This window comes from Drosophila miranda (genome assembly GCF_003369915.1).
Source record: "Drosophila miranda strain MSH22 chromosome Y unlocalized genomic scaffold, D.miranda_PacBio2.1 Contig_Y1_pilon, whole genome shotgun sequence".
In the NCBI taxonomy this organism is placed as follows: Eukaryota; Metazoa; Arthropoda; class Insecta; order Diptera; family Drosophilidae; genus Drosophila; species Drosophila miranda.
In genome coordinates this window covers 35,289,229-35,361,317 of record NW_022881603.1, presented here as the reverse complement: position 1 = coordinate 35,361,317, position 72,089 = coordinate 35,289,229, and the positions used below count along the sequence as shown (strand labels likewise).

Genomic DNA, 72,089 nt, shown 5'->3' with positions numbered 1-72,089 from the left:
CAGCAACCCATCGGATATCTCCTGCGGGGTCGCCAAGGTCTGAAGTGCACGCAAGTGCGAATTGATTTTGTCGCTGAGCGCGCGCAAGCCGATAGCCGAGCCCTTCTCCACCCCTTGCAGCCCGAAAATAGCCCTGACGTGTGCCTGAAAATGTAACAGTTTATTACCGAATCGCAACATTAGTAAATTCAACGCCTTGTCGTAATTCTCCTCAGAAAGTTCCAAGGAACGAAAGCAAAGGGATTACAGCTAATGCCTTTAGCTGTGCGGCTGTGCGAGCTGTCCGATTCCGCTTTGTACTCCGCTTGTGTGTATTAGTGAGTTCGCTGCACTGCCTACCGCACTGCACTGACCGAATTTTCGCGACAGAGATATTAATAGCCAGCAATGCGTGTATGTAGGTGTATGTAAGTGTGTTTTAGCACCGAATTGTGCTTAACCGCCGAAAATTTGCTAGGGCTAACGAATGTCGATCGCGAATGATTATTAATTGACACTGCAACTCAGAGATCACGTCGGGGTCACCAAATTTTATGTGGAGATAATGTTTTTTATCCCCAATCGGCCGACTAATTATTTCGAATTAAACAAAACTCGGCGCAGAAATAAAATTACGATATGTTCTTTAATGCGTGACATCCAAATTGCAAGTGTGGCTTGCCTGCCCTTTACATTGCCGCTCCGATCGCTAAGCGCAGCTTCGCTCGGCCGACGTCGGTAGGCAGACGCAAAGCGGAGAAAGCGAAGAGCGAGCTGGCAGAGAGCGTTTAGCAGGGCAAGCAAGCGCAAAGCTTTAACAAACAAATGAGTGACATAGACATAAGTAACAAACAAAATAAGCGGCTGAGGGCCAAGAATTAGGTGCTATTTGGCAAGCAGCTAATCGGCTGGGTTCTGCTCCGAACAAACGTATATCTCAAAATTTCGCCACACCCCCTTCCGCCCGCGCAAAGGACGAAAATCTGGGGATATTCACAAATCTCAGAGACTATTAACGCTAGAGTAACCAAATTTGGTATCCGCACTCCTGTTAGATTGGAGGACGAAAATCTATTAGATTATATTAGATATATATTAGATTTGTGGTAAAAGCGGATGTGTGTAACGTCCAGAAGGAATCGTTTCCGACCCCATAAAGTATATATATTCTTGATCAGCATCAATAGCCGAGTCGATTGAGCCATGTCTGTCTGTCCGTCTGTCCGTCTGTCAGTCCCTATTAGCGCCTAGTGCTCAAAGACTATAAGAGCTAGAGCAACGATGTTTTGGATCCAGACTTCTGTGATATGTCACTGCTACAAAAATATTTCAAAACTTCGCCCCGCCCACTTCCGCCCACTTCCCCACAAAGGACGAAAATCTGTGGCATCCACAATTTTGAAGATATGAGAAAACCAAAATCGCAGAATCGTAGAGAATGACCATATCTTTTAGACTGCAGAATCTGAATTGGATCGTATTATTATTATAGCCAGCATCAAGAAAACAATTTCATTTTTTCTCGCCCTGTCTCTCTCTAACACACACGTAGCATAGGCGGCTTTGCTTAGAGTAAAACATTAGCGCCTAGATCTCAGAGACTACAAAAGCTAGAGCAACCAAATTTGGTATCCACACTCCTAAGATATCGGACCGAGACGGGTTTGTTTAAAAATTTCGCCACACCCCCTTCTGCCCCCGCAAAGGACGAAAATCTGGGGATATTCACAAATCTCAGAGACTATTAACGCTAGAGTAACCAAATTTGGTATCCGCACTCCTGTTAGATCTCACTATAAAACGTATATCTCAAAATTTCGCCTCACCCCCTTCCGCCCCCACAAAGGACGAAAATCTATTAGATTATATTAGATATATATTAGATTTGTGGTAAAAGCGGATGTGTGTAACGTCCAGAAGGAATCGTTTCCGACCCCATAAAGTATATATTTGCTTGATCAGCATCAATAGCCGAGTCGATTGAGCCCTGTCTGCCTGTCCGTCCGTCCGTCTGTCCGTCCCCTTCAGCGCCTAGTGCTCAAAGACTATAAGAGCTAGAGCAACGATGTTTTGGATCCAGACTTCTGTGATATGTCACTGCTACAAAAATATTTCAAAACTTCGCCCCGCCCACTTCCGCCCCCACAAAGGACGAAAATCTGTGGCATCCACAATGTTAAAGATATGAGAAAACCATAAACGCAGAATCGTAGAGCATGACTATATCTTTTAGACTGCAGAATCTGAATTGGATCGTATTATTATTATAGCCAACATCAAAAAAACAAATTCATTTTTTCTCGCCCTGGGATATTCACAAATCTCAGAGACTATTAACGCTAGAGTAACCAAATTAGGTATCCGCACTCCTGTTAGCTCTCACTATAAAATGTTTATCTCAAAATTTCGCCACACCCCATTCCGCCCCCACAAAGAACGAAAATCTGTTGCATCCATAATATTAAGGATACGAGAACACTAAAAACGCAGAATCATACATAATAACCATATCTATCAGATTGCCCTTTTTTTTCGCCCTGGGATATTCACAAATCTCAGAGACTATTAACGCTAGAGTAACCAAATTTGGTATCCGCACTCCTGTTAGATCCCACTTTAAAACGTATATCTCAAAATTTCGCCACACCCCCTTCCGCCCCCGCAAAGGACGAAAATCTGGGGATATTTAAAAATCTCAGAGACTATTAAGGCTAGAGTAACCAAGCTTGGTATCCGCACTCCTGTTAGATCTTACTATAAAACGTGTATCTCAAAATTTCGCCCCACCCCCTTCCACCCACACAAAGGACGAAAATCTGTTGCATCCACAATATTGCACATTCGAGAAAACTAAAAACGCAGAATCATAGATAATGACCATATCTATCAGATTGCTGAATCTGGATCAGATCAGGCCCATTTTTCTGTGGCTCAACCCCGTATCGATGAAGCAGAGTGTTATGGGGCTTAGAGCACACTCGACATTTTGCTGTCTTGCACCTCGTCACTGTATGACCTGGCTTCAAACAATTTATGCACAGTCGGAGTTGCTTGGTGATATCGAACCGTTGAAGAACAGGAAGAGCACTAAACGATTGACAATTGCTTATGGTATGATTCCCCGCGTGGCAATAGCTACATTTCGAATCAGCTCGCCTATCCGTCTTTGCACATGAAAATGACGATTTAGTGGGTCCTTTACTTGTCTCTTGTTTAGTTTTACCCTTATTCCGTGTTGACTCTTCGGCAGCTAGATGCTGATAGCGCCGATTCAGCTGGGCTGCGCACTCGGACCAAGACGGTAGTTTATCGTAATCCAGTTGCTCTTCGAACCGAGACTTCGTTGTGGGATCTACTTTAGACAGCGCTATGTGAATTAGCATCGCGCTATTTATGTCTTTTTCACTTCCTAACGACTGCAGAGAAGAATATATGGCTGACACCGTGTCAATGAGGGACCTAAGGCATGAAGCAGAAGCTTTTGTTGTGCTGGGAATGTCAAACAACTGCGAAACAGTATCAGAAAACATCAAATATTTTTTGTCGTAAACCTCCTTCAAACTATCAAGAGCCTTCTCATAATTGTCTGCAGAGATCTGAAACGCCTTCACTGTTCCCAATGCATCGTCAACGAGACACGACAGTAAGTGGTTGAATTTTTCCACATTTGATAATATTGGGTCGTTATGCACCAAACTCTCGAAAAGGCTTATAAAGTTTTTAAATTCAGAATGTTTTCCACTAAACTTGGGGAGATTCATTTTAGGCAGATGTGATGAATGACGCTGGCTACTCCTATCCCTCCTCTGTATTCGCTGAGTTTCGGGTTCTTTAAGTGCAGACATGTACAGAGCCTTTGTGGTAACACACATATCCTCGACCGATGCTCGTAGATCGTTGTTGGGATTTAAACAATCCACGTCTGCCTGTATATCCATCAACTTTTCACAATAATTTTCGATCAGCTCGAGTCTGCATTTAATTTGAAGAGAGTCGAACGAAATAGTTTTTTCTTCAAAGGCCGTTCTCACACGCCTTAGATCGCCCATCACCCTATCGTGTCTTTGCATTGCTGTTGCTAACTTTTGCAGGACTTTTGGACCCCCTCCTTCTTTTGAACCTCCTTCCCTGGTAACAATTTCCCTTTCCTTTTCACTCATTCTGGCGCTTTCTCTTACTTCAAGAGGGTCGGAAGTAATGCACTGGGTTTAGACAATGGTTAACCAAAATACTGTAGGGTATGCAAAAAACTATGAAAGAACGCGAAATTTCCACAAAAAACTATGTATCGGCTTCAAAGGGTTAACGCAGCGAAACAAACACAAATTATGCTGCCAATACACACAACCAAACGCAGCCAAATTATGCACAATTTGGCGCAACGATAGCGTTACCGAAGTAAAGGCAGCACCAATAAGCGGTACTTCGCAAAAGAGAATTGAAAACAGCGGCAATGACCGGAGCGTCTGATTAGCAAGTACCGTAAACCCTCATCAATTTGCACTTTTCTTCAATCCACCAATATTCCGCATATAATAAATATTTTATGTTGCTGGCTGTTCACTTTGGTTTATTTTATTACTTTGTGTTTTATTTAATTGGTATTCCAATTCAACGAGGTGCCAATGAAATTGAGATCAGTGGCCAAATAGAGAAACACAGCGCACAAAATGGTGGCTTGGTTCTAGCACTCAATTTTTTTCGCACTAAATACCTGAGAATTCGGCATAGATTAGCCGAACACTTTCCTTTTTTGTTGAGACAAGATGAATCCAATTTGTCGCACAAAACCAGCCAGCTAGAGCTCTATTCGCAACAGAACAAAAAAAACCAATGACTTGTGACGAGACAACGAAGATGCACTGTAGGTCACTGGTTTGTCGTGCGAATTTCCACGAAATGCTGCATGCCGATGTCCCTGCTCGGGCGCCAATGAAAATTCGGAAGACTTTTTCCAAAAACAAACGTGATGATGACTCCGGTCCAGCGGGCTCTAGTTTCGGTTTTTACGTTAAATTGTCAGGTAATGTATGACTAAGAAAAAACAAGTGCTCGACTTCAAAGCATTTATTGGACTCGTCGCAGCCAGAGATAGCAAAACTCCCCGACTCCACCGTCGAGCCGATCTTGAATGCGCAGAGAGCAGTACAAGAGCGCGGCGTGTGAGAGCAAAAGCTCTGCTCACAACATCGCACACGCTACGATAGGGTAATTACGATCGTCTGCAGCAACAAATGTAGAGTTGCGGTGTACGCAGCAACTCACAACGTACCCCCTCGTTTTTATATGCAGCAGATTCTGGAATGGCGATGACTTCTTCGACACCCTAAGAAGCCGCGTTTCAGATTTCGATTAATGGACTAGTTTAGTAACATTCAGTTAAAATCGATCTAAAGAATGGAAAAATTAAGGTAAAGTCAGAGCCGAGAGTGTAGTTAATGCCTTTGTGTACCAGATACCGCGGGTACTCGGCCTTCAGAGCGTCGGTGTCGTGTACGGTCATCTCCTTAAAGTGCTTTTTGCCCTCCTTCTTCGACTCCCAAATGATGCTAGAGCTGGAGACAGAACGATGCAATGAATGCACAGATAGATGCTCTGCGGAGGAAGTACGTTTGACCATCGACTAGACTTGGATCAAGAGCAACACACGTTGCAGGCCTTCATGGAAGGAAACCCAGAATATATTGGTGCCGTCTTGTATGCTGTTAAGTGAAATTACAATAGAAGAGACCAAAGAAACATGGATACGATGTGATACTTACACGACCTAACCAATTTCATCACGTCGCAGGACAGTTTTCTGTTTGTTTTTGTTAAACGCAAGAATCTGGAGGTGAGAATTTGGTCACAGCCGTCCAGCAGCCCTTCTTTAGCGGTAATGTCCGCTGTCTCCAGCTTTAACAGGTGATTCAGCTTAAGCGCTATCAATGGATACTCCTGGGGCTCGATTTTGTAACTATTGCACCCTGAATAGAAGGGTATGAAGCCGATCTGCTTGGTCAACACGTCCCGTTCTAAGTGATTGTAGATGCTTATAATATAATTTCGATCGTTAGCAAGGCAGGAGATTTCGTCCACCGAACAAGCCACGTCAAGGGGAATCTTCTTGCTCCAGTCCCCATGGTAGCAGCCTTCATCTTGTCGAAAAAAAATTTTATCGCGGAAGGTAAGAACTTTGTGTTCAGTGCACTGTTAGAAACCGGTGGATGGTAGAGCACCTGTACAGATTTGGAGTCTTTTTTGTAGGTGAGATCTCTCACGTTTTGTTTAACATCCAGAAGGGGCTGTACAAGGTGAGCATTTTGCTGCCGTGTTGAATTCCAGGTCTGAAGGTGCTAAAATAGTCTGGAAACTAGAAAATCTGATAGAAATGATAACTGAATTCTCCGCTTACCGCTCCTCATTGAGATCCACGTCTTCTTTGATCTGTGTCGTACGATGAAAACATCGTCAAAAGCCAGCTCCTGCATCGACATGGCCAAACGCACGGCGGCGTCGGCCTAGAGCAACGATGTTTTGGATCCAGACTTCTGTGATATGTCACTGCAACAAAAATATTTCAAAACTTCGCCCCGCCAACTTCCGCCCCCACAAAAGACGAAAATCTGTGGCATCCACAATTTTAAAGATATGAGAAAACCAAAAACGCAGAATCGTAGAGAATGACCATATCTTTTAGACTGCAGAATCTGAATTGGATCGTATTATTATTATAGCCAGCATCAAGAAAACAATTTCATTTTTTCTCGCCCTGTCTCTCTCTAACACACACGTAGCATAGGCGGCTTTGCTTAGAGTAAAACATTAGCGCCTAGATCTCAGAGACTACAAAAGCTAGAGCAACCAAATTTGGTATCCACACTCCTAAGATATCGGACCGAGACGGGTTTGTTTAAAAATTTCGCCACACCCCCTTCTGCCCCCGCAAAGGACGAAAATCTGGGGATATTCACAAATCTCAAAGACTATTAAGGCTAGAGTAACCAAAGTTGGTATCCGCACTCCTCTTATATCTCACTTTAAAACGTGTATCTCAAAATTTCGCCCCACCCCTTTCCGCCCCCACAAAGGACGAAAATCTGTTTCATCCTCAATATTTAAGATACGAGAAAACTAAAAACGCAGAATCATAGATAATGATCATATCTATCAGATTGCTGAATCTGGATCAGATCAGATCATTTTTATAGCCAAAAGGAACAAATCAATTTGCACTGGCTACGCAGCCCCCGACGTCACGCTCAGACTGATTTTCTGTCTCTCTCGCACGCACTCTTTGTCGTGTCTTTTAATATTAGCGGCGTCTGCCGGAGGAGAGCCGTACTGACTAAGTATCGGGTATAAATGTAGAGTTGCGGTCTCCGCAGCAACTCACAACGTTCCCCTCGTTATACCCGATACTCAAAATGAGTATTGGGGTATATTAGATTTGTGGTAAAAGTGGATGTGTGTAACGTCCAGAAGGAATCGTTTCCGACCCCATAAAGTATATATATTCTTGATCAGCATCAATAGCCGAGTCGATTGAGCCATGTCTGTCTGTCCGTCTGTCCGTCTGTCAGTCCCTATTAGCGCCTAGTGCTCAAAGACTATAAGAGCTAGAGCAACGATGTTTTGGATCCAGACTTCTGTGATATGTCACTGCTACAAAAATATTTCAAAACTTCGTCCCGCCCACTTCAGCCCCCACAAAGGACGAAAATCTGTGGCATCCACAATTTTAAAGATATGAGAAAACCAAAAACGCAGAATCGTAGAGAATGACCATATCTTTTAGACTGCAGAATCTGAATTGGATCGTACTATTATTATAGCCAGCATCAAGAAAACAATTTCATTTTTTCTCGCCCTGTCTCTCTCTAACACACGTAGCATAGGCGGCTTTGCTTAGAGTAAAACATTAGCGCCTAGATCTCAGAGACTACAAAAGCTAGAGCAACCAAATTTGGTATCCACACTCCTAAGATATCGGACCTTCTGCCCCCGCAAAGGACGAAAATCTGGGGATATTCACAAATCTCAGAGACTATTAACGCTAGAGTAACCAAATTTGGTATCCGCACTCCTGTTAGATCTCACTATAAAACGTATATCTCAAAATTTCGCCTCACCCCCTTCCGCCCCCACAAAGGACGAAAATCTATTAGATTATATTAGATATATATTAGATTTGTGGTAAAAGCGGATGTGTGTAACGTCCAGAAGGAATCGTTTCCGACCCCATAAAGTATGTATGTAAAGGACAGTGTATCAAGCAGTTAGCACTATCCCATCTAAATTAACATTTCAACTTAAGATACCATCGATAAGACCTAACCGATATAACCAGACTTAACCGATGTTTAAAAGACCTAACCGATAAGGGGTTATCGATACGGGAGTCGGTTGTTGGAAGTAGAAGCAGAAAGTTGAACAAAAAGTCGGAAGAACAGACTCATTAATTGCACATCTTAAATCATACACTTGTACTCTTTTTCGAAAAACACTATTAATAAACGATACCTTATTATTAATCTTTTATTTGGGGGCTCGTCCGCGTCGAACACAGAGCTCGGAGTGTGTGAAAAAGAAAAACAGAAGAAAGCAGAAGCTGATGCAAGAAGAGGATTGTTGAAAAGTTGTTAAAGTTGTTGTTTGTAGCTACATAAAGTTGTAAAGTTGTTGTTGGTGGCTATAAACATTAAGTTGAACAATCCAAATTCTGTGAGCCTAACAGTAGACACGGAGTTTAATAAAAGATCGGTCGTTTAATTCGGTTGGAAAATTGTGAAATTCATTGTCGCGCCGCAGCGTCGCCTTGTCCGTGCGCAGTACGTACACAAGCAGAAAAAACACGCACAGACACGTTGTGTGTGATACACACTTATAAACAGAAAAGACAAGCACTCGTCGGGTACACAGACACAAGTCGAAAAGAGCCGCAAAATGATGCAAACACCGCCGCCGTTGCACTGGAAAGAGAGAGAGAAGGAAGAAGCTGTACCAGGAACGTCGCGCCCGAGTGCAAACGAGATGAAAGATTTTGAAAATGCGGAAAACAATACTGATGACAAGATTGATCAAATGATAAAGTTGCTAAGTTTGAAACTGCTTTGCGATGAGCAACGAGAAATGAAGATCGCTCCAGATAATTTTACAAAAGTTGTGAGCGATTGTGATGGAAAATCGGTTCCCATAGAAAAATGGTTTGAGATATTCGAAAAAAATGCCGACGCATATGAGCTTACTGAAAAGCAAAAGTATGTGCAGGCCAGAGGAAAAATGACCGGTGCAGCTAAGCTTTTCCTTGAAGCTGAATGCGTGTGCACCTATGAGGAACTCAAGAACGTATTATTGGATGAATTCACATGTAGCTATAACAGTGCAGACATTCATAAGCTGCTGCAAGAAAGAAAGAGGAAGAGTAGTGAGTCGATGCACGAGTACTTGCTGCAGATGAGAAAAATAGCAGCAGTCGGACATGTTGAACACGCGGCTGTTATAAGCCATATTGTAAACGGTCTGGACATAAGAAACGAGTATAAGTATGCCATGTATCGCTGTAAGACCTTCAGGGCCTTCAAAGAAGAGTTCGATATCTATGATCGTTTGAACATATCGGAGAAGAAGGGCAATAACGAACAGCATAAAACGAGTTTCAAGCAGCAAAGTGGGCAAAGCGGTAAAAAAGAATATTGCTATAACTGTGGATCAGGAGAACACAAACGCAAAGACTGCAAAGCCGAAACGAAGTGTTTTAAGTGCAATCAGAATGGTCACATTTCGCGTAACTGTCCTTATGAAGCTGATAAAGTTGATAAAGTTCGCGTCATTTTGGATCGCAGTCGCATGAAAAAAATTCAAATAAACGGCATTGTTGTTGACTGTCTTGTGGATACAGGGTCAGATGTAACCATATTCAAAGAGAGTATGTTGAAGACCATGAAAAACGTTAAACTTTTGAAGTGCACAACTATGTTGCGCGGTCTGGGTCAGATATCAACAAAGCCTGTTGGATACTTTAATGCAGAAGTTACCGTGGATAAGTTGGTATTGCTGGACTGCTTCCCAGTCCCGATCATGGAGGAAGTCTTGGAAAAGCTGCAGTCGGCTAAGTGGTTTACCATAATGGACCTTGAAAACGGATTTTTCCATGTGCCTATGGAAGAGCAAAGCAAGTCGTATACGGCCTTTGTTACAAAGGAGGGATTATTCGAGTTTAATAAAGCGCCTTTCGGATTCAAGAACTCGCCAGCTGCGTTCATTCGGTTCGTAAGCTATATTTTTCAAGAATTAATCAACTCTGACATTATGCAGCTTTATATGGACGACATAATTGTTTACGCCGCGTCGCCCGAGGTATGCATGAGGAAGACAAAGTTGGTCCTGGAGACAGCTGCGCAGTTTGGCCTAAAGATCAAGTGGAAGAAATGTAGCTTCATGCAGCCACGCATTAGATTTCTGGGCCATATCATTGAGGACGGGAGAATCTGGCCCGGCAAAGAGAAGACAGCAGCTGTCAGTCGGTTTGCTACGCCCAAAGACATTAAAGCAGTTCAAGCATTTCTGGGACTCACAGGCTTTTTCAGAAAGTTCATCCCTGGCTATGCACAAGTTGCCCGGCCGCTCACGAATCTACTCAGGAAGAAAGCAGTTTTCAACACTGGCGAAGCAGAGCAAAAATCGCTAAAAAAATTAAAGAATCTGCTTGTAATCGCACCTGTATTACATTTATACTCACGAGAAGCGCCAACGGAACTCCACACGGATGCATCCAAAGAAGGTTTCGGAGCAGTTTTGTTGCAGCAGTTTGATGGCAATTTCCACCCGATTTACTATTGGAGTAAAAATACTACACAAGCCGAGTCCAAACGTCACTGTTACTATTTGGAGGTCAAAGCTGCATACCTCGCACTCAAGAAGTTTCGTCACTACCTGTTGGGGATCAAATTTGATCTTGCCACTGACTGTGCGGCGTTTAAGCAGACAACAACGAAAGTAGATATACCCAGAGAAGTTTCCCAGTGGATTCTGTATATGGAGGACTTTACATTCAAAGCAGTACACCGCCCAGGGGACAGAATGAGACACGTGGACTGTCTCAGTCGTTTTCCGCAGACATGCATGTTCGTGACGACGGAGCTAACAGCTCGGATAAAGAAAGCACAGCAGGATGACGATTTCATCAAAGCCACAGTTGAGATCCTGAAGCAGCACCCATATCAAGACTACAAGCTTAAAGGAGGTCTTCTCTTCAAATCTGTAAATGGCAATGACGTATTGGTGGTTCCAAGGCTGATGGAAAGGGAAATCATTCAAGGATCGCATGAAGTTGGTCATTTCTCCACAGCGAAGACAATGCACTCAGTTCAGCAGCAATACTGGATTCCGCACCTTGAACGGAAAGTAAATAAATTGATTATTAATTGTATCAGTTGTATAATTTTCAGCAAAAAGTTGGGCAAACAAGAAGGCTATCTTCATTGCATTGACAAGGGTGACACACCACTATACACGCTGCACGTTGATCATTTGGGACCAATGGATGCGACAGCCAAGCAATACAAGTACATTTTTGCTGTGGTAGATGCATTCTCCAAGTTTGTGTGGCTGTTCCCAACTAAGTCAACAGGTCACGAAGAAGTTGTGAAGAGGCTGAGAGATTGGTCATTTGTGTTTGGTTTTCCCAAGCGCATAGTCAGCGACAGAGGAGCAGCGTTTACATCCAACGCATTCAGCGAGTTTCTTAACGAGAACAAAGTCGAACATGTGTGTACAACGACAGGTGTGGCGAGAGGCAACGGTCAGATTGAGCGGGTGAACCGTTCAATTTTGGGTATCATCGCAAAGCTCTCAGCTCAGGAGTCAACGAAGTGGTACAAGCATGTGCCACAGGTCCAGATGGCGATTAATTCGCATGTGCATTCTACGTTGAAGTCGTCGCCATTCGAGGTCATGTTTGGGACAAAGATGCACAGACAAGCTGAAAGTCGACTATTGGAGGTGCTCAACGAGGAGTTGGTTACGCAGTTTAACAACGAGCGCCAAGATCTGCGTGACCAAGCGAAACAAAACATTCAGAAGGCGCAAGAGGTGTACAAGCGCTATTATGATAGAAAACGACGACCTGAGCACGGCTACAGACTAGGAGACATGGTCGCGATCAAGAGGACGCAGTTCGTCGCAGGACGCAAGTTGGCCAGCGAGTATCTAGGCCCATATGAAGTCACCAAGGGAAAGCGGAACGGTCGCTACGACGTCAGAAAGGTTGCTCAAGTCGAGGGGCCAAATATCACAGCAACGAGCAGTGACAATATGAAGCTATGGCGTTTTGTCTCAGAGAACGATGATATATTATCATCAGGGACAGATGAAGATGAGCAGGAGGGCCGAATGTAAAGGACAGTGTATCAAGCAGTTAGCACTATCCCATCTAAATTAACATTTGAACTTAAGATACCATCGATAAGACCTAACCGATATAACCAGACTTAACCGATGTTTAAAAGACCTAACCGATAAGGGGTTATCGATACGGGAGTCGGTTGTTGGAAGTAGAAGCAGAAAGTTGAACAAAAAGGCGGAAGAACAGACTCATTAATTGCACATCTTAAATCATACACTTTGTACTCTTTTTCGAAAAACACTATTAATAAACGATACATTATTATTAATCTTACATGTATATGCTTGATCAGCATCAATAGCCGAGTCGATTGAGCCCTGTCTGCCTGTCCGTCCGTCCGTCTGTCCGTCCCCTTCAGCGCCTAGTGCTCAAAGACTATAAGAGCTAGAGCAACGATGTTTTGGTTCCAGACTTCTGTGATATGTCACTGCTACAAAAATATTTCAAAACTTCGCCCCGCCCACTTCCGCCCCCACAAAGGACAAAAATCTTTGGCATCCACAATGTTAAAGATATGAGAAAACCAAAAACGCAGAATCGTAGAGCATGACTATATCGTTTAGACTGCAGAATCTGAATTGGATCGTATTATTATTATAGCCAACATCAAAAAAACAAATTCATTTTTTCTCGCCCTGGGATATTCACAAATCTCAGAGACTATTAACGCTAGAGTAAACAAATTTGGTATCCGCACTCCTGTTAGATCTTACTATAAAACATGTATCTCAAAATTTCGCCCCACCCCTTTCCGCCCACACAAAGAACGAAAATCTGTTGCATCCACAATATTGCACATTCGAGAAAACTAAAAACGCAGAATCATAGATAATGACCATATCTATCAGATTGCTGAATCTGGATCAGATCAGATCATTTTTATAGCCAATAGGAACAAATCAATTTGCAGTGGCTACGCAGCCAGAAGTGTGAAAAAACCCGGGTCGGTCGCGCGCCTCCGTTGCTCCTGTGTTTGCGCCGCGCTCCGTGTGTCTGCGGAGCCGCCGGGGCTGGAATAGGCCCTGGGCTGACGAGTTACCGTTCTGGCTATCAGGGCTGGTCGAGCTCCTCCTCGTTGTGCCCGCCTCCGATCCAGGCTGGCGGTTCTTTTCTTCCGAGTCTCCAGAGTCGGCGGTAGCAGCCACTGAGTGAAGTGACTGGCTATAACTCAAAGAGAGAGTGATCAACGGTAAGCGAGCGTACATCCACCCATACTTACCCTATGGGCGCGATGCCTACTGAGCTTTACTCTGGACTCCTGGCCCGAGCAGACCGTGTCCAAACCCAAGAAGGTCGTCAATCAGGATTTTAAAGCAATCTGCCATGGCTAAATTAATTTGGGGTTTGTCACTCAAACTCCAACTCACTCATAACACTCACGAAGCTCCCGGGGTGAGTTTCTCTCCTCCTCTCACCGGCCCAAGATGGATGGCGACGGAGTTGCCATGTCAGGCAACTGAGTTGCCTGCACCGCGCGAGTATGCGGTTGGCCGTTTTAAGGCCCGACATAATGCACCAGTTGCCCCAGCTTCTTTAGGATGAGCTCCACGTTTTTCTGTATGTCTATTTTCCTGATCAGAGCAACAGCTGCTGACCAGGGCTACAAGACGGCGATAGCCTACTCATCGCAGGCGTGTCCCACCGTCAGAGGGTGCTGCTACGTAGCACGTAGAGGAAGACGAGCACCGGCAGATGGCGCTGCATCATACATCCTAGAAGTATACCACGACTTTTCGGCCCCCTCACCGCGGGTCTATAGGATGTGGCAAAGTGGAACTGATGGGGATATTTAGAGGCTCACACTGCACATCGGCGCTTTCTGAGGCCATCGGGTACACAACGGGTCCCGGAGCTGTCCTCCTGCCAACCCCAGCGCTACGGCGGCGTACCCTTTAACGGGGTGCTGGATACCGAGAAGGGGCGGTATAACCCCAGCGACTATCGTCTGGATGAAATTCCCGGCCATCGCGGGATGCCCAGGATAAGCCTTTATAGTGGACCCATCGGTGCCATAGGCGCCTTGGTAGGTACTATACCGCCCGTGGCGACGAATGCGAGAGGTAGAGCTCTGCTGGAGATCATTGCGCCCCTGGACATCGCGCTCCTCAACGAGGGAAACCAGCATACCTTCTCCAGAGCAGGAACAGGATCGGTCATCGACCTTACATTTGTCAGCAGCTCACTTTTTAATTCATCGGGCTGGAGCATCAGCAACATCTACACAGGGAGCGACCACAGGGCAATTATATGGGACACAGGCCAACAGACGTGTAGCGTAGAGACAGCTGCGCCCAGATGGAGATGCTATCGCGCCGAAACGCTCAATACGGCCCTGTTCATGGAGCTTATGTCCAACCTCACGGCGAATGGAAATGCTGAATGTATGGCCAACCATGTCATGGAGCACCTGGAGGCAGCATGCAATGCCACCATGGCGCAGAGGAAGCACTACGGTCGCCACCACCAACCTGTGTTCTGGTGGAACGAGGACATTGCCGCGCTACGCCGGGAATGCAACCAAGCTCGACGCCGCTACCAGCGCTCGCGCGGAAGCACTGCCTTTCCGCAATGGCAATCCACGTTTAGGGACTGCAGAAGGGCCCTCAAGGCGGCCATTAGGGATAGCAAGCGCCAGTGCTTTCTCAAGCTATGCGACTCTGCGGAGCAGGACCCATGGGGAAGGGCGTACAAGTTGGTGACGAACAAACTTTGCGCCAAGAGGCAGGCACCCCTATCGGACCCCGACACGACAAGATCTATCGTGGAGGAACTCTTTCCGCACAGGGCTGACCACATCGGGGATGTCCGTTGCCTCACACTGCAACCGCACAGTCAGGCACACATCGAGGAGGTGTCACTCGAGGAAGTCGAAAGCGCAGCCAGGAGTATCAGCCCGAACAAGGCTCCTGGGCCGGACTCTATCCCGAACAGAGCCCTCTTGCTCGCCCTCTCCACGCGTCCGGACATCTTTGCGAAGCTGCTAAATCAGTGCCTTCGGGAAGGAGTGTTCCCTGTGAGGTGGAAAATACAGAAGCTAGTGCTTATTCCCAAGCCAGGCAAGCCGCCGGGGACAGCGTCGTCGTATAGGCCTATGTGCCTGATCGACACCGCGGGTAAACTGCTTGAGAAGGTGGTCTGCGCGCGACTGGAACGCTCCATCGCGGAGGCTGGCGACCTCTCACCGCACCAATACGGCTTTCGCAAGGCCCGATCCACGATAGACGCCGTTCGTAAGGTGGTGGACATTGCCTCCGGTGCAATTGCCGGCACTCGGTGGAAAGGCGGCGGGAAAGAGTACTGCCTAGTAGTCACCCTAGACATTAAGAACGCGTTCAACACGGCGAGGTGGAGCTGCATCCTAAGGGCGCTGGAGAGTTTCGACACACCCAGGTACCTGCAGCGGATGGTACAAAGCTACTTTGAGAGAAGGCTGCTTTTGTACGACACGCAGGCTGGCACGGAGGAATACGAGGTATCGGCAGGCGTCCCGCAGGGTTCAGTGCTTGGCCCCACTCTGTGGAACGCAATGTATGACGGCATCTTGCGACTCAGCCTCCCCCACGGAGTACACATGGTGGGTTTTGCAGACGATGTGGCTGTCCTAGTGGTGGCAAAAGACCTGTCCGTCGTGGAAACGACCTGCAACCAAACGATAGCGCGCATTCAACAGTGGCTGGACCTGGTCGGGCTCGAACTCGCACCCCACAAAACAGAGGCAGTGCTGGTATCCAGCCGGAAGAAAGTCGAGACGGCCAACATCTCAGTGGCAGGTTCCCTGGTTTCGTCTAAGCGCGCTATCAAATACCTTGGTGTCCTGGTGGACACACGTCTCTGCTTTCGGGAGCACTTGGCCTACATGGGCACGAAGGCGGCGACCACCAACGGTGCGCTCTCGAGGCTAATGCTGAACACCCGAGGACCAAAGCAATGGCGGCGACAACTGCTAACGAGTGTCACGAGATCGGTGATGCTATATGCGGCGCCAATCTGGGCAAAGGCCCTTCGAACAGCGAGCTACGCACGGGGTCTGGCAGCCACGCACCGCCTCTCTTCGATTCGGATCACCAGTGCCTTCCGAACGGTCTCGGACGAGGCAGCACACGTGATCGCGGGCATAGCACCCCTGGAATTCCTGGCGGACGAACGGTCCACATACTACCAGGAAACACATGGCAGAGGAATGGACGCGGCGGCGAAAAGGCAGGTACGCATGGCGTGCAAACAGGAGAGTCTCAGAAGGTGGCAACAGCGCTGGGACACGACCACTAAGGGGCGTTGGACCCACCAGCTTATCCCGTCCATCGACGCGTGGGTAAGCAGGAAGCACGGGCAGGTCAACTTTTACCTGACTCAGCTCCTCAGTGGTCACGGCTGCTTCCGAAGCTACCTTCATCGCTTCGGGCACGCGGACTCCGCAGAATGCTCTTGGTGCGGGCACTACGTGGAGGAGGATGCCGAGCATGCGATATTTTCGTGTGGCAGGTTCGCAGCGCATCGCCAGCGGCTAGAAGAAGCGCTGGGTGGAGCCGTAGTCAAGCAGAGCTTGGTGCCGTGCATGCTCCTGTCCCCGGAAATCTGGGAGGCGACGAGCTGCTTCGCGGCGACCATTATGAGGGAACTGCGCGCTGTTGAGCACCAGACAAGAGTCCAGTTAGTCTAAACGAAGCCTGCACATGTGTGAAGCATTGCTTCACGGCCGTACCACACATGTTGGGCTTGCATAGCCTAACCTTTAATATAGTTTGCTTTAAGTATAAAATAAGTTGTAAATACAAGCAATTAAATGGAATTTAAAAAAAAAAAAAAAAAAAAAAAAAAAAAACGCAGCGCCCGACGTCACGCTCAGACTGATTTTCTGTATCGCACGCACTCTTTGTCGTGTCGTTTAATATTCGCGGCGTCTGCCGGAGGAGAGCCATACTGACTAAGTATCGGGTATAAATGTAGAGTTGCGGTGTACGCAGCAACTCACAACGTTCCCCTCGTTTTTTTCTGGTTTTTATACCCGATACTCAAAATGAGTATTGGGGTATATTAGATTTGTGGTAAAAGTGGATGTGTGTAACGTCCAGAAGGAATCGTTTCCGACCCCATAAAGTCATGTCTGTCTGTCCGTCTGTCCGTCTGTCAGTCCCTATTAGCGCCTAGTGCTCAAAGACTATAAGAGCTAGAGCAACGATGTTTTGGATCAAGACTTCTGTGATATGTCACTGCTACAAAAATATTTCAAAACTTCGCCCCGCCCACTTCCGCCCCCACAAAGGACGAAAATCTGTGGCATCCACAATTTTAAAGATATGAGAAAACCAAAAACGTAGAATTGTAGAGAATGACCATATCTTAAAGACTGCGGAATCTGAATTGGATCGTATTATTATTATAGCCAGCATCAAGAAAACAATTTCATTTTTTCTCGCCGTCTCTCTCTAACACACACGTAGCATAGGCGGCTTTGCTTAGAGTAAAACATTAGCGCCTAGATCTCAGAGACTACAAAAACCAGAGCAACCAAATTTGGTATCCACACTCCCAATATATCGGACCGAGACGAGTTTGTTTCAAAATTTGGCCACACCCCCTTCCGCCCCCGCAAAGGACGAAAATCTGGGGGTATTCACAAATCTCAGAGACTATTAACGCTAGAGTAACCAAATTTGGTATCCGCACTCCTGTTAGATCTCACTATAAAACGTATATCTCAAAATTTCGCCTCACCCCATTCCGTGCCACAAAGGACGAAAATTTGTGGCATCCACAATTTTGAAGATACGAGAAAACTAAAAACGCAGAATCATAGATAATGATCATATCTATCAGGTTGCTGAATCTGGATCAGATCAGATCATTTTTATAGCCAAAGGGAACAAATCAATTTGCACTGGCTACGCAGCGCCCGACGTCACGCTCAGACTGATTTTCTGTATCGCACGCACTCTTTGTCGTGTCGTTTAATATTCGCGGCGTCTGCCGGAGGAGAGCCATACTGACTAAGTATCGGGTATAAATGTAGAGTTTCGGTGTACGCAGCAACTCACAACGTTCCCCCTCGTTTAATTTGTTAAAGCGCGAAATGGAACCCATTCCTTTCAGTGGAGAGGAAATAATTGTTTCTACTGTAGACATCTTGTAATGCCTCTTGTCCTTTATTAAAACAGAGTGTTTATAAGAAACCAGCTGTGATGCTCAGTTTGAAAAAAAAACCGTGCTATCGAACTCATCAATAAGGATGTGGCAAGCGACAGCATGAACATTACCTACAGAAGGTGCGGTCATCCAGCTCATTTGCGGTGCTATATGATTTCGTTCTTTTTTGGGGCGGAAGGAGGTGGGGCGAAATTTTGAGATATACGTTTTAAAGTGAGATATAAGACGAGTGCGGATACCAAATTTTGTTACTCTAGCCTTAATAGTCTCTGAGATTTGTGAATAACCCCAGATTTTCATCCTTTGCGTTGGCGGAAGGGGGTGTGGCGAAATTTTGAAACAAACTCGTCTCGGTCCGATATATTAGGAGTATGCATACCAAATTTGGTTGCTCTAGCTTTTGTAGTCTCTGAGATCTAGGCGCTAATGTTTTACTCTAAGCAAAGCCGCCTATGCTACGTGTGTGTTAGAGAGAGACAGGGCGAGAAAAAATTAAATTGTTTTCTTGATGCTGGCTATAATAAAAATACGATCCAATTCAGATTCCGCAGTCTAAAAGATATGGTCATTATCTACGATTCTGCGTTCTTAGTTTTCTCATATCTTTAAAATTGTGGATGCCACAGATTTTCGTCTTTTGTGGGGGCGGAAGTAGGCGGGGCGAAGTTTTGAAATATTTTTGTAGCAGTGACATATCACAGAAGTCTGGATCCAAGACATTGTTGCTCTAGCTCTTATAGTCTTTGAGCACTAGGCGCTAATAGGGAATGACAGACGGACAGACGGACAGACAGACATGACTTTATGGGGTCGGAAACGATTCCTTCTGGACGTTACACACATCCATTTTTACCACAAATCTAATATACCCCAATACTCATTTTGAGTATCGGGTATAAAAACCAGAAAAAAACGAGGGGGAACGTTGTGAGTTGCTGCGTACACCGCAACTCTACATTTATACCCGATACTTAGTCAGTATGGCTCTCCTCCGGCAGACGCCACTAAGATTAAACGACACGACAAAGAGTGCGTGCGAGAGAGACAGAAAATCAGTCTGAGCGTGCCGTCGGGCGCTGCGTGGCCACTGCAAATTGATTTCTTGCTTTTGGCTACAAAAATGATCCGATCTGACCCAGATTCAGCAATCTGATAGATATGGTCATATTCTATGATTCTGGGTTTTTAGTTTTCTCGAATGTGCAATATTGTGGATGCAACAGATTTTCGTCATTTGTGGGGCGGAAGGGGGTGGGGCGAAATTCGGAGATATACGTTTTATAGTAAGATCTAACAGAAGTGCGGATACCAAATTTGGTTACTCTATCCTTAATAGTCTCTGAGATTTGTGGATGCCCCAGATTTTCGTCCTTTGCGTGGGCGGAAGGGGGTGTGGCGAAATTTGGACACGAAACGGTCAAGGTCCGATATCACAGGAGTGTGGATACCAAATTTGGTTGCTCTGGCTCTTATAGGTTCTGAGATCCTTGAACTCATATTTTGCAATTGGCAAAACCGCCCATGAAACCTGTATGTTAGAGAGAGACAGAGCGAGAAAGAATAAAATTGTTTTTTTGATTCTGGCTATAATAATTATACGATCTGGTTGAGATTTCCTCTATGATTCTGCGTTTTTGGTTTCGTCCTTTGTGGGGGCGGAAGTGGGCGGGGCGAAGTTTTGAAATATTTTTGTAGCAGGGACATATCACAGAAGTCTGGATCCAAAACATCGTTGCTCTAGCTCTTATAGTCTTTGAGCACTAGGCGCTGAAGGGGATGGACAGACGGACGGACGGACAGACGGACAGACGGACAGACAGACAGACAGACAGGGCCCAATCGACTCGGCTATTGATGCTGATCAAGAATATATATACTTTATGGGGTCGGAAACGATTCCTTCTGGACGTTACACACATCCACTTTTACCACAAATCTAATATACCCCAATACTCATTTTGAGTATCGGGTATAACGAGGGGAACGTTGTGAGTTGCTACGGAGACCGCAACTCTACATTTATACCCGATACTTAGTCAGTACGGCTCTCCTCCGGCAGACGCCGCTAATATTAAAAGGCACGACAAAGAGTGCGTGCGAGAGAGACAGAAAATCAGTATGTGCGTGACGTCGGGCGCTGCGTAGCCACTGCAAATAGGTTTGTTCCTTTTGGCTATAAAAATGATCCGATCTGATCCAGATTCAGCAATCTGATAGATATGGTTATTATGTATGATTCTGCGTTTTTAGTTTTCTCGTATCCTCAATATTATGGATGCAACAGATTTTCGTTCTTTGTGGGGGCGGAATGGGGTGTGGCGAAATTTTGAGATAAACATTTTATAGTGAGAGCTAACAGGAGTGCGGATACCAAATTTGGTTACTCTATCGTGTATAGTCTCTGAGATTTGGGAATATCCCCAGATTTTCGTCCTTTGCGGGGGCGGAAGGGGGTGTGGCGAAATTTTGATACAAACTCGTCTCGGTCCGATATATAAGGAGTGTGGATACCAAATTTGGTTGCTCTAGCTTTTATAGTCTCTGAGATCTTGGCGCTAATGATTTACTCTAAGCAAAGCCGGCTATGCTACGTGTGTGTTAGAGAGAGACAGGGCGAGAAAAAATGAATTTGTTGTTTTTGATGTTGGCTATAATAATAATACAATCCAATTCAGACTCTGCAGTCTAAAAGATATAGTCATGCTCTACGATTCTGCGTTTTTGGTTTTTTCATATCTTTAAAATTGTGGATGCCACAGATTTTCGTCCTTTGTGGGGGCGGAAGTGGGCGGGGCGAAGTTTTGAAATATTTTTGTAGCAGTGACATATCAAAGAAGTCTGGATCCAAAACATCGTTGCTCTAGCTCTTATAGTCTTTGAGCACTAGGCGCTAATAGGGACTGACAGACGGACAGACGGACAGACAGACATGGCTCAATCGACTCGGCTATTGATGCTGATCAAGAATATATATACTTTATGGGGTCGGAAACGATTCCTTCTGGACGTTACACACATCCACTTTTACCACAAATCTAATATACTCCAATACTCATTTTGAGTATCGGGTATAACGAGGGGGAACGTTGTGAGTTGCTGCGGACACCGCAACTCTACATTTATACCCGATACTTAGTCAGTACGGCTCCCCTCCGGCAGACGCCGCTAATATTAAAAGGCACGACAAAGAGTGCGTGCGAGAGAGACAGAAAATCAGTATGTGCGTGACGTCGGGCGCTGCGTAGCCACTGCAAATAGGTTTGTTCCTTTTGGCTATAAAAATGATCCGATCTGATCTAGATTCAGCAATCTAATAGATATGGTTATTATGTATGATTCTGCGTTTTTTGTTTTCTCGAATGTGCAATATTGTGGATGCAACAGATTTTCGTCTTTTGTGTGGGCGGAAGGGGGGGGGGCGAAATTTTGAAATACACGTTTTATAGTAAGATCTAACAGGAGTGCGGATACCAAATTTGGTTACTCTAGCCTTAATAGTCTCTGAGATTTTTGAACATCCCCAGATTACCGTCCTTTGCGGGGGCGGAAGGGGGTGTGGCGAAATTTTGATACAAACTCGTCTCGGTTCGATATATTAGGAGTGTGGATACCAAATTTGGTTGCTCTAGCTTTTATAGTCTCTGAGATCTTGGCGCTAATGTTTTACTCTAAGCAAAGCCGGCTATGCTACGTGTGTGATAGAGAGAGACAGGGCGAGAAAAAATGAATTTGTTTTTTTTTTATGTTGGCTATAATAATAATACGATCCAATTCAGATTCTGCAGTCTAAAAGATATGGTCATGCTCTACGATTCTGCGTTTTTGGTTTTTTCATATCTTTAAAATTGTGGATGCCACAGATTTTCGTCCTTTGTGGGGGCGGAAGTGGGCGGGGCGAAGTTTTGAAATATTTTTGTAGCAGTGACATATCAAAGAAGTCTGGATCCAAAACATCGTTGCTCTAGCTCTTATAGTCTTTGAGCACTAGGCGCTAATAGGGACTGACAGACGGACAGACAGTCATGGCTCAATCGACTCGGCTATTGATGCTGATCAAGAATATATATACTTTATGGGGTCGGAAACGATTCCTTCTGGACGTTACACACATCCACTTTTACCACAAATCTAATATACCCCAATACTCATTTTGAGTATCGGGTATAACGAGGGGGAACGTTGTGAGTTGCTACGGAGACCGCAACTCTACATTTATACCCGATACTTAGTCAGTACGGCTCTCCTCCGGCAGACGCCGCTAATATTAAAAGGCACGACAAAGAGTGCGTGCGAGAGAGACAGAAAATCAGTATGTGCGTGACGTCGGGCGCTGCGTAGCCACTGCAAATAGGTTTGTTCCTTTTGGCTATAAAAATGATCCGATCTGATCCAGATTCAGCAATCTGATAGATATGGTTATTATGTATGATATATATGAAATATTCTTGTAGCAGTGACATATCATAGAAGTCTGGATCCAAAACATCGTTGCTCTAGCTCTTATAGTATTTGAGCAATAGGCGCTAATAGGGACGGACAGACGGACAGACGGACGGACGGACGGACGGACGGACGGACGGACGGACGGACGGACAGACAGACAGGGCTCAATCGACTCGGCTGTTGATGCTGATCAAGAATATATATACTTTATGGGGTCGGAAACGATTCCTTCTGGACGTTACACACATCCACTTTTACCACAAATCTAATATCCCCAATACTCATTTTGAGTATCGGGTATAATTACCCTGCCGAATCACAACAGTTATACTCGCAGCCCACACGAGTGGAGCTGCTGTCGCCGCAGACGAATATAAATCAGGTGAGAGAGCAAACGGTTCTTTAACTAATATTAAAAGGCACGACAAAGAGTGCGTGCGAGAGAGACAGAAAATCAGTATGTGCGTGACGTCGGGCGCTGCGTAGCCACTGCAAATAGGTTTGTTGCTTTTGGCTATAAAAATGATCCGATCTGATCCAGATTCAGCAATCTGATAGATATGGTTATTATGTATGATTCTGCGTTTTTAGTTTTCTCGTATCCTCAATATTATGGATGCAACAGATTTTCGTTCTTTGTGGGGCGGAATGGGGTGTGGCGAAATTTTGAGATAAACATTTTATAGTGAGAGCTAACAGGAGTGCGGATACCAAATTTGGTTACTCTATCGTGTATAGTCTCTGAGATTTGTGAATATCCCCAGATTTTCGTCCTTTGCGGCGGCGGAAGGGGTGTGGCGAAATTTTGATACAAACTCGTCTCGGTCCGATATATTAGGAGTGTGGATACCAAATTTGGTTGCTCTAGCTTTTATAGTCTCTGAGATCTTGGCGCTAATGATTTACTCTAAGCAAAGCCGGCTATGCTACGTGTGTGTTAGAGAGAGACAGGCAAGAAAAAATGAATTTGTATAATTGTATAATTATTATAGCCAGAATCAAAAAAACAATTTTATTCTTTCTCGCTCTGTCTCTCTCTAACATACAGGTTTCATGGGCGGTTTTGCCAATTGCAAAATATGAGTTCAAGGATCTCAGAACCTATAAGAGCCAGAGCAACCAAATTTGGTATCCACACTCCTGTGATATCGGACCTTGACCGTTTCGTGTCCAAATTTCGCCACACCCCCTTCCGCCCACGCAAAGGAAGAAAATCTGGGGCATCCACAAATCTCAGAGACTATTAAGGCTGGAGTAACCAAATTTGGTATCCGCACTTCTGTTAGATCTCACTATAAGACGTATATCTCCGAATTTCGCCCCACCCCCTTCCGCCCCCACAAATGACGAAAATCTGTTGCATCCACAATATTGCACATTCGAGAAAACTAAAAACCCAGAATCATAGAATATTACCATATCTATCAGATTGCTGAATCTGGGTCAGATCGGATCATTTTTGTAGCCAAAAGCAAGAAATCAATTTGCAGTGGCCACGCAGCGCCCGACGGCACGCTCAGACTGATTTTCTGTCTCTCTCGCACGCAATCTTTGTCGTGTCGTTTAATCTTAGCGGCGTCTGCCGGAGGAGAGCCATACTGACTAAGTATCGGGTATAAATGTAGAGTTGCGGTGTACGCAGCAACTCACAACGTTCCCCTCGTTTTTTTCTGGTTTTTATACCCGATACTCAAAATGAGTATTGGGGTATATTAGATTTGTGGTAAAAATGGATGTGTGTAACGTCCAGAAGGAATCGTTTCCGACCCCATAAAGTCATGTCTGTCTGTCCGTCTGTCCGTCTGTCATTCCCTATTAGCGCCTAGTGCTCAAAGACTATAAGAGCTAGAGCAACAATGTCTTGGATCCAGACTTCTGTGATATGTCACTGCTACAAAAATATTTCAAAACTTCGCCCCGCCCACTTCCGCCCCCACAAAAGACGAAAATCTGTGGCATCCACAATTTTAAAGATATGAGAAAACTAAGAACGCAGAATCGTAGATAATGACCATATCTTTTAGACTGCGGAATCTGAATTGGATCGTATAATTATTATAGCCAACATCAAAAAAAACAAATTCATTTTTTCTCGCCCTGTCTCTCTCTAACACACACGTAGCATAGGCGGCTTTGCTTAGAGTAAAACATTAGCGCCTAGATCTCAGAGACTACCAAAGCTAGAGCAACCAAATTTGGTATCCACACTCCTAATATATCGGACCGAGACGAGTTTGTTTCAAAATTTCGCCACACCCCCTTCCGCCCCGCAAAGGACGAAAATCTGGGGATATTCAAAAATCTCAGAGACTATTAAGGCTAGAGTAACCAAATTTGGTATCCGCACTCCTGTTAGATTTTACTATAAAACGTGTATCTTAAAATTTCGCCCCACCCTCTTCCGCCCACACAAAGGACGAAAATCTGTTGCATCCACAATATTGCACATTCGAGAAAACTAAAAACGCAGAATCATAGATAATGACAATATCTATCAGATTGCTGAATTTGAATCAGATCGGATCATTTTTATAGCCAAAAGGAACAAACCTATTTGCAGTGGCTACGCAGCGCCCGACGTCACGCACATACTGATTTTCTGTCTCTCTCGCACGCACTCTTTGTCGTGCCTTTTAATATTAGCGGCGTCTGCCGGAGGAGAGTTATACTGACTTAGTATCTGGTATAACCGTAGAGTTGCGGTGTCCGCAGCAACTCACAACGTTCCCCCTCGTTATACCCGATACTCAAAATGAGTATTGGGGTATATTAGATTTGTGGTGAAAATGGATGTGTGTAACGTCCAGAAGGAATCGTTTCCGAACCCATAAAGTATATATATTCTTGATCAGCATCAATAGCCGAGTCGATTGAGCCATGTCTGTCTGTCCGTCCGTCCGTCCGTCCGTCTGTCCGTCCCCTTCAGCGCCTAGTGCTCAAAGACTATAAGAGCTAGAGCAACGATGTTTTGGATCCAGACTTCTGTGATATGTCACTGCTACAAAAATATTTCAAAACTTCGCCCCGCCCACTTCCGCCCCCACAAAGGACGAAAGTCTGTGGCATCCACAATTTGAAAGATATGAGAAAACCAAAAACGTTGAATTGTAGAGAATGACCATATCTTAAAGACAGCGGAATCTGAATTGGATCGTATTATTATTATAGCCAGCATCAAGAAAACAATTTCATTTTTTCTCGCCCTGTCTCTCTCTAACACACACGTAGCATAGGCGGCTTTGCTTAGAGTAAAACATTAGCGCCTAGATCTCAGAGACTACAAAAGCTAGAGCAACCAAATTTGGTATCCACACTCCTAATATACCACACCCCCTTCCGCCACCGCAAAGGATAAAAATCTGGGGATATTCACAAATCTCAGAGAATATTACGGCTAGAGTAACCAAATTTGGTATCCGTACTCCTGTTAGATCTCACTATAAAACGTATATCTCAAAATTTCGCCCCACCCCCTTCCGCCCCCACAAAATACGAAAATCTGTTGCATCCACAATATTGAGGATACGAGAAAACTAAAAACGCAGAATCATAGATAATGATCAAATATATCAGATTGAATCTGGATCAGATCAGATCATTTTTATAGCCAATAGGAACAAATCAATTTGCAGTGGCTACGCAGCGCCCGACGTCACGCTCAGACTGATTTTCTGTCTGATGCCACAGATTTTCGTCCTTTGTGGGGGTGGAAGTAGGCGGGGCGAAGTTTTGAAATATTTTTGTAGCAGTGACATATCACAGTAGTCTGGATCCAAAACATCGTTTCTCTAGCTCTTATAGTCTTTAAGCACTAGGCGCTAATAGGGACGGACAGACGGACAGACGGACGGACTGACAGACGGACAGACAGACATGGCTCAATCGACTCGGCTATTGATGCTGATCAAGAATATATATACTTTATGGGGTCGGAAACGATTCCTTCTGGACGTTACACACATCCACTTTTACCACAAATCTAATATACCCCAATACTCATTTTGAGTATCGGGTATAACGAGGGGGAACGTTGTGAGTTGCTGCGGACACCGCAACTCTACATTTATACCCGATACTTAGTCAGTACGGCTCTCCTCCGGCAGACGCCGCTAATATTAAAAGGCACGACAAAGAGTGCGTGCGAGAGAGACAGAAAATCAGTATGTGCGTGACGTCGGGCGCTGCGTAGCCACTGCAAATAGGTTTGTTCCTTTTGGCTATAAAAATGATCCGATCTGATCCAGATTCAGCAATCTAATAGATATGGTTATTATGTATGATTCTGCGTTTTTAGTTTTCTCGAATGTGCAATATTGTGGATGCAACAGATTTTCGTCTTTTGTGTGGGCGGAAGGGGGTGGGGCGAAATTTTGAGATACACGTTTTATAGTAAGATCTAACAGGAGTGCGGTTACCAAATTTGGTTCCTCTAGCCTTAATAGTCTCTAAGATTTTTGAACATCCCCAGATTACCGTCCTTTGCGGGGGCGGAAGGGGGTGTGGCGAAATTTTGATACAAACTCGTCTCGGTCCGATATATTAGGAGTGTGGATACCAAATTTGGTTGCTCTAGCTTTTATAGTCTCTGAGATCTTGGCGCTAATGTTTTACTCTAAGCAAAGCCGGCTATGCTACGTGTGTGTTAGAGAGAGACAGGGCGAGAAAAAATGAATTTGTTTTTTTTTATGTTGGCTATAATAATAATACGATCCAATTCAGATTCTGCAGTCTAAAAGATATGGTCATGCTCTACGATTCTGCGTTTTTGGTTTTTTCATATCTTTAAAATTGTGGATGCCACAGATTTTCGTCCTTTGTGGGGGCGGAAGTGGGCGGGGCGAAGTTTTGAAATATTTTTGTAGCAGTGACATATCAAAGAAGTCTGGATCCAAAACATCGTTGCTCTAGCTCTTATAGTCTTTGAGCACTAGGCGCTAATAGGGACTGACAGACGGACAGACGGACAGACAGACATGGCTCAATCGACTCGGCTATTGATGCTGATCAAGAATATATATACTTTATGGGGTCGGAAACGATTCCTTCTGGACGTTACACACATCCACTTTTACCACAAATCTAATATACTCCAATACTCATTTTGAGTATCGGGTATAACGAGGGGGAACGTTGTGAGTTGCTGCGGACACCGCAACTCTACATTTATACCCGATACTTAGTCAGTACGGCTCTCCTCCGGCAGACGCCGCTAATATTAAAAGGCACGACAAAGAGTGCGTGCGAGAGAGACAGAAAATCAGTATGTGCGTGACGTCGGGCGCTGCGTAGCCACTGCAAATAGGTTTGTTCCTTTTGGCTATAAAAATGATCCGATCTGATCCAGATTCAGCAATCTAATAGATATGGTTATTATGTATGATTCTGCGTTTTTAGTTTTCTCGAATGTGCAATATTGTGGATGCAACAGATTTTCGTCTTTTGTGTGGGCGGAAGGGGGTGGAGCGAAATTTTGAGATACACGTTTTATAGTAAAATCTAACAGGAGTGCGGATACCAAATTTGGTTACTCTAGCCTTAATAGTCTCTAAGATTTTTGAACATCCCCAGATTACCGTCCTTTGCGGGGGCGGAAGGGGGTGTGGCGAAATTTTGATACAAACTCGTCTCGGTCCGATATATTAGGAGTGTGGATACCAAATTTGGTTGCTCTAGCTTTTATAGTCTCTGAGATCTTGGCGCTAATGTTTTACTCTAAGCAAAGCCGCCTATGCTACGTGTGTGTTAGAGAGAGACAGGGCGAGAAAAAATGAATTTGTTTTTTTGATGTTGGCTATAATAATAATACGATCCAATTCAGATTCTGCAGTCTAAAAGATATGGTCATGCTCTACGATTCTGCGTTTTTGGTTTTTTCATATCTTTAAAATTGTGGATGCCACAGATTTTCGTCCTTTGTGGGGGCGGAAGTGGGCGGGGCGAAGTTTTGAAATATTTTTGTAGCAGTGACATATCAAAGAAGTCTGGATCCAAAACATCGTTGCTCTAGCTCTTATAGTCTTTGAGCACTAGGCGCTAATAGGGACTGACAGACGGACAGACGGACAGACAGACATGGCTCAATCGACTCGGCTATTGATGCTGATCAAGAATATATATACTTTATGGGGTCGGAAACGATTCCTTCTGGACGTTACACACATCCACTTTTACCACAAATCTAATATACCCCAATACTCATTTTGAGTATCGGGTATAACGAGGGGGAACGTTGTGAGTTGCTACGGAGACCGCAACTCTACATTTATACCCGATACTTAGTCAGTACGGCTCTCCTCCGGCAGACGCCGCTAATATTAAAAGGCACGACAAAGAGTGCGTGCGAGAGAGACAGAAAATCAGTATGTGCGTGACGTCGGGCGCTGCGTAGCCACTGCAAATAGGTTTGTTCCTTTTGGCTATAAAAATGATCCGATCTGATCCAGATTCAGCAATCTGATAGATATGGTTATTATGTATGATTCTGCGTTTTTAGTTTTCTCGTATCCTCAATATTATGGATACAACAGATTTTCGTTCTTTGTGGGGGCGGAATGGGGTGTGGCGAAATTTTGAGATATACATTTTATAGTGAGAGCTAACAGGAGTGCGGATACCAAATTTGGTTACTCTATCGTGTATAGTCTCTGAGATTTGTGAATATCCCCAGATTTTCGTCCTTTGCGCGGGCGGAAGGGGGTGTGGCGAAATTTTGATACAAACTCGTCTCGGTCCGATATATTAGGAGTGTGGATACCAAATTTGGTTGCTCTAGCTTTTATAGTCTCTGAGATCTTGGCGCTAATGATTTACTCTAAGCAAAGCCGGCTATGCTACGTGTGTGTTAGAGAGAGACAGGGCGAGAAAAAATGAATTTGTTGTTTTTTATGTTGGCTATAATAATAATACAATCCAATTCAGATTCTGCAGTCTAAAAGATATAGTCATGCTCTACGATTCTGCGTTTTTGGTTTTTTCATATCTTTAAAATTGTGGATGCCACAGATTTTCGTCCTTTGTGGGGGCGGAAGTGGGCGGGGCGAAGTTTTGAAATATTCTTGTAGCAGTGACATATCATAGAAGTCTGGATCCAAAACATCGTTGCTCTAGCTCTTATAGTATTTGAGCACTAGGCGCTAATAGGGACGGACAGACGGACGGACGGACGGACGGACGGACGGACAGACAGACAGGGCTCAATCGACTCGGCTATTGATGCTGATCAAGAATATATATACTTTATGGGGTCGGAAACGATTCCTTCTGGACGTTACACACATCCACTTTTACCACAAATCTAATATCCCCAATACTCATTTTGAGTATCGGGTATAACGAGGGGGAACGTTGTGAGTTGCTACGGAGACCGCAACTCTACATTTATACCCGATACTTAGTCAGTACGGCTCTCCTCCGGCAGACGCCGCTAATATTAAAAGGCACGACAAAGAGTGCGTGCGAGAGAGACAGAAAATCAGTATGTGCGTGACGTCGGGCGCTGCGTAGCCACTGCAAATAGGTTTGTTCCTTTTGGCTATAAAAATGATCCGATCTGATCCAGATTCAGCAATCTGATAGATATGGTTATTATGTATGATTCTGCGTTTTTAGTTTTCTCGTATCCTCAATATTATGGATGCAACAGATTTTCGTTCTTTGTGGGGGCGGAATGGGGTGTGGCGAAATTTTGAGATAAACATTTTATAGTGAGAGCTAACAGGAGTGCGGATACCAAATTTGGTTACTCTATCGTGTATAGTCTCTGAGATTTGTGAATATCCCCAGATTTTCGTCCTTTGCGGGGGCGGAAGGGGGTGTGGCGAAATTTTGATACAAACTTGTCTCGGTCCGATATATTAGGAGTGTGGATACCAAATTTGGTTGCTCTAGCTTTTATAGTCTCTGAGATCTTGGCGCTAATGATTTACTCTAAGCAAAGCCGGCTATGCTACGTGTGTGTTAGAGAGAGACAGGGCGAGAAAAAATGAATTTGTTGTTTTTGATGTTGGCTATAATAATAATACAATCCAATTCAGACTCTGCAGTCTAAAAGATATAGTCATGCTCTACGATTCTGCGTTTTTGGTTTTTTCATATCTTTAAAATTGTGGATGCCACAGATTTTCGTCCTTTGTGGGGGCGGAAGTGGGCGGGGCGAAGTTTTGAAAAATTTTTTAGCAGTGACATATCAAAGAAGTCTGGATCCAAAACATCGTTGCTCTAGCTCTTATAGTCTTTGAGCACTAGGCGCTAATAGGGACTGACAGACGGACAGACGGACAGACAGACATGGCTCAATCGACTCGGCTATTGATGCTGATCAAGAATATATATACTTTATGGGGTCGGAAACGATTCCTTCTGGACGTTACACACATCCACTTTTACCACAAATCTAATATACTCCAATACTCATTTTGAGTATCGGGTATAACGAGGGGGAACGTTGTGAGTTGCTGCGGACACCGCAACTCTACATTTATACCCGATACTTAGTCAGTACGGCTCCCCTCCGGCAGACGCCGCTAATATTAAAAGGCACGACAAAGAGTGCGTGCGAGAGAGACAGAAAATCAGTATGTGCGTGACGTCGGGCGCTGCGTAGCCACTGCAAATAGGTTTGTTCCTTTTGGCTATAAAAATGATCCGATCTGATCCAGATTCAGCAATCTGATAGATATGGTTATTATGTATGATTCTGCGTTTTTAGTTTTCGCGAATGTGCAATATTGTGGATGCAACAGATTTTCGTCTTTTGTGTGGGCGGAAGGGGGTGGGGCGACATTTTGAGATACCCGTTTTATAGTAAGATCTAACAGGAGTGCGGATACCAAATTTGGTTACTCTATCGTGTATAGTCTCTGAGATTTGTGAATATCCCCAGATTTTCGTCCTTTGCGGGGGCGGAAGGGGGTGTGGCGAAATTTTGATACAAACTCGTCTCGGTCCGATATATTAGGAGTGTGGATACCAAATTTGGTTGCTCTAGCTTTTATAGTCTCTGAGATCTTGGCGCTAATGATTTACTCTAAGCAAAGCCGGCTATGCTACGTGTGTGTTAGAGAGAGACAGGGCGAGAAAATATGAATTTGTTGTTTTTTATGTTGGCTATAATAATAATACAATCCAATTCAGATTCTGCAGTCTAAAAGATATAGTCATGCTCTACGATTCTGCGTTTTTGGTTTTTTCATATCTTTAAAATTGTGGATGCCACAGATTTTCGTCCTTTGTGGGGCGGAAGTGGGCGGGGCGAAGTTTTGAAATATTCTTGTAGCAGTGACATATCATAGAAGTCTGGATCCAAAACATCGTTGCTCTAGCTCTTATAGTATTTGAGCACTAGGCGCTAATAGGGACGGACAGACGGACGGACGGACAGACAGACAGGGCTCAATCGACTCGGCTATTGATGCTGATCAAGAATATATATACTTTATGGGGTCGGAAACGATTCCTTCTGGACGTTGCACACATCCACTTTTACCACAAATCTAATATCCCCAATACTCATTTTGAGTATCGGGTATAATTACCCTGCCGAATCACAACAGTTATACTCGCAGCCCACACGAGTGGAGCTGCTGTCGCCGCAGACGAATATAAATCAGGTGAGAGAGCAAACGGTTCTTTAACTAATATTAAAAGGCACGACAAAGAGTGCGTGCGAGAGAGACAGAAAATCAGTATGTGCGTGACGTCGGGCGCTGCGTAGCCACTGCAAATAGGTTTGTTGCTTTTGGCTATAAAAATGATCCGATCTGATCCAGATTCAGCAATCTGATAGATATGGTTATTATGTATGATTCTGCGTTTTTAGTTTTTTCGTATCCTCAATATTATGGATGCAACAGAATTTCGTTCTTTGTGGGGGCGGAATAGGGTGTGGCGAAATTTTGAGATAAACATTTTATAGTGAGAGCTAACAGGAGTGCGGATACCAAATTTGGTTACTCTATCGTGTATAGTCTCTGAGATTTGTGAATATCCCCAGATTTTCGTCCTTTGCGTGGGCGGAAGGGGGTGTGGCGAAATTTTGATACAAACTCGTCTCGGTCCGATATATTAGGAGTGTGGATACCAAATTTGGTTGCTCTAGCTTTTATAGTCTCTGAGATCTTGGCGCTAATGATTTACTCTAAGCAAAGCCGGCTATGCTACGTGTGTGTTAGAGAGAGACAGGGCGAAAAAAAATGAATTTGTTGTTTTTGATGTTGGCTATAATAATAATACAATCCAATTCAGACTCTGCAGTCTAAAAGATATAGTCATGCTCTACGATTCTGCGTTTTTGGTTTTTTCATATCTTTAAAATTGTGGATGCCACAGATTTTCGTCCTTTGTGGGGGCGGAAGTGGGCGGGGCGAAGTTTTGAAATATTCTTGTAGCAGTGACATATCACAGAAGTCTGGATCCAAAACATCGTTGCTCTAGCTCTTATAGTATTTGAGCACTAGGCGCTAATAGGGACGGACAGACGGACAGACGGACGGACGGACAGACAGACAGGGCTCAATCGACTCGGCTATTGATGCTGATCAAGAATTTATATACTTTATGGGGTCGGAAACGATTCCTTCTGGACGTTACACACATCCACTTTTACCACAAATCTAATATCCCCAATACTCATTTTGAGTATCGGGTATAATTACCCTGCCGAATCACAACAGTTATACTCGCAGCCCACACGAGTGGAGCTGCTGTCGCCGCAGACGAATATAAATCAGGTGAGAGAGCAAACGGTTCTTTAATTGAGCACAACACTCTCCTGTCCTCTCTGCAAGATCTCTTTTGTGTACCTCTCTAACTGTAAACTATTATATTTCCTGCTTATGCACTCTTGCATCTTTTTCTTGGTTGATTATGCAGTTACATATGTACATTACATACATGTATTGTGTTTGTTGGATGCTGTTATTTTATCTCGAATTAAAGAACATAACATATACTACACAGAGGGTACTGTTCTGTATTTACAAGTGTATGTACATATGTATATGTTTGGAAATACTTAAAATAGATTAACACACACAACGCTTTTATATACAATATATTTTTATTTAGTGGTCTTATGTGCAGTAAAACCCGTAGTGACATTGACTGATGTATATAAGCACCTATACATACAAACGTGTATACTGTACTTTCGTACAGCAGAATATTTGGGGCAATGTTGCGATCTTTTCATTCGTTTTATCAGCTGAATTTCCCGGCATTCCTTATCGGCTTATAAATAGACACCGCCATTCTTATTCAATTATAGCAGTTAGATTATAAGTAAATTTCGACTAAATCCCATTGCTCTTGAAAAGAAATAGAAATTTTTTGACCCTGGGTCAGTGTTAGCCATAATAAGCGACAATTATTCAGATTAAAGCATTCCATTCCGGGAATAAATCAGTACGTTATGACCCCAACAACAATGACGCACCGCACCGCACACAAGCAAAATGCTATCACAGTCCAACATCTATGCGCACTTAAATATTTTTTCAGAAATTCTATCTCTAATATTAGTTCAAATGATTTCAGAAACCGAGATGGGGCAAGCTGATGTTACTGATGGCCATAGCCACCACCTTAGGCGGAGCAGTGTCGACGGGCTACTGCATAGGCGTTATCAATGCTCCCTCCAAGGTGAGTTCCGACCCAGCCTAAGTACCTGTCCAGTAGCAGCAATACTAACTCCCCTATCTTTACAGTTCATGAAAATTTGGTGTAATCAAACGCTGCATGACAACTATGGCAGCAACCTGAGCGAAACCGGACTGGATTTGCTGTGGTCGAGCATTGTTTCTGTTTTCCCGGTTGGTGGCGCCATCGGCTCGCTGGGCGGGGCTGGGGCGGCCAATAAATTCGGCAGATATGTGTGGCCGTTAATCAGTCAGATAAGCCGCTTTTATAGAGTTTTTTATGTCCCCAAATGTGCAAAACAAATGCCAATACGACCTTAAAATATTCAGTACTGCATTTATTCAGTGCAAATCAAAACGGAAACGATTAATATATTAATATTAATCTCTCTCTCTCTCTCTTTGCAGAAAAGCATGCTATCTCATTTGCGGTGGGCTGTTTACGGTCGGAGCGGTGCTCTTCTTTTTCTGCCGCGCGGCCAACTCCGTCGAAATGCTGTTGATTGGACGATTCATTGTCGGGCTAGCATCGGGCCTCGTAACCGCGACCTTGCCCATGTATCTGTCTGAGGTGGCTCCGCTAGCACTGCGTGGAACGCTGTTCGTCTTCTGTGGTGTGGGTGTTACGGGAGGCGTGGTCGTGGCACAATTATGCAGTTTGGCCGATGTTTTCGGCACCGCTGATCTCTGGCACTATGCGTTAGCCGCATACATGGGCCTGATCATTGTGGGCTACCTGCCCTCGTATCTCTTCCCCGAGAGCCCCAAGTTCCTGTACATAGTCAAGGGCAATCGTGCGGCAGCCAGGCGAGAGCTGCAGCGACTGCGTGGCGAGGATGCGGAAGAACTCATCGCACAGGAGCTGGCCGAGATGGAAGCCGAGACCAATGCCAAGAAGCAGACAAGCAGATTCTGCGATGTGCTCCGCGATTCCCGCTATCTGCCACCGCTTGTCATTGTCTGCTGCTTCCACGGCGGCCAGCAGTTGTCGGGCATCAATGCAGTGAGTAGTGATATTCGTTTAAGACATATTTATATCGGATTTTCATTATCCTGAACATTTTGCAGATCTTCTACTATTCGGTTTCCATCTTTGAGAAGGCCGGCCTCTCCACAGCGAATGCCCAGTGGGCTAATTTGGGCGCTGGATGCCTGAATCTGGCCGTCTCGCTGATGGGCCCTTGGCTGATGGCCAGCTGCAACAGACGCACCCCTATGATGTTCTCCTGTGCCTTGTGCTCCGTCTTCCTCTTTACTATTGCCTTCGTCTTGTACTATATCGTCAGTGTATCTTGTTCTAGTGCTATCTGATTGCATGGGCTATATTTTCTTCTACCAGTTCGGCCTGGGCCCCATTCCGTACTTCATTGGAACAGGTAATTTGAGGCCGGGCCGCCAGTCGCGTGACGACGCCAGCTGCCACGAGCGTCGAAGTAAAAGTCGAGTCTCGTGATGCCGCCAGTTGCTCCAATTTCCGAGCATTCGGTCTATATAATTGAATTGAACGAGGTTCATTGGACCAGTTTTTTATGACAATAGGCAACTCCAGACACTCTGTCGTTGTTGTTGATCTCCGATCGTCGCTGGCTCAATTATTGGACTGCTAACTGATACGAATTATGCCTTTTCAATTTGCAGAACTGTTCGAGGTGGCCCCTCGCTCGGTGGCCATGTCGATGGGCAGCCTGGCGTCATGGACGTGCAATTTCATAATTGGCATATCCTTGCCTAGCGTGCAGAATGCCTGGGGCGCCTTTGTCTTCCTGCCGTTCTCCATTACCTGTATGCTGCTCTGTTTGCTTACGAAATTCTATCTGCCGGAAACACGAGGGCGGGATCCCTCAGAGGTGGCACCTCTCGTATCGAAGGGTTTCCGGTCCAAGGTCAAGTGATACTTGCCGCAAACGCACGTCTTAAACTTAGATATAATTAGCTAATGATAGGGTGTCTCTTAAATGTACAATTGCAAAAATGGGGCCAACAAGCCAAACCAATTTTTATACCCGATACTCAAAATGAGTATTGGGGTATATTAGATTTGTGGTAAAAGTGGATGTGTGTAACGTCCAGAAGGAATCGTTTCCGACCCCATAAAGTATATATATTCTTGATCAGCATCAATAGCCGAGTCGATTGAGCCCTGTCTGTCTGTCCGTCTGTCCGTCCGTCCGTCCGTCCGTCCGTCCGTCCCCTTCAGCGCCTATTGCTCAAAGACTATAAGAGCTAGAGCAACGATGTTTTGGATCCAGACTTCTGTAATATGTCACTGCTACAAAAATATTTCAAAACTTCGCCCCGCCCACTTCCGCCCCCACAAAGGACGAAAATCTGTGGCATCCACATTTTTAACGATACGATAAAACGAAAAACGCAGAATCGGTGAGGATGACTATATCTTCTACAGTGCAAAATCTGAACCAGATCGTATAATAATTATAGCCAGAATCAAGAAAACAATTTCATTCTTTCTCGCTCTGTCTCTCTCTAACACACAGGTTTCATGGTCGGTTTTGTCAATTGCAAAATATGAGTTCAAGGATCTCAGAACCTATAAGAGCCAGAACAACCAAATTTGGTATCCACACTCCTGTGATATCGGACCTTGACCGTTTCGTGTCCAAATTTCGCCACACCTCCTTCCGCCCCCGCAAAGGACGAAAATCTGGGGCATCCACAAATCTCAGAGACTATTAAGGCTAGAGTAACCAAATTTGGTATCTGCACTTCTGTTAGATCTCACTATAAAACGTATATCTCAGAATTTCGCCCCACCCCCTTCCGCCCCCACAAAAGACGAAAATCTGTTGCATCCACAATATTGCACATTCGAGAAAATTAGCAGAATCATAGATAATGACCATATCTATCAGATTGCTGAATCTGGATCAGATCGGATCATTTTTTTAGCCAAAAGCAAGAAATCAATTTTCAGTGGCTACGCAGCGCCCGACGTCACGCTCAGACTGATTTTCTGTCTCTCTCGCACGCACTCTTTGTCGTGTCGTTTAATATTAGCGGCGTCTGCCGCAGGAGAGCCATACCGACTTAGTATCGGGTATAACTGTAGAGTTGCGGTGTCCGCAGCAACTCACAACGTTCCACCTCGTTTTTTTCTGGTTTTTATACTCGATACTCAAAATGAGTATTGGGGTATATTAGATTTGTGGTAAAAGTGGATGTGTGTAACGTCCAAAAGGAATCGTTTTCGACCCCATAAAGTATATATATTCTTGATCAGCATCAATAGCCGAGTCGATTGAGCCCTGTCTGTCTGTCCGTCCGTCCGTCTGTCTGTCTGTCCGTCTGTCCGTCCGTCCATCCGTCCGACCGTCCGACCGTCCGTCCGTCCCCTTCAGCGCCTAGTGCTCAAAGACTATAAGAGCTAGAGCAACGATGTTTTGGATCCAGACATCTGTGATATGTCACTGCTACAAAAATAATTCAAAACTTCGCCCCGCCCACTTCCGCCCCCACAAAGGACGAAAATCTGTGGCATCCACAATTTTAAAGATATGAGAAAACCAAACGTAGAATTGTAGAGAATGACCATATCTTTAAGACCGCGGAATCTGAATTGGATGGTATTATTATTATAGCCAGCATCAAGAAAACAATTTCATTTTTTCTCGCCCTGTCTCTCTCTAACACACACGTAGCATAGGCGGCTTTGCTTAGAGTAAAACATTAGCGCCTAGATCTCAGAGACTACAAAAGCTAGAGCAACCAAATTTGGTATCCACACTCCTTGTTCGGAGCAGAACCCAGCCGATTAGCTGCTTGCCAAATAGCACCTAATTCTTGTCCCTCAGCCGCTTATTTTGTTTGTTACTTATGTCTATGTCACTCATTTGTTTGTTAAAGCTCTGCGCTTGCTTGCCCTGCTAAACGCTCTCTGCCAGCTCGCTCTTCGCTATCTCCGCTTTGCGTCTGCCTCCCGACGTCGGCCGAGCGAAGCTGCGCTTAGCGATCGGAGCGGCAATGTAAAGGGCAGGCAAGCCACACTTGCAATTTGGATGTCACGCATTAAAGAACATATCGTAATTTTATTTCTGCGCCGAGTTTTATTTAATTCGAAATAATTAGTCGGCCGATTGGGGATAAAAAACATTATCTCCACATAAAATTTGGTGACACCGACGTGATCGAAGAGTTGCAGTGTCAATTAATAATCATTCGCGATCGACATTCGTTAGCCCTAGCAAATTTTCGGCGGTTAAGCACAATTCGGTGCTAAAACACACTTACATACACCTACATACACGCATTGCTGGCTATTAATTTCTCTGTCGCGACAATTCGGTCAGTGCAGTGCGGTAGGCAGTGCAGCGAACTCACTAATACACACAAGCGGAGTACAAAGCGGAATCGGACAGCTCGCACAGCCGCACAGCTAAAGGCATTAGCTGTAATCCCTTTGCTTTCGGTTCCCACGTTTATACGTATACAGGGTGTCTTTTTCGGTCGTGCTGAGTGACTCTTTTAAAACCTCAACATGGCAGCACCTGAGCCTACCAATGTCGCGAACGCAGCAATGCCGAGTGATGTAGATTTCTACAAGCACAAGGCCGAGTCCATCGCGCGCCAACTAAAGGCCATGGATCGCTTTCTTACCAAGGAAGAGCTTGCCGAGTTAGATGAGGCAGAACTTCAAGCTCGCTTAGAGCAAATCGAGCGAATGAATGCGGATTTCGATGCCGCTCAAACGAGCCTTGAAAGGCTGGATTTCCTGCAGTTAGCCCATGATGCCCGGCTGGACTTTTCGAATGTTTATGTCAAGGTTAGGTCCAGGCTGTCGCGGGAGTTGATGGCTGCTCGCACGGTAAATGTTGCCAATTCAACGGCTCGGCATACTCTCGAGGGGAATTCGTCGTTTTTCGCCTATAATAGTATAGGCCGTTCTCGAATGCCCGAGTTGCAGCTTCCGCGATTCAGTGGGAGCTACATGGATTGGCCAGAATTCCACGCGATGTTTTCGACAATGGTGCACAAAGACCATCGTATACCAATCATCGAAAAATTCCAATATCTTCGTGGATGTCTAGATGGTGCTGCGCTGGATACGATTCGTTCCTTGGAACTTTCTGAGGAGAATTACGACAAGGCGTTGAATTTACTAATGTTGCGATTCGATAATAAACTGTTACATTTTCAGGCACACGTCAAGGCTATTTTCGGGCTGCAAGGGGTGGAGAAGGGCTCGGCTATCGGCTTGCGCGCGCTCAGCGATAAAATCAATTCGCACTTGCGTGCACTTCAGACCTTGGCGACCCCGCAGGAGATTTCCGATGGGTTGCTGATCTTCATCATAGGCACGAAATTGGACCACAAGACCAAGGAGAAATGGGAAGAGAACTTGCCGACGTCAGGATTGCCTCGGTGGTCAAGCATGGCCTCATTCTTGGAAGCAAGATGTCGGATGCTGGAAAATTTGGGATCGGCTATGGTAACAATTCCTAGCCAGCAGGTGGGAGAAAGTAAACCTAGCACCCTAATCACCTCCATTAACGATCATAATAGCTCAACATGCAAGTATTGCAAATCCTCCGAGCACTACATATCCCGATGCCAGGCATTTATAGATCTCCCTTTTTTTTTTCTTGATACAAGGAGGTGAAGAAGCGCCATTTATGTCTAAACTGCCTCAACAAAGGCCATTCATTGCAACGCTGCAAGTCAGGGGCATGTAGAAATTGCCAAGCCAAGCATCACACACTGCTCCACATGCAGTCGGGCGCTGACGCTGAGTTGCCGTCGCCGAGCACGGAATCGACCCAGCATGATCCTGCAAGTGCCCTAGTAGCAAGCAAATATATTAGCCCTCCCCCTCGAGTCAAAAATCTCTGCCTAGCCAAAACGTGCTGCTAGCTACTGCAATCGTATATGTCAGGGGCCGTTTTGGATCGCTTATTCCATGTCGTGCCATTTTAGATTCCGCTTCTCAGGTTAACTTTATAACATCGAGACTCGCCAATCAGCTGCAGTTAGATCCTCACCCGTCTCACGTTAAAATCGCCGGTATTGGAGAGTCAATTCTACCATCCAGCAAGGCTGTGGACATCGTCCTGCAATCTCAAGACGAAAGCTATCGCGGTTTCCTCTCTGCAATTATCACTGCCTCAATCACAGGAATGCAGCCTAACTTCGGCCTAGACGCAAAGGATTGGCCAATGCCAAATAACCTAAAACTAGCTGATCCTAATTTCGCCAAGCCCCAGCGTGTCGATCTGTTGATAGGTGCTGGTTTGTTTTTCGAATTAATGTGCGTTGGACAGATTCGACTGTCAGACCAATTGCCAACATTGCAGAAGACGAAACTTGGCTGGATAGTGTCAGGAAGTATTAAAAACTCTGAGAAAGCCCGTGCGGCGCTAGCAGCCGTTGAAGATCCCCCTGTCATCTCCGCTTGCGAGACTAATTTGTGCGATATTGTAAGGCGGTTTTGGGAAGTCGATGGAGATTATTCGCCCTCATCAATTTCGGAGGAAGATGTTCATTGCGAACAGCATTTCGTCACAAACTGCATTCGCCTAGAGTCCGGAGCTTACTCCGTGCGTTTGCCAACCAATTTCAGTCTAGAGGAATTAGGAGAATCGTATCAGCAGGCGCTACGTAGATTTCTCAATTTGGAGAGGAAGCTAGCAAAAAGTGCACAGCTTAAGGCAAAATATATGGAGTTTCTTCAGGAGTATCGTGATTTAGGACACATGTCGCCAGCTTCGCGGCAGTCAGACCTCCCGCAGTACTTCTTGCCTCACCATTGCGTCCACAAGCAGGATAGTACAACCACCAAATTACGCGTAGTGTTCGATGGATCTGCCAAAACAGCGTCTGGAGTATCACTGAATGATGCGCTTATGGCTGGACCCACCATCCAACCTAAAATTCTGATAACTCTGCTTCGTTTCCGCTTTTTTAAAGTCGCCTTGTGTGGCGATATCTGCAAAATGTACCGCTGTGTACGCGTTTCCCATCCCGATACGCACGTGCAGTGCATCCTATGGCGCAATGACCCGAAGGAGGAGATTCAGGTGTTCAAGTTGGAGACTGTTACTTACGGAACCAAACCTGCCGCTTTCTTAGCAATTCGTGCTATGCATCAATTGGCAAATGATGAAGAGTTGCGTTTTCCGCTTGGCGCTGATGTTGTTCGAAGAGATTTCTATGTCGATGATCTCATATCTGGAGGGGACAGCATTGATTCTGTCATCAAAATTCGTCAGCAGGTAAAGGAGCTACTTTCGAAAGGATGTTTTCCCATACGTAAATGGTGTTCCAATGAACCCGCTGCTTTGGAAGGCGTATCGGAGGCGGATCGCGAAAAGTTCCTTACCTTTCATGACGGGACTGAAGTAACCAAGGCGCTTGGTCTAGTTTGGGATCCCACCACGGACAATCTTCTGTTTAGCTTCGCTCACGTCGGAACCGCTGCAGGCCCAATATCGAAGCGTTCGGTCCTGTCTACACTAGCTAGGTTCTACGATCCTCTAGGGCTCATCTCTCCCATCATCACAAAAGCTAAAATATTTATGCAGTCGCTATGGAACGAAAGCCTAAAATTGAATTGGGACGAAAGCCTGCCCCAGGATCTACATACGACTTGGATTGAGCTGACTTCGCAGTTGTCGATGGTTAAAAACTTTAAGTTTCCACGTTACGTGCTTCGGCAGCAAGCCAGATTAGAAATGCACGCGTTTTGTGATGCGAGCCAAGCAGCATATGGCGCCTGTGTATACATGCGTTCGGAAGCTCTTGGCATTGTGCAAAGTCATCTCTTATGCTCTAAATCCAGAGTCGCGCCCTTGAAAAGTATGACTATCCCCAAGCTTGAGCTGTCCGCTGCCCTCGTATTAGCCGAACTAGTGTCCACCATAGTTAAGGGATTATCAGCTCCATGCCAAATACATTGCTGGTCGGATTCGTCCATAGCCCTTGCCTGGATTCGAGAATCACCATTGAATTTTAATATATTTGTTTCTAATCGAGTTCAGCGGATTCAGGAGCTCACCGCTGGAATGACTTGGCATCACGTGCCCACAAAGTTGAATCCTGCCGACATCATATCACGTGGAGCCACGCCCGCTGAACTAATGGATAGCAGCCTTTGGATCTCTGGACCACCATTCTTGCGTCTTGAGAGCTCAGAGTGGCCTGCAGGCTTGCAATTGCCGACCGATGTACCAGAACGTCGTCATGCAGCATTGGTTGTTTCAAACGAAAGGGATGTATCGTACGATTGCAAATTTCAAAACTCATTCGGATCCATGCAGCGCGTCTTTGCTTACATATATCGATTCTACATTCTCAAGGACAAAGGCATAGCGCGGTCGAAGGGTCAACTTACCGTAATCGACATCAAAAATGGTACGCATTTGCTCATAAGGGCAATACAGCAGCAACAATTTTCGGAAGAGATAAGGGCCCTCGCCAGCAAACAGGCCCTACCCCCAAAAAGCACGATGGCCTCACTGAATCCATTTCTGGATAGCTTTGGATTGCTGCGTGTTGGAGGCCGCCTCCAAAATGCCGAATTGGACTACGACGCGAAGCACCCGATCCTGCTTCCTAAGGGACATCCTGTCACTGTCTCTATTATTATCTTCTTTCACGAAAGGTTTCTCCACGCAGGAGCTCAAGGATTGCTCGGACTGCTTCGGCAAAAATTCTGGCCTATTGGCGGACGCAAATATGTTGCGGGAATCATTCGCAAATGTGTTAGATGCTTTCGTTTGAAGCCAGTGCTGAGGGAACATATCATGGGAAACTTGCCTGCGGATCGCGTAAGGACTAATCCAGCATTCCACACAACGGGCGTTGATTTTTGCGGACCCTTTTATCACAAGTCGGAAGTCAGAAGCAGGCCTCCTATCAAATGTTACATCGCTGTCTTCGTATGCTTTAGCACCAAAGCAACTCATTTGGAAGTCGTTCGGGATCTATCTACAGAATCCTTTCTGGCAGCATTAAGGCGTTTTATAAGTCTACGTCCCAAACCTCGAATCATCTGGTCAGACAACGCTACAAATTTTGTAGGAGCAAAAAATGAGCTTTTGGAGCTTCGGCAAATGTTCCTCAGCGATCCTCATACGTCGGCTGTGTCACATCTCTGCGTTTCTAGTGGAATCGACTGGAAATTCATCCCCCCTCGCTCACCTCATTTTGGGGGTTTGTGGGAGGCGGCTGTTAAAGCAGCTAAATATCATTTTCATCGCATCGTCGGGACCTACATTTTTACTCTTGATGAAATTCAGACCTTGGCTTGTGAAATCTCTGCTTTGTTAAATTCCCGTCCGCTTTATGCAATTACAGAAAGTCCCGATGATCTAGATGTGCTCACGCCAAACCACTTTCTCAATGGAGCCCCGAAAGCTGCATTCGACGAGCCAGATGTGGCGCATCTCCGGGTCAACCTACTTAGTCGATGGCAGCGGCTGTGTCAAATGAAGCAGGCGTTTTGGAGAAAATGGAGCAGGGCGTATCTTTCGATTCTTCAGGAGCGGAGCAAGTGGCGGTCATCGTCTCCAAACATCAAGCTAGGAGCGCTCGTCATGATCAAGGAGGAAACGCTGCCACCATTAAGGTGGCCGCTTGGCCGCATTGAGAGCGTCATCCCAGGAAAAGATGGAACCATCAGAGTAGCCGTCATCCGCACTCAAAAAGGCCTTTTCAAGAGGGCCGTTGGAAAAATAGCGGTTCTGCCCCTTCAGGATGGATCTGTTGAAAGCCTTTGCCTTCCAACGGGGGGTGAATGTTCGGAGCAGAACCCAGCCGATTAGCTGCTTGCCAAATAGCACCTAATTCTTGGCCCTCAGCCGCTTATTTTGTTTGTTACTTATGTCTATGTCACTCATTTGTTTGTTAAAGCTCTGCGCTTGCTTGCCCTGCTAAACGCTCTCTGCCAGCTCGCTCTTCGCTATCTCCGCTTTGCGTCTGCCTACCGACGTCGGCCGAGCGAAGCTGCGCTTAGCGATCGGAGCGGCAATGTAAAGGGCAGGCAAGCCACACTTGCAATTTGGATGTCACGCATTAAAGAACATATCGTAATTTTATTTCTGCGCCGAGTTTTATTTAATTCGAAATAATTAGTCGGCCGATTGGGGATAAAAAACATTATCTCCACACTCCTAATATATCGGACCGAGACGAGTTTGTTTCAAAATTTCGCCACACCCCCTTCCGCCCCCGCAAAGGACGAAAATCTGGGGATATTCAAAAATCTCAGAGACTATTAAGGCTAGAGTAACCAAATTTGGTATTCGCACTTCTGTTAGATCTTACTATAAAACGTGTATCTCAAAATTTCGCCCCACCTCTTTCCGCCCACACAAAGGACGAAAATCTGTTGCATCCACAATATTGCACATTCGAGAAAACTAAAAACGCAGAATCATAGATAATGACCATATCTATCAGATTGCTGAATCTGGATCAGATCAGATTATTTTTATAGCCAATAGGAACAAATCAATTTGCAGTGGCTACGCAGCGCCCGACGTGACGCTCAGACTGATTTTCTGTCTCTCTCGCACGCACTCTTTGTCGTGTTGTTTAATATTAGCGGCGTCTGCCGGATGAGAGCCATACTGACTTAGTATCGGGTATAACCGTAGAGTTGCGTTGTCCGCAGCAACTCACAACGTTCCCCCTCGTTTATCTTTTATACGTCATAAGTTTTCTGTAAAAAAATAAAAAATATGAATGAGGAACTAACTTTAAGTCCATACGGGCCGTCCCTTATCGTCGCACAAGTTCAATTAAGCGCCCTGGGGACGGCACTCCAACTAATACTTTGTTAATTAGATTTATTGTTGTAAAGAATCCGCCACAAAAGCGGAGATCCATCTGTGGATACCTTTTCCTCGTGCTGACTCACTTGTGCTCTCTGCTCAATGTATGTATGTTAGTTAATTGAGCGTTTTGATTGGATCAGATGGATGCAGTGATTTAGGAACTGCTTAATAAAATCACATTTATACGCGACACGGGAGTATTGTGCACTCTATAGTAGTGTGTTAAAGCGATCGGAAATGTATGTTCAGTGCAAATGGAAGCGTCCGTGTCAGTGATAAGGAAACAAGTAGAACAATACACGACAAATTTCTCTATGGCGGGCTCTGTAGGGCTGTAAGCGTAGGAGCAGTGTTTCCAAACATTCTCCGTATGCAATTGACACATCACTGGCGAGGCATAGATGGATGACTCAGGCAGGTGTCTGTCTGGTGGAGAGTCAGAGCTCCCCAACCAGATCCGTGACACTTTAGTTTTGGCTCTCCACGTAGCAGCATCGCGGATTTGGTTGTTCGTGGCTCATCGCTCATCATGGTCTTTGTTATGGTGACTTGCTGATTTGACAGACACTCTCTCCCTTCGGGAACGAGTTTTTCCCTTAAGTCTTTTGTTTGGCTCTCGGTAAACATTTGAATTACTTTGCTTTCTTTGCAGCACGTCACGCCGGCTAAAGGCAGCGGCTGGAACACGTTTCTGTTGCTCATCTGCCTAAACGTTACGGTGGGCACCACCATTCCTGTGGGATACTTCTTCGGTGTTCTCAATGCACCGGCCGAGCTCATCAAGCGCTGGTGTGAGGATATCCTGGCCAGCGAGTACGACGCCATCATTAGCTCCAGCCAGCTAGATATACTGTGGACCAGCATCGTCTCCATCTATCTGATTGGGGGCATTTGTTGGCCCTGTTTCAGCGCCTTGTGCAGCTACAAATACGGCCGGTGAGTGAAACAAAACGGTGGAGTCCTCACTCAAGCTAACTCTGTGATTTATCTTGATGCCTCTTTCAGGAAGGGCTGTCTCATGATAAGCGGAGCGATTCTCGTAGTTTGCGGCATGCTTTTTACCTGGTGTCGGGCTGCCAAGTCATTGGAGATGCTGATGGTTGGACGCTTCTTAGGCGGGATCGCCTCTGCCTTGATCTTCACCGCCCAGCCCATGTATCTGCCGGAGCTGGCTCCCTCGGAGCTGAGCGGCAGTGTGGGCGTCTTCACCTGCATTGGGGTGACGGGTGGAATTTTGCTCGCACAAGTGCTGACCCTCTCCCAGTTGCTTGGCAACGAGAACCTGTGGCCCTACGCCCTGAGCTTCTACACACTGCTGGTGGTCGCCTCGCTGCTGCCCATGTGGTGGTTTCCGGAGAGTCCTCGCTGGCTCTACCTGCACAAGGGCGACTCGGCCGGCAGTGAGCTGGCGCTGCAGCGTATACGCGGCCAGAGGCCGAGGAGGAAGTGCAGCGGGAACTGCGAGGGATGAAGGCCACGTTGGAGGCCCAGGCCCAGGCCAGCAGCAAGGATAGCTCCCTATGTCAGGTTCTGGGCGATAGAGAGCTGTTTCTGCCCCTGCTCTTGGTCTGCTCCTTCCAAGCCATCAATGGAAACTCAGTGGCATCAATGCTGTAGGTCCTGCAGCTCCCGCTTGAATCTGTGAGGAAATTCATGCAGTTTCGAATCTTTTCAGATCTTCTTCTACTCCCTGTCCATTCTGACTCAGGCGGGCTTCTCGCCGGAGGCAGCCACCTGGCTGAATCTAGGCATTGGCGGATTCAATCTGTGCACTTCCCTGCTGGGCCCTCTTCTGGTCCACAAGTTCCCGCGTCGTCCTCTGATGATGTTGTCCTGCGCCGTTTGCGCCCTTTCGCTTCTGGCCATGTCCATTGGTCTGTACTTCCTGGAGAGCTCGGGGAGCACGGTGCTGACCTATTTCTGTGCTGCCTTCATCCTCATCTTCATCCTGGGCTTCCAGATTGGTTTAGGTCCCATAGCCTACATTATTGGCTCTGGTTCGTATCTGTTTAGCTCTCGTTTTGGCATTACCAGCTCATACAAGATTTTTTTCTTCCGCAGAGCTGCTCGAGGACTCGCCCCGTCCAGTGGCCATGTCGATGGGCAGCCTCTTCTCCTGGATTGGCAATTTCCTGGTGGGCATGTTGGGTGGGTTGTGGTGGGTCAGTTCTTTTCCTTCGATTTCCTGTTGGGCACTAGCAAGCACTGGCATTGTGCCCTGGGTGGCTATGTGATACTGGTGATCATTGGCCTTGCGCCGCTCCTCTGGTTCCCCGAGAGCCCCAGATTCTTGTGCGACTGCGGAAGAGCGAGCAGCGCGTGGACACGGAGCTGGCGGAGATTGAGGCCGCCTTGGCCGTCGCAGTGGAGAAGAGTAGCATGGCGGACGTGATCCGCAACAGCAAGCTGACGATGCCCCTGATCATTGTGTGCTCCTTCCATTTGGTTCAGCAAATGAGCGGCATAAATGCGGTAGGCGGTGGGATATGGCATTGCCCAGACAGGGCCATTCCAGCATAATCTTTCTCCCGCCCCCAGATCTGGTTATATTCCGTGTCCATTTTCACAGATGCTGGATTCACCTTGGAAGTGGATTTGTGGCTGAATTTCGCCGAGGGAGTGCTGAACTTTTTCGTTGCCCTCTTCGGACCCTGGATGATGGCCAACTTCAACAGGCGAATCATGATGATGCTCTCCTGCCTATTCTCATCCATTTGTATACCCGATACTCAAAATGAGTATTGGGGTATATTAGATTTGTGGTAAAAGCGGATGTGTGTAACGTCCAGAAGGAATCGTTTCCGACCCCATAAAGTATATATATGCTTGATCAGCATCAATAGCCGAGTCGATTGAGCCCTGTCTGTCTGTCCGTCCGTCAGTCTGTCCGTCTGTCCGTCCCCTTCAGCGCCTAGTGCTCAAAGACTATAAGAGCTAGAGCAACGATGTTTTGGATCCAGACTTCTGTGATATGTCACTGCTACAAAAATATTTCAAAACCCGCCCACTTCCGCCTCCGCAAAGGACGAAAATCTGGGGATATTCAAAAATCTCAGAGACTATTAAGGCTAGAGTAACCAAATTTGGTATTCGCACTCCAGTTAGAAAATTTCGCCCCACCCCCTTCCGCCCACACAAAGAACGAAAATCTGTTGCACCCACAATATTGCACATTCGAGAAAACTAAAAACGCAGAATCATAGATAATGACCATATCTATCAGATTGCTGAATCTGGATCAGATCAGATCATTTTTATAGCCAATAGGAACAAATCAATTTGCAGTGGCTACGCAGCGCCCGACGTGACGCTCAGACTGATTTTCTGTCTCTCTCGCACGCACTCTTTGTCGTGTCGTTTAATATTAGCGGCGTCTGCCGGAGGAGAGTTATACTGACTTACTCTGGTGAGTATCCGAAACGTGCATGTGATGCACATACACTCTTTGGCCTATTGATAGAGATGTTCGAGGTGTCGCCACGTCCCGCTGCAATGGCCTTGGGCAGGCTGACCAATTGGCTATCCAACTTTCTGCTTGGCATGGTGTTCCCCCTCCTGCAGTCGGGCATTGGACCGTTTGCCTTATACCCTGCTCTCTGATATGCCTCTATGGATTCCTCCTGACCTGCCGCTACTTGCCGGAGACCAGGAACCGCAATCCCAAGGATGTGGCGCCTTTGCTGCAGAAAGGCCTCAAGTCGAAGATCAAGTGAAACATAAAGTGAAAAATTAAATATATTTCAGCTGCATATACATACATACATGTTAGGGTATGCGTACGTCGGTGCGAGTCTAGCGAAAAAGTATTGTAAAATGCGCTCTGCTCTCTCCGTCTCGACAGCCTCCTCTCCACCCTCCTCCACATAGACGATCGCCACGGCCAACAATGAAGGCAGGCCGGGCGACGCGACGTCACAGGTAATGCGTCAAGATTAGCGCTTTGTGTATGTTGTCTATAAATTCAGCCAGTGGGCCACAGTGGGCCACGGAGCGTCGAGGAGAGCGCACGCGGCTTGCGAATGAGGCACTTGCTCCGGGATCGGGTCGAATTGGTTTGGCAGCGCGCACACGAAAGTGAATTGAAGTGAAAAGAAATGAAGTAATGTTAAAAATACACCAAGTAACGAAACAAATACAAGACGCTGATGTTAATGTTGGATGTGCGGTTTGTTGTGCAGCAACAGCATTAAATAATTTCCAATAGAATAGAATTCCCAAGCCAAATTCGAAGGCATTCGGTGCGTTAAATAACACTGATAAAATAATATACAGAGCAGAGGCGCGTACCGTACAAACATAAATACTCGCATCGTTCTGTTCTGTTCTGTTCTGTTCTACATGTGCAATTCGAAAATACATCAGATCAGCGAAACCGAAACAGAAACAGACCAGAGCAGCATTGAGAAGCGGTGCTTTCTCATTCATGACGTCACGGCCACGAGTGCACGAGGTGAGCATCTGGCAAGGAAGAACGCAGCGCAGCGCAGCGGCAGGCAGTTGGGGCCAGAACAAAACGACTCTGGCAACTGTCATAATAAACAGGTTTGTAATTTGGGTAAATAGCAGAGGGAATAGGAATGCGTGGGGATGGAGATCCTACCAGAAGGCTACGGCGAGGATCACGACAGGGTGTAGTGGTGCAGGGGGTGGCGCACGCAACTCGATACGCATTCAATACACGTATTTCCCCCCACCCCACACAAAGTATGCGGTCAATGCACGAAAATCAGTTTTTGGCTCCGTCCGTCACTGTCCGTCCGTGTACTGTCAGGTCTGTTGGTGGCTTGGCCAGGGTATTCTGGCCATCAATATGCGTGGACGTGGATGTCGTCGTTGTGGTTTTTATACCCGATACTCAAAATGAGTATTGGATTTGTGGTAAAAGTGGATGTGTGTAACGTCTAGAAGGAATCGTTTCCGACGCCATAAAGAATATATATTCTTGATCAGCATCAATAGCCGAGTCGATTGAGCCATGTCTGTCTGTCCGTCTGTCCGTCCGTCCGTCTGTCCGTCCCCTTCAGCGCCTAACGCTCAAAGACTATAAGAGCTAGAGCAACGATGTTTTGGATCCAGACTTCTGTGATATGTTACTGCTACAAAAATATTTCAAAACTTCGCCACGCCCACTTCCGCCCCCACAAAGGACGAAAATCTGTGGCATCCACAATTTTAAAGATATGAGAAAACCAAAAACGTAGAATTGTAGAGAATGACCATATCTTTAAGACTGCGGAATCTGAATTGGATCGTATCATTATTATAGCCAGCATCAAGAAAACAATTTCATTTTTTCTCGCCCTGTCTCTCTCTCTAACACAGTAGTTTGCGGCATGCTTTTTACCTGGTGTCGGGCTGCCAAGTCATTGGAGATGCTGATGGTTGGACGCTTCTTAGGCGGGATCGCCTCTGCCTTGATCTTCCCCGCCCAGCCCATGTATCTGCCGGAGCTGGCTCCCTCGGAGCTGAGCGGCAGTGTGGGCGTCTTCACCTGCATTGGGGTGACGGGTGGAATTTTGCTCGCACAAGTGCTGACCCTCTCCCAGTTGCTTGGCAACGAGAACCTGTGGCTCTACGCCCTGAGCTTCTACACACTGCTGGTGGTCGCCTCGCTGCTGCCCATGTGGTGGTTTCCGGAGAGTCCTCGCTGGCTCTACCTGCACAAGGGCGACTCGGCCGGCAGTGAGCTGGCGCTGCAGCGTATACGCGGCCAGAGGCCGAGGAGGAAGTGCAGCGGGAACTGCGAGGGATGAAGGCCACGTTGGAGGCCCAGGCCCAGGCCAGCAGCAAGGATAGCTCCCTATGTCAGGTTCTGGGCGATAGAGAGCTGTTTCTGCCCCTGCTCTTGGTCTGCTCCTTCCAAGCCATCAATGGAAACTCAGTGGCATCAATGCTGTAGGTCCTGCAGCTCCCGCTTGAATCTGTGAGGAAATTCATGCAGTTTCGAATCTTTTCAGATCTTCTTCTACTCCCTGTCCATTCTGACTCAGGCGGGCTTCTCGCCGGAGGCAGCCACCTGGCTGAATCTAGGCATTGGCGGATTCAATCTGTGCACTTCCCTGCTGGGCCCTCTTCTGGTCCACAAGTTCCCGCGTCGTCCTCTGATGATGTTGTCCTGCGCCGTTTGCGCCCTTTCGCTTCTGGCCATGTCCATTGGTCTGTACTTCCTGGAGAGCTCGGGGAGCACGGTGCTGACCTATTTCTGTGCTGCCTTCATCCTCATCTTCATCCTGGGCTTCCAGATTGGTTTAGGTCCCATAGCCTACATTATTGGCTCTGGTTCGTATCTGTTTAGCTCTCGTTTTGGCATTACCAGCTCATACAAGATTTTTTTCTTCCGCAGAGCTGCTCGAGGACTCGCCCCGTCCAGTGGCCATGTCGATGGGCAGCCTTTTCTCCTGGATTGGCAATTTCCTGGTGGGCATGTTGGGTGGGTTGTGGTGGGTCAGTTCTTTTCCTTCGATTTCCTGTTGGGCACTAGCAAGCACTGGCATTGTGCCCTGGGTGGCTATGTGATACTGGTGATCATTGGCCTTGCGCCGCTCCTCTGGTTCCCCGAGAGCCCCAGATACTTGATGTCCAAGGGCAACAGGGGTAAGACCCGAGCGATTCTTGTGCGACTGCGGAAGAGCGAGCAGCGCGTGGACACGGAGCTGGCGGAGATTGAGGCCGCGTTGGCCGTCGCAGTGGAGAAGAGTAGCATGGCGGACGTGATCCGCAACAGCAAGCTGACGATGCCCCTGATCATTGTGTGCTCCTTCCATTTGGTTCAGCAAATGAGCGGCATAAATGCGGTAGGCGGTGGGATATGGCATTGCCCAGACAGGGCCATTCCAGCATAATCTTTCTCCCGCCCCCAGATCTGGTTATATTCCGTGTCCATTTTCACAGATGCTGGATTCACCTTGGAAGTGGATTTGTGGCTGAATTTCGCCGAGGGAGTGCTGAACTTTTTCGTTGCCGTCTTCGGACCCTGGATGATGGCCAGCTTCAACAGGCGAATCATGATGATGCTCTCCTGCCTATTCTCATCCATTTGTATACCCGATACTCAAAATGAGTATTGGGGTATATTAGATTTGTGGTAAAAGCGGATGTGTGTAACGTCCAGAAGGAATCGTTTCCGACCCCATAAAGTATATATATGCTTGATCAGCATCAATAGCCGAGTCGATTGAGCCCTGTCTGTCTGTCCGTCCGTCAGTCTGTCCGTCTGTCCGTCCCCTTCAGCGCCTAGTGCTCAAAGACTATAAGAGCTAGAGCAACGATGTTTTGGATCCAAACTTCTGTGATATGTCACTGCTACAAAAATATTTCAAAACCCGCCCACTTCCGCCCCCGCAAAGGACGAAAATCTGGGGATATTCAAAAATCTCAGAGACTATTAAGGCTAGAGTAACCAAATTTGGTATTCGCACTCCAGTTAGATCTTACTATAAAACGTGCATCTCAAAATTTCGCCCCACCCCCTTCCGCCCACACAAAGAACGAAAATCTGTTGCATCCACAATATTGCACATTCGAGAAAACTAAAAACGCAGAATCATAGATAATGACCATATCTATCAGATTGCTGAATCTGGATCAGATCAGATCATTTTTATAGCCAATAGGAACAAATCAATTTGCAGTGGCTACGCAGCGCCCGACGTGACGCTCAGACTGATTTTCTGTCTCTCTCGCACGCACTCTTTGTCGTGTCGTTTAATATTAGCGGCGTCTGCCGGAGGAGAGTTATACTGACTTAGTATCGGGAATAACCGTAGAGTTGCGGTGTCCGCAGCAACTCACAACGTTCCCCCTCGTTCTATCTTTGCTCAGCGTCGGGCTCGAGTTTATGGTAACAGCTTAAATAGACGTATACCTTTTGCATACGCTTACGTATCCTTCCACCTTAGAGCTCGTACCAGAAGGTTTCCTACGGCTGCATCCTTTCTGTCGCTGTACATCGTTGCCTTTAACTTGGGTCTGGGACCCATGCCCTTCTTCATTGGCTCTGGTGAGTATCCGAAACGTGCATGTGATGCACATACACTCTTTGGCCTATTGATAGAGATGTTCGAGGTGTCGCCACGTCCCGCTGCAATGGCCTTGGGCAGGCTGACCAATTGGCTATCCAACTTTCTGCTTGGCATGGTGTTCCCCCTCCTGCAATCGGGCATTGGACCGTTTGCCTTATACCCTGCTCTCTGATATGCCTCTATGGATTCCTCCTGACCTGCCGCTACTTGCCGGAGACCAGGAACCGCAATCCCAAGGATGTGGCGCCTTTGCTGCAGAAAGGCCTCAAGTCGAAGATCAAGTGAAACATAAAGTGAAAAATTAAATATATTTCAGCTGCATATACATACATACATGTTAGGGTATGCGTACGTCGGTGCGAGTCTAGCGAAAAAGTATTGTAAAATGCGCTCTGCTCTCTCCGTCTCGACAGCCTCCTCTCCACCCTCCTCCACATAGACGATCGCCACGGCCAACAATGAAGGCAGGCCGGGCGACGCGACGTCACAGGTAATGCGTCAAGATTAGCGCTTTGTGTATGTTGTCTATAAATTCAGCCAGTGGGCCACAGTGGGCCACGGAGCGTCGAGGAGAGCGCACGCGGCTTGCGAATGAGGCACTTGCTCCGGGATCGGGTCGAATTGGTTTGGCAGCGCGCACACGAAAGTGAATTGAAGTGAAAAGAAATGAAGTAATGTTAAAAATACACCAAGTAACGAAACAAATACAAGACGCTGATGTTAATGTTGGATGTGCGGTTTGTTGTGCAGCAACAGCATTAAATAATTTCCAATAGAATAGAATTCCCAAGCCAAATTCGAAGGCATTCGGTGCGTTAAATAACACTGATAAAATAATATACAGAGCAGAGGCGCGTACCGTACAAACATAAATACTCGCATCGTTCTGTTCTGTTCTACATGTGCAATTCGAAAATACATCAGATCAGCGAAACCGAAACAGAAACAGACCAGAGCAGCATTGAGAAGCGGTGCTTTCTCATTCATGACGTCACGGCCACGAGTGCACGAGGTGAGCATCTGGCAAGGAAGAACGCAGCGCAGCGCAGCGGCAGGCAGTTGGGGCCAGAACAAAACGACTCTGGCAACTGTCATAATAAACAGGTTTGTAATTTGGGTAAATAGCAGAGGGAATAGGAATGCGTGGGGATGGAGATCCTACCAGAAGGCTACGGCGAGGATCACGACAGGGTGTAGTGGTGCAGGGGGTGGCGCACGCAACTCGATACGCATTCAATACACGTATTTCCCCCCACCCCACACAAAGTATGCGGTCAATGCACGAAAATCAGTTTTTGGCTCCGTCCGTCACTGTCCGTCCGTGTACTGTCAGGTCTGTTGGTGGCTTGGCCAGGGTATTCTGGCCATCAATATGCGTGGACGTGGATGTCGTCGTTGTGGTTTTTATACCCGATACTCAAAATGAGTATTGGATTTGTGGTAAAAGTGGATGTGTGTAACGTCTAGAAGGAATCGTTTCCGACGCCATAAAGTATATATATTCTTGATCAGCATCAATAGCCGAGTCGATTGAGCCATGTCTGTCTGTCCGTCTGTCCGTCCGTCCGTCTGTCCGTCCCCTTCAGCGCCTAACGCTCAAAGACTATAAGAGCTAGAGCAACGATGTTTTGGATCCAGACTTCTGTGATATGTTACTGCTACAAAAATATTTCAAAACTTCGCCACGCCCACTTCCGCCCCCACAAAGGACGAAAATCTGTGGCATCCACAATTTTAAAGATATGAGAAAACCAAAAACGTAGAATTGTAGAGAATGACCATATCTTTAAGACTGCGGAATCTGAATTGGATCGTATCATTATTATAGCCAGCATCAAGAAAACAATTTCATTTTTTCTCGCCCTGTCTCTCTCTCTAACACAGTAGTTTGCGGCATGCTTTTTACCTGGTGTCGGGCTGCCAAGTCATTGGAGATGCTGATGGTTGGACGCTTCTTAGGCGGGATCGCCTCTGCCTTGATCTTCCCCGCCCAGCCCATGTATCTGCCGGAGCTGGCTCCCTCGGAGCTGAGCGGCAGTGTGGGCGTCTTCACCTGCATTGGGGTGACGGGTGGAATTTTGCTCGCACAAGTGCTGACCCTCTCCCAGTTGCTTGGCAACGAGAACCTGTGGCCCTACGCCCTGAGCTTCTACACACTGCTGGTGGTCGCCTCGCTGCTGCCCTTGTGGTGGTTTCCGGAGAGTCCTCGCTGGCTCTACCTGCACAATGGCGACTCGGCCGGCAGTGAGCTGGCGCTGCAGCGTATACGCGGCCAGAGGCCGAGGAGGAAGTGCAGCGGGAACTGCGAGGGATGAAGGCCACGTTGGAGGCCCAGGCCCAGGCCAGCAGCAAGGATAGCTCCCTATGTCAGGTTCTGGGCGATAGAGAGCTGTTTCTGCCCCTGCTCTTGGTCTGCTCCTTCCAAGCCATCAATGGAAACTCAGTGGCATCAATGCTGTAGGTCCTGCAGCTCCCGCTTTAATCTGTGAGGAAATTCATGCAGTTTCGAATCTTTTCAGATCTTCTTCTACTCCCTGTCCATTCTGACTCAGGCGGGCTTCTCGCCGGAGGCAGCCACCTGGCTGAATCTAGGCATTGGCGGATTCAATCTGTGCACTTCCCTGCTGGGCCCTCTTCTGGTCCACAAGTTCCCGCGTCGTCCTCTGATGATGTTGTCCTGCGCCGTTTGCGCCCTTTCGCTTCTGGCCATGTCCATTGGTCTGTACTTCCTGGAGAGCTCGGGGAGCACGGTGCTGACCTATTTCTGTGCTGCCTTCATCCTCATCTTCATCCTGGGCTTCCAGATTGGTTTAGGTCCCATAGCCTACATTATTGGCTCTGGTTCGTATCTGTTTAGCTCTCGTTTTGGCATTACCAGCTCATACAAGATTTTTTTCTTCCGCAGAGCTGCTCGAGGACTCGCCCCGTCCAGTGGCCATGTCGATGGGCAGCCTTTTCTCCTGGATTGGCAATTTCCTGGTGGGCATGTTGGGTGGGTTGTGGTGGGTCAGTTCTTTTCCTTCGATTTCCTGTTGGGCACTAGCAAGCACTGGCATTGTGCCCTGGGTGGCTATGTGATACTGGTGATCATTGGCCTTGCGCCGCTCCTCTGGTTCCCCGTGAGCCCCAGATACTTGATGTCCAAGGGCAACAGGGGTAAGACCCGAGCGATTCTTGTGCGACTGCGGAAGAGCGAGCAGCGCGTGGACACGGAGCTGGCGGAGATTGAGGCCGCCTTGGCCGTCGCAGTGGAGAAGAGTAGCATGGCGGACGTGATCCGCAACAGCAAGCTGACGATGCCCCTGATCATTGTGTGCTCCTTCCATTTGGTTCAGCAAATGAGCGGCATAAATGCGGTAGGCGGTGGGATATGGCATTGCCCAGACAGGGCCATTCCAGCATAATCTTTCTCCCGCCCCCAGATCTGGTTATATTCCGTGTCCATTTTCACAGATGCTGGATTCACCTTGGAAGTGGATTTTTGGCTGAATTTCGCCGAGGGAGTGCTGAACTTTTTCGTTGCCCTCTTCGGACCCTGGATGATGGCCAGCTTCAACAGGCGAATCATGATGATGCTCTCCTGCCTATTCTCATCCATTTGTATACCCGATACTCAAAATGAGTATTGGGGTATATTAGATTTGTGGTAAAAGCGGATGTGTGTAACGTCCAGAAGGAATCGTTTCCGACCCCATAAAGTATATATATGCTTGATCAGCATCAATAGCCGAGTCGATTGAGCCCTGTCTGTCTGTCCGTCCGTCAGTCTGTCCGTCTGTCCGTCCCCTTCAGCGCCTAGTGCTCAAAGACTATAAGAGCTAGAGCAACGATGTTTTGGATCCAGACTTCTGTGATATGTCACTGCTACAAAAATATTTCAAAACCCGCCCACTTCCGCCCCCGCAAAGGACGAAAATCTGGGGATATTCAAAAATCTCAGAGACTATTAAGGCTAGAGTAACCAAATTTGGTATTCGCACTCCAGTTAGATCTTACTATAAAACGTGCATCTCAAAATTTCGCCCCACCCCCTTCCGCCCACACAAAGAACGAAAATCTGTTGCATCCACAATATTGCACATTCGAGAAAACTAAAAACGCAGAATCATAGATAATGACCATATCTATCAGATTGCTGAATCTGGATCAGATCAGATCATTTTTATAGCCAATAGGAACAAATCAATTTGCAGTGGCTACGCAGCGCCCGACGTGACGCTCAGACTGATTTTCTGTTTCTCTCGCACGCACTCTTTGTCGTGTCGTTTAATATTAGCGGCGTCTGCCGGAGGAGAGTTATACTGACTTAGTATCGGGTATAACCGTAGAGCTGCGGTGTCCGCAGCAACTCACAACGTTCCCCCTCGTTCTATCTTTGCTCAGCGTCGGGCTCGAGTTTATGGTAACAGCTTAAATAGACGTATACCTTTTGCATACGCTTACGTATCCTTCCACCTTAGAGCTCGTACCAGAAGGTTTCCTACGGCTGCATCCTCTTTCTGTCGCTGTACATCGTTGCCTTTAACTTGGGTCTGGGACCCATGCCCTTCTTCATTGGCTCTGGTGAGTATCCGAAACGTGCATGTGATGCACATACACTCTTTGGCCTATTGATAGAGATGTTCGAGGTGTCGCCACGTCCCGCTGCAATGGCCTTGGGCAGCCTGACCAATTGGCTATCCAACTTTCTGCTTGGCATGGTGTTCCCCCTCCTGCAGTCGGGCATTGGACCGTTTGCCTTATACCCTGCTCTCTGATATGCCTCTATGGATTCCTCCTGACCTGCCGCTACTTGCCGGAGACCAGGAACCGCAATCCCAAGGATGTGGCGCCTTTGCTGCAGAAAGGCCTCAAGTCGAAGATCAAGTGAAACATAAAGTGAAAAATTAAATATATTTCAGCTGCATATACATACATACATGTTAGGGTATGCGTACGTCGGTGCGAGTCTAGCGAAAAAGTATTGTAAAATGCGCTCTGCTCTCTCCGTCTCGACAGCCTCCTCTCCACCCTCCTCCACATAGACGATCGCCACGGCCAACAATGAAGGCAGGCAGGGCGACGCGACGTCACAGGTAATGCGTCAAGATTAGCGCTTTGTGTATGTTGTCTATAAATACAGCCAGTGGGCCACAGTGGGCCACGGAGCGTCGAGGAGAGCGCACGCGGCTTGCGAATGAGGCACTTGCTCCGGGATCGGGTCGAATTGGTTTGGCAGCGCGCACACGAAAGTGAATTGAAGTGAAAAGAAATGAAGTAATGTTAAAAATACACCAAGTAACGAAACAAATACAAGACGCTGATGTTAATGTTGGATGTGCGGTTTGTTGTGCAGCAACAGCATTAAATAATTTCCAATAGAATTGAATTCCCAAGCCAAATTCGAAGGCATTCGGTGCGTTAAATAACACTGATAAAATAATATACAGAGCAGAGGCGCGTACCGTACAAACATAAATACTCGCATCGTTCTGTTCTGTTCTGTTCTGCTCTACATGTGCAATTCGAAAATACATCAGATCAGCGAAACCGAAACAGAAACAGAACAGAGCAGCGTTGAGAAGCGGTGCTTTCTCATTCATGACGTCACGGCCACGAGTGCATGAGGTGAGCATCTGGCAAGGAAGAACGCAGCGCAGCGCAGCGGCAGGCAGTTGGGGCCAGAACAAAACGACTCTGGCAACTGTCATAATAAACAGGTTTGTAATTTGGGTAAATAGCAGAGGGAATAGGAATGCATGGGGATGGAGATCCTACCAGAAGGCTACGGCGAGGATCACGACAGGGTGTAGTGGTGCAGGGGGTGGCGCACGCAACTCGATACGCATTCAATACACGCATTTCCCCCCACCCCACACAAAGTATGCGGTCAATGCACGAAAATCAGTTTTTGGCTCCGTCCGTCACTGTCCGTCCGTGTACTGTCAGGTCTGTTGGTGGCTTGGCCAGGGTATTCTGGCCATCAATATGCGTGGACGTGGATGTCGTCGTTGTGGTTTTTATACCCGATACTCAAAATGAGTATTGGGGTATATTAGATTTGTGGTAAAAGTGGATGTGTGTAACGTCCAGAAGGAATCGTTTCCGACGCCATAAAGTATATATATTCTTGATCAGCATCAATAGCCGAGTCGATTGAGCCATTTCTGTCTGTCCGTCTGTCCGTCCGTCCGTCTGTCCGTCCCCTTCAGCGCCTAACGCTCAAAGACTATAAGAGCTAGAGCAACGATATTTTGGATCCAGACTTCTGTGATATGTAACTGCTACAAAAATATTTTAAAACTTCGCCACGCCCACTTCCGCCCCCACAAAGGACGAAAATCTGTGGCAGCCACAATTTTAAAGATATGAGAAAACCAAAAAAGTAGACTTGTAGAGAATGATCATATCTTTAATACTGCGGAATCTGAATTGGATCGTATGATTATTATAGCCAGCATCAAGAAAACAATTTCATTTTTTCTCGCCCTGTCTCTCTCTAACACACACGTAGCATAGGCAGCTTTGCTTAGAGTAAAACATTAGCGCCTAGATCTCAGAGACTACAAAAGCTAGAGCAACCAAAATTTGGTATCCACACTCCTAATATATCGGACCGAGACGAGATTGTTTCAAAATTTCGCCACACCCCCTTCCGCCCCTTAACGCTAGTATCCGCACTCCTGTTAGATCTCACTATAAAACGTATATCTCAAAATTTCGCCCCACCCCCTTCCGCCCACACAAAGGACGAAAATCTGCTGCATCCACAATATTGCACATTCGAGAAAACTAAAAACGCAGAATCATAGATAATGTCCATATCTATCAGATTGCTGAATCTGGATCAGATCATTTTTATAGCCAATAGGAACAAATCAATTTGCAGTGGCTACGTGTCGTGTCGTTTAATATTAGCGGCGTCTGCCGGAGGAGAGCCATACTGACTTAGTATCGGGTATAACCGTAGAGTTGCGGTGTCCGCAGCAACTCACAACGTTCCCCCTCGTTCTTGTAGGTATTGCGATATTAGTGTGTCATTTTGCTCTTTTCGTCCGGTATAATTAAATTTGAAAATCTCTTCTCGTGTAGCCGCTGACACTTAACACTCTGTGCCAGTCTGTTATATTTAAGCAGCTTTTTATACCCGATACTCAAAATGAGTATTGGGGTATATTAGATTTGTGGTGAAAATGGATGTGTGTAATGTCCAGAAGGAATCGTTTCCGATCCCATAAAGTATATATATTCTTGATCAGCATCAATAGCCGAGTCGATTGAGCCATATCTGTCTGTCCGTCCGTCCGTCCGTCCGTCTGTCCGTCTGTCCGTCCCCTTCAGCGCCTAGTGCTCAAAGACTATAAGAGCTAGAGCAACGATGTTTTGGATCCAGACTTCTGTGATATGTCACTGCTACACAAATATTTCAAAACCCGCCCCCTTCCGCCCCCGCAAAGGACGAAAATCTGGGGATATTCACAAATCTCAAAGACTATTAACGCTAGAGTAACCAAATTTAGTATCCGCACTCCTGTTAGATCTCACTATAAAACGTATATCTCAAAATTTCGCCCCCCCCCCTTCCGCCCCCACAAAGGACGAAAATCTGTTGCATCCACAGTATTGCACTGTAGTGGTCGCTTGTCGGTTATATATTTATGTATATTATATATATAAATATATTTATATATATTTTATTATTTATACAAGTATATATCACACCTCACCGAGATACTTATTAATTATTAAGTTAAGTCCCCATAGTTAGTGTATAGTTAGGTTGGCTTAATTTCTTGTTGTGGTGTTACATGTTAAATTTTCCTGGTCGTGTGGGGGCTAGCGCCACCTAGGGTTGACATTAAGAATATGCATGTCCATAACCATTCAAGGTGAATGGCGAAGGATCGTGCAAAGGCAGATCCGGAGAACAAAATTTTTGTTGGTCAGTAGATCCGCCCAAATCTTTCTTTCTCCTCGTGGCCGCACAAGCATTCAGTTGCGCGGTGAGAAAAAAAATAATAAAAATAAAATTAAACCGCCGTAAATAACCGTGGTGTGAAACCAAAGTGCACTCGATCGGGAAAAAAGAACCCAAGAAAGCAGATTGGGCTCTAATCGAAAACGTGAGTACCGGCCTTCGACAGTGCTAGGAGCCTCGAAGTTAGATTTTCCGACTTTTTCTGTAGTTTCCGCTTGGAGGTGAGCAGCCCCAACACAAAAAAAAAACACCTGGAGAAAGAAGGAATTAGCACCTCAACCCTATCCCCCTATTTTCGCAGTGCCAGTTCCAACCGGGTAAATATGTGCATGGAGTAACTGTTAGAAAAAGTAGCCTGATCAGTATTTTCAAATTCCACATTAGAATCGGCACTTAGTTTGGGAATTATCCAAAAGCTGCAGCCCGAGCTTTAAGCCCCCGCACTACGAACCAGCTGATCCACCAAGTCGCGGGCAGTGAACTTTGGCTGCGCGAGACGAGGACAGCCGTCTGAACGGGCTTAGTGCGGCGAATTGGCGTAACCGTTTCGCATTCAAAACCGGGCCAAGAAACGGAAACCGTTGCTTGCAGTCAGCGTAGGACCGAAGCCGCTTAAATGTTCCTACCGGGCGGGAAAAAATAGTGCACCACGTGTGTACATAACCTCCCGGCGACCCCTAGTGGTATCGCCCCACTTGTTCTTCTCGTGATTCGGCCTAGCTGTTCTAAACGTTTATTTAAAGTGCAGTGGAGGCCAGCGTTTGTCTTATGTGCACGTTAGTGTCATTATGTAGGCTGAATGAAAACTGTAAGAGATGTGCTCACATACATACATATGGGCGGTGTGCCCACTGAAAGCAACTGAGGCCAGTAAGATCCCACCGTGACTCGCATTCCCTTGACCCTCGCAGTCCGTTGATATGTCTGTTTTTGTGTAGTTGGATATACTTAGTGTTAATTGTACACAGAAACGAGGGGGAACGTTGTGAGTTGCTGCGGACACCGCAACTCTACAGTTATACCCGATACTAAGTCAGTATGGCTCCCCTCCGGCAGACGCCGCTAAAATTAAACGACACGACAAAGAGTGCGAGCGAGGGAGACAGAAAATCAGTCTGAGCGTGACGTCGGGCGCTGCGTAGCCACTGCAAATTGATTTGTTCCTATTGGCTATAAAAATTATCTGATCTGATTCAAATTCAGCAATCTGATATATATGGTCATTATCTATGATTCTGCGTTTTTAGTTTTCTCGAATGTGCAATATTGTGGATGCAACAGATTTTCGTCCTTTGTGTGGGCGGAAGAGGGTGGGGCGAAATTTTAAGATACACGTTTTATAGTAAAATCTAACAGGAGTGCGGATACCAAATTTGGTTACTCTAGCCTTAATAGTCTCTGAGATTTTTGAATATCCCCAGATTTTCGTCCTTTGCGGGGGCGGAAGGGGTGTGGCGAAATTTTGAAACAAACTCGTCTCGGTCCGATATATTAGGAGTGTGGATACTGAATTTGGTTGCTCTAGCTTTTGTAGTCTCTGAGATCTAGGCGCTAATGTTTTACTCTAATCAAAGCCGGCTATGCTATGTGTGTGTTAGAGAGAGACAGGGCGAGAAAAAATTAAATTGTTTTCTTGATGCTGGCTATAATAATAATACGATCCAATTCAGATTTCGCAGTCTTAAAGATATGGTCATTCTTTACAAGTCTGCGTTTTTGGTTTTCTCATATCTTCAAAATTGTGGATGCCACAGATTTTCGTCCTTTGTGGGGGCGGAAGTGGGCGGGGCGAAGTTTTGAAATATTTTTGTAGCAGTGACATATCACAGATGTCTGGATCCAAAACATCGTTGCTCTAGCTCTTATAGTCTTTGAGCACTAGGCGCTGAAGGGGACGGACGGACGGTCGGACGGATGGACGGACGGACAGACGGACAGACAGACAGACGGACGGACGGACAGACAGACAGGGCTCAATCGACTCGGCTATTGATGCTGATCAAGAATATATATACTTTATGGGTTCGGAAACGATTCCTTCTGGACGTTACACACATCCATTTTCACCACAAATCTAATATACCCCAATACTCATTTTGAGTATCGGGTATAACGAGGGGGAACGTTGTGAGTTGCTGCGGACACCGCAACTCTACGGTTATACCCGATACTAAGTAGGTATGGCTCTCCTCCGGCAGACGCCGCTAATATTAAACGACACGACAAAGAGTGCGTGCGAGAGAGACAGAAAATCAGTCTGAGCGTGACGGTGGGCGCTGCGTAGCCACTGCACATTGATTTGTTCCTATTGGCTATAAAAATGATCTGATCTGATCCAGATTCAGCAATCTGATAGATATGGTCATTATCTATGATTCTGCGTTTTTAGTTTTCTTGAATGTGCAATATTGTGGATGCAACAGATTTTCGTCCTTTGTGTGGGCGGAAAGAGGTGGGGCGAAATTTTGAGATACACGTTTTATAGTAAGATGGAAGAGAAGAGCGGATACCAAATTTGGTTACTCTAGCCTTAATAGTCTCTGAGATTTTTGAATATCCCCAGATTTTTGTCCTTTGCGGGGGCGGAAGGGGTGTGGCGAAATTTTGAAACAAACTCGTCTCGGTCCGATATATTAGGAGTGTGGATACCAAATTTGGTTGCTCTAGCTTTGGTAGTCTCTGAGATCTAGGCGCTAATGTTTTACTCTAAGCAAAGCCGCCTATGCTACGTGTGTGTTAGAGAGAGACAGGGCGAGAAAAAATGAATTTGTTTTTTTTTATGTTGGCTATAATAATAATACGATCCAATTCAGATTCCGCAGTCTAAAAGATATGGTCATTATCTACGATTCTGCGTTCTTAGTTTTCTCATATCTTTAAAATTGTGGATGCCACAGATTTTCGTCTTTTGTGGGGGCGGAAATGGGCGGGGCGAAGTTTTGAAATATTTTTGTAGCAGTGACATATCACAGAAGTCTGGATCCAAGACATTGTTGCTCTAGCTTTTATAGTCTTTGAGCACTAGGCGCTAATAGGGAATGACAGACGGACAGACGGACAGACAGACATGACTTTATGGGGTCGGAAACGATTCCTTCTGGACGTTACACACATCCACTTTTACCACAAATCTAATATACCCCAATACTCATTTTGAGTTTCGGGTATAATTATACGATCCAATTCAGATTCCGCAGTCTTAAAGATATGGTCATTCTCTACAACTCTACGTTTTTGGTTTTATCGTATCTTTAAAAATGTAGATGCCACAGATTTTCGTCCTTTGTGGGGGCGGAAGTGGGCGGGGCGAAGTTTTGAAATATTTTTGTAGCAGTGACATATCACAGAAGTCTGGATCCAAAACATCGTTGCTCTAGCTCTTATAGTGGGGCGAAATTTTGAGATACACGTTTTATAGTTAGATCTAACAGGAGTGCGGATACCAAATTTGGTTACTCTAGCCTTAATAGTCTCTGAGATTTTTGAATATCCCCAGATTTTCGTCCTTTGCGGGGGCGGATAGGGGTGTGGCGAAATTTTGAAACAAACTCGTCTCGATCCGATATATTAGGAGTGTGGATACCAAATTTGGTTGCTCTAGCTTTTGTAGTCTCTGAGATCTAGGCGCTAGTGTTTTACTCTAAGCAAAGGATCCCTTATGCTACGTGTGTGTTAGAGAGAGACAGGGCGAGAAAAAATGAAATTGTTTTCTTGATGCTGGCTATAAAAACAATACGATCCAATTCAGATTCCGCAGTCTTAAAGATATAGTCATTCCCTACAACTCTACGTTTTTGGTTTTCTCATATCTTTAAAATTGTGGATGCCACAGATTTTCGTCCTTTTTGGGGGCGGAAGTGGGCGGGGCGAAGTTTTGAAATATTTTTGTAGCAGTGACATATCACAGAAGTCTGGATCCAAAACATCGTTGCTCTAGCTCTTATAGTCTTTGAGCACTAGGCGATGAAGGGGACGGACAGACGGACAGACGGACGGACGGACAGACAGACATGGCTCAATCGACTCGGCTATTGATGCTGATCAAGAATATATATACTTTATGGGTTCGGAAACGATTCCTTCTGGACGTTACACACATCCATTTTCACCACAAATCTAATATACCCCAATACTCATTTTGAGTATCGGGTATAACGAGGGGGAACGTTGTGAGTTGCTGCGGACACCGCAACTCTACGGTTATACCCGATACTAAGTCAGTATGGCTCTCCTCCGGCAGACGCCGCTAATATTAAACGACACGACAAAGAGTGCGTGCGAGAGAGACAGAAAATCAGTCTGAGCGTGACGTCGGGCGCTGCGTAGCCACTGCAAATTGATTTGTTCCTATTGGCTATAAAAATGATCTGATCTGATCCAGATTCAGCAATCTGATAGATATGGTCATTATCTATGATTCTGCGTTTTTAGTTTTCTTGAATGTGCAATATTGTGGATGCAACAGATTTTCGTCCTTTGTGTGGGCGGAAAGAGGTGGGGCGAAGTTTTGAGATACACGTTTTATAGTAAGATCTAACAGGAGTGCGGATACCAAATTTGGTTACTCTAGCCTTAATAGACTCTGAGATTTTTGAATATCCCCAGATTTTCGTCCTTTGCGGGGGCGGATAGGGGTGTGGCGAAATTTTGAAACAAACTCGTCTCGGTCCGATATATTAGGAGTGTGGATACCAAATTTGGTTGCTCTAGCTTTTGTAGTCTCTAAGATCTAGGCACTAATGTTTTACTCTAAGCAAAGCCGCCTATGCTACGTGTGTGTTAGAGAGAGACAGGGCGAGAAAAAATGAAATTGTTTTCTTGATGCTGGCTATAATAATAATACGATCCAATTCAGATTCCGCAGTCTTTAAGATATAGTCATTCCCTACAACTCTACGTTTTTGGTTTTCTCATATCTTTAAAATTGTGGATGCCACAGATTTTCGTCCTTTGTGGGGGCGGAAGTGGGCGGGGCGAAGTTTTGAAATATTTTTGTAGCAGTGACATATCACAGAAGTCTGGATCCAAAACATCGTTGCTCTAGCTCTTATAGTCTTTGAGCACTAGGCGATGAAGGGGACGGACAGACGGACAGACGGACGGACGGACAGACAGACATGGCTCAATCGACTCGGCTATTGATGCTGATCAAGAATATATATACTTTATGGGTTCGGAAACGATTCCTTCTGGACGTTACACACATCCATTTTCACCACAAATCTAATATACCCCAATACTCATTTTGAGTATCGGGTATAACGAGGGGGAACGTTGTGAGTTGCTGCGGACACCGCAACTCTACGGTTATACCCGATACTAAGTCAGTATGGCTCTCCTCCGGCAGACGCCGCTTATATTAAACGACACGACAAAGAGTGCGTGCGAGAGAGACAGAAAATCAGTCTGAGCGTGACGTCGGGCGCTGCGTAGCCACTGCAAATTGATTTGTTCCTATTGGCTATAAAAATGATCTGATCTGATCCAGATTCAGCAATCTGATAGATATGGTCATTATCTATGATTCTGCGTTTTTAGTAGTCTCGAATGTGCAATATTGTGGATGCAACAGATTTTCGTTCTTTGTGTGGGCGGAAAGAGGTGGGGCGAAATTTTAAGATACACGTTTTATAGTAAGATCTAACAGAAGTGCGAATACCAAATTTGGTTACTCTAGCCTTAATAGTCTTTGAGATTTTTGAATATCCCCAGATTTTCGTCCTTTGCGGAGGCGGAAGGGGGTGTGGCGAAATTTTGAAACAAACTCGTCTCGGTCCGATATATTAGGAGTGTGGATACCAAATTTGGTTGCTCTAGCTTTGGTAGTCTCTGAGATCTAGGCGCTAATGTTTTACTCTAAGCAAAGCCGCCTATGCTACGTGTGTGTTAGAGAGAGACAGGGCGAGAAAAAATGAATTTGTTTTTTTTTATGTTGGCTATAATAATAATACGATCCAATTCAGATTCCGCAGTCTAAAAGATATGGTCATTATCTACGATTCTGCGTTCTTAGTTTTCTCATATCTTTAAAATTGTGGATGCCACAGATTTTCGTCTTTTGTGGGGGCGGAAGTGGGCGGGGCGAAGTTTTGAAATATTTTTGTAGCAGTGACATATCACAGAAGTCTGGATCCAAGACATTGTTGCTCTAGCTTTTATAGTCTTTGAGCACTAGGCGCTAATAGGGAATGACAGACGGACAGACGGACAGACAGACATGACTTTATGGGGTCGGAAACGATTCCTTCTGGACGTTACACACATCCACTTTTACCACAAATCTAATATACCCCAATACTCATTTTGAGTTTCGGGTATAATAATACGATCCAATTCAGATTCCGCAGTCTTAAAGATATGGTCATTCTCTACAACTCTACGTTTTTGGTTTTATCGTATCTTTAAAAATGTAGATGCCACAGATTTTCGTCCTTTGTGGGGGCGTAAGTGGGCGGGGCGAAGTTTTGAAATATTTTTGTAGCAGTGACATATCACAGAAGTCTGGATCCAAAACATCGTTGCTCTAGCTCTTATAGTGGGGCGAAATTTTGAGATACACGTTTTATAGTTAGATCTAACAGGAGTGCGGATACCAAATTTGGTTACTCTAGCCTTAATAGTCTCTGAGATTTTTGAATATCCCCAGATTTTCGTCCTTTGCGGGGGCGGATAGGGGTGTGGCGAAATTTTGAAACAAACTCGTCTCGATCCGATATATTAGGAGTGTGGATACCAAATTTGGTTGCTCTAGCTTTTGTAGTCTCTGAGATCTAGGCGCTAATGTTTTACTCTAAGCAAAGCCGCCTATGCTACGTGTGTGTTAGAGAGAGACAGGGCGAGAAAAAATGAAATTGTTTTCTTGATGCTGGCTATAATAATAATCCAATAATCCAATTCAGATTCCGCAGTCTTAAAGATATAGTCATTCCCTACAACTCTACGTTTTTGGTTTTCTCATATCTTTAAAATTGTGGATGCCACAGATTTTCGTCCTTTGTGGGGGCGGAAGTGGGCGGGGCGAAGTTTTGAAATATTTTTTTAGCAGTGACATATCACAGAAGTCTGGATCCAAAACATCGTTGCTCTAGCTCTTATAGTCTTTGAGCACTAGGCGATGAAGGGGACGGACAGACGGACAGACGGACGGACGGACAGACAGACATGGCTCAATCGACTCGGCTATTGATGCTGATCAAGAATATATATACTTTATGGGTTCGGAAACGATTCCTTCTGGACGTTACACACATCCATTTTCACCACAAATCTAATATACCCCAATACTCATTTTGAGTATCGGGTATAACGAGGGGGAACGTTGTGAGTTGCTGCGGACACCGCAACTCTACGGTTATACCCGATACTAAGTCAGTATGGCTCTCCTCCGGCAGACGCCGCTAATATTAAACGACACGACAAAGAGTGCGTGCGAGAGAGACAGAAAATCAGTCTGAGCGTGACGTCGGGCGCTGCGTAGCCACTGCAAATTGATTTGTTCCTATTGGCTATAAAAATGATCTGATCTGATCCAGATTCAGCAATCTGATAGATATGGTCATTATCTATGATTCTGCGTTTTTAGTTTTCTTGAATGTGCAATATTGTGGATGCAACAGATTTTCGTCCTTTGTGTGGGCGGAAAGAGGTGGGGCGAAATTTTGAGATACACGTTTTATAGTAAGATCTAACAGGAGTGCGGATACCAAATTTGGTTACTCTAGCCTTAATAGTCTCTGAGATTTTTGAATATCCCCAGATTTTCGTCCTTTGCGGGGGCGGAAGGGGGTGTGGCGAAATTTTGAAACAAACTCGTCTCGGTCCGATATATTAGGAGTGTGGATACCAAATTTGGTTGCTCTAGCTTTGGTAGTCTCTGAGATCTAGGCGCTAATGTTTTACTCTAAGCAAAGCCGCCTATGCTACGTGTGTGTTAGAGAGAGACAGGGCGAGAAAAAATGAATTTGTTTTTTTTTATGTTGGCTATAATAATAATACGATCCAATTCAGATTCCGCAGTCTAAAAGATATGGTCATTATCTACGATTCTGCGTTCTTAGTTTTCTCATATCTTTAAAATTGTGGATGCCACAGATTTTCGTCTTTTGTGGGGGCGGAAGTGGGCGGGGCGAAGTTTTGAAATATTTTTGTAGCAGTGACATATCACAGAAGTCTGGATCCAAGACATTGTTGCTCTAGCTTTTATAGTCTTTGAGCACTAGGCGCTAATAGGGAATGACAGACGGACAGACGGACAGACAGACATGACTTTATGGGGTCGGAAACGATTCCTTCTGGACGTTACACACATCCACTTTTACCACAAATCTAATATACCCCAATACTCATTTTGAGTTTCGGGTATAAACATACGATCCAATTCAGATTCCGCAGTCTTAAAGATATGGTCATTCTCTACAACTCTACGTTTTTGGTTTTATCGTATCTTTAAAAATGTAGATGCCACAGATTTTCGTCCTTTGTGGGGGCGGAAGTGGGCGGGGCGAAGTTTTGAAATATTTTTGTAGCAGTGACATATCACAGAAGTCTGGATCCAAAACATCGTTGCTCTAGCTCTTATAGACTTTGAGCACTAGGCGCTGAAGGGGACGGACGGACGGACGGACGGACGGACGGACGGACGGACGGACAGACGGACGGACGGACAGACGGACAGACAGACAGGGCTCAATCGACTCGGCTATTGATGCTGATCAAGAATATATATACTTTATGGGGTCGGAAACGATTCCTTCTGGACGTTACACACATCCACTTTACCACAAATCTAATATACCCCAATACTCATTTTGAGTTTCGGGTATAATGAGGTGGAACGTTGTGAGTTGCTGCGGACACCGCAACTCTACAGTTATACCCGATACTAAGTCAGTATGGCTCTCCTGCGGCAGACGCCGCTAATATTGAACCACACGACAAAGAGTGCGTGCGAGAGAGACAGAAAATCAGTCTGAGCGTGACGTCAGGGGCTGCGTAGCCACTGCAAATTGATTTGTTCCTTTTGGCTACAAAAATAATCCGATCTGATCCAGATTCAGCAATCTAATAGACATGGTCATTATCTATGATTCTGCGTTTTTAGTTTTCTCGAATGTGCAATATTGTGGATGCAACAGATTTTCGTCCTTTGTGTGGGCGGAAAGAGGTGGGGCGAAGTTTTGAGATACACGTTTTGTAGTAAGATCTAACAGGAGTGCGGATACCAAATTTGGTTACTCTAGCCTTAATAGTCTCTGAGATTTTTGAATATCCCCAGATTTTCGTCCTTTGCGGGGGCGGAAGGGGGTGTGGCGAAATTTTGAAACAAACTCGTCTCGGTCCGATATATTAGGAGTGTGGATACCAAATTTGGTTGCTCTAGCTTTTGTAGTCTCTAAGATCTAGGCACTAATGTTTTACTCTAAGCAAAGCCGCCTATGCTACGTGTGTGTTAGAGAGAGACAGGGCGAGAAAAAATGAAATTGTTTTCTTGATGCTGGCTATAATAATAATACGATCCAATTCAGATTCCGCAGTCTTAAAGATATAGTCATTCCCTACAACTCTACGTTTTTGGTTTTCTCATATCTTTAAAATTGTGGATGCCACAGATTTTCGTCCTTTGTGGGGGCGGAAGTGGGCGGGGCGAAGTTTTGAAATATTTTTGTAGCAGTGACATATCACAGAAGTCTGGATCCAAAACATCGTTGCTCTAGCTCTTATAGTCTTTGAGCACTAGGCGATGAAGGGGACGGACAGACGGACAGACGGACGGACGGACAGACAGACATGGCTCAATCGACTCGGCTATTGATGCTGATCAAGAATATATATACTTTATGGGTTCGGAAACGATTCCTTCTGGACGTTACACACATCCATTTTCACCACAAATCTAATATACCCCAATACTCATTTTGAGTATCGGGTATAACGAGGGGGAACGTTGTGAGTTGCTGCGGACACCGCAACTCTACGGTTATACCCGATACTAAGTCAGTATGGCTCTCCTCCGGCAGACGCCGCTTATATTAAACGACACGACAAAGAGTGCGTGCGAGAGAGACAGAAAATCAGTCTGAGCGTGACGTCGGGCGCTGCGTAGCCACTGCAAATTGATTTGTTCCTATTGGCTATAAAAATGATCTGATCTGATCCAGATTCAGCAATCTGATAGATATGGTCATTATCTATGATTCTGCGTTTTTAGTAGTCTCGAATGTGCAATATTGTGGATGCAACAGATTTTCGTTCTTTGTGTGGGCGGAAAGAGGTGGGGCGAAATTTTAAGATACACGTTTTATAGTAAGATCTAACAGAAGTGCGGATACCAAATTTGGTTACTCTAGCCTTAATAGTCTCTGAGATTTTTGAATATCCCCAGATTTTCGTCCTTTGCGGGGCGGAAGGGGGTGTGGCGAAATTTTGAAACAAACTCGTCTCGGTCCGATATATTAGGAGTGTGGATACCAAATTTGGTTGCTCTAGCTTTGGTAGTCTCTGAGATCTAGGCGCTAATGTTTTACTCTAAGCAAAGCCGCCTATGCTACGTGTGTGTTAGAGAGAGACAGGGCGAGAAAAAATGAATTTGTTTTTTTTGATGTTGGCTATAATAATAATACGATCCAATTCAGATTCCGCAGTCTAAAAGATATGGTCATTATCTACGATTCTGCGTTCTTAGTTTTCTCATATCTTTAAAATTGTGGATGCCACAGATTTTCGTCTTTTGTGGGGGCGGAA

The 72,089-nt window shown here is 45.8% G+C and overlaps 1 long non-coding RNA gene and 4 pseudogenes across 2 annotated transcripts; 4 read left to right on the top strand and 1 right to left on the bottom strand.

Annotated features, from left to right (window-relative positions):
- Positions 1-13,397: 13,397 nt before the first annotated feature.
- On the bottom strand, positions 13,398-14,248 carry LOC117191113. 2 transcript variants are annotated; one of them, XR_004473938.1, is made up of 3 exons: positions 13,732-14,248; positions 13,584-13,691; positions 13,398-13,525 (listed from the first exon to the last, which is right to left on the bottom strand). It is a non-coding gene; the product is annotated as an uncharacterized LOC117191113 (long non-coding RNA). The 2 variants fall into 2 exon arrangements; XR_004473937.1 differs by having other exon boundaries at positions 13,399-13,525; positions 13,584-13,682; positions 13,732-14,099.
- A 4,359-nt stretch (positions 14,249-18,607) lies between these two features.
- Positions 18,608-36,496, top strand: LOC117191640 (annotated as a pseudogene).
- Positions 36,497-46,014: 9,518 nt separating this feature from the next.
- LOC117191639 lies at positions 46,015-47,976 on the top strand (annotated as a pseudogene).
- A 1,733-nt stretch (positions 47,977-49,709) lies between these two features.
- Positions 49,710-53,706, top strand: LOC117191638 (annotated as a pseudogene).
- A 1,576-nt stretch (positions 53,707-55,282) lies between these two features.
- Positions 55,283-58,291, top strand: LOC117192077 (annotated as a pseudogene).
- The last annotated feature ends 13,798 nt before the right edge of the window (positions 58,292-72,089 follow it).